Source organism: Haliotis rufescens, unplaced genomic scaffold, assembly GCF_023055435.1.
Source record: "Haliotis rufescens isolate VD_foot unplaced genomic scaffold, xgHalRufe1.0.p SCAF_9, whole genome shotgun sequence".
In the NCBI taxonomy this organism is placed as follows: Eukaryota; Metazoa; Mollusca; class Gastropoda; order Lepetellida; family Haliotidae; genus Haliotis; species Haliotis rufescens.
In genome coordinates this window covers 536693-606461 of record NW_025964383.1, presented here as the reverse complement: position 1 = coordinate 606461, position 69769 = coordinate 536693, and the positions used below count along the sequence as shown (strand labels likewise).

General features: G+C 41.7%; 2 protein-coding genes across 2 annotated transcripts; both read left to right on the top strand.

The window, feature by feature from the left end:
- The first annotated feature begins 16209 nt into the window (after nucleotides 1-16209).
- On the top strand, nucleotides 16210-37053 carry LOC124152629. The gene is made up of 3 exons (XM_046525615.2): nucleotides 16210-16586; nucleotides 17500-17855; nucleotides 35782-37053. Exons 1-3 carry the CDS (start codon nucleotides 16543-16545, stop codon nucleotides 36045-36047), a joined length of 666 nt encoding a protein of 221 aa, XP_046381571.2. The 5' UTR covers nucleotides 16210-16542; the 3' UTR covers nucleotides 36048-37053.
- Nucleotides 37054-53400: 16347 nt separating this feature from the next.
- Nucleotides 53401-58444, top strand: LOC125377463. The gene is made up of 3 exons (XM_048391039.1): nucleotides 53401-53620; nucleotides 57508-57830; nucleotides 58188-58444. Exons 1-3 carry the CDS (start codon nucleotides 53535-53537, stop codon nucleotides 58442-58444), a joined length of 666 nt encoding a protein of 221 aa, XP_048246996.1. The 5' UTR covers nucleotides 53401-53534.
- Nucleotides 58445-69769: the final 11325 nt, after the last annotated feature.

The window sequence follows — 69769 nt, the reverse complement described above, 5'->3', positions numbered from 1 at the left end:
ATGTTGTCGGTTCCTGCTGCAGTGTCATGGGCAGTGTGTAAGACAAGCTGGTCTTTGTAAAGTTTCACCTCGTCACAGGTGGTCCGTCAGCGGGATTGATAGTTGTAAGTAGTGTTGGAAAATGGTCACTTCCACAAAGGTCATAATGGACTGATATTCAAATTCGTTTAAAATATTTGAATCTGTCAGTGAAAGATGTGGGGCAGAGTATGTGCCAGTGGCAGGATGCAGATATGTGTTATTACCATCAATGAAGATGCATAAATCATTGTTTGAGATAAAATCTTCAAGGACTTTTTCCATATTACTCGTATCAGTATGACCATTTAAATTGTCCATGATGATACAGAGCTTCGTTAGCTGATCGTACAAAGGTCTGAAGATTTACGGATAGTAGAGGAAGGTGGAAAATGCAAATGTAAATACAGTGTAAATACTATTTTCAAGGTAACAGCTTTTAAAGTAGTGTTAAGTGGAACAGGGCTATGGATTATGCTCTGCTTCACCAGGACAGAGGAACCACCTGTGCTTTATCACCAGGAAGGGAAAACGACAATTAAAAGTTATATTTCAATAAAATTCTTCTTAAGACCTCTACAATTCCGTTGTATAATGTACTGTGGATTCATGGCAGTGCTTCTACAGGTGAAATGTCACGCGAACGTGAGGAAGACTTTGATGTACTCCTATTATTGTCATGTGGAGATGGAATTACCTCCATGTCCAGAGGGGACCCGTGAAGATTCCGGGGTAGAATAGGTCTTCAGCAACCCATGCTTTCCGTAAAAGGTGACTATGCTTGTCGTAAAAGGCGACTAACGGGATCGGGTGGTCAGGCTCGCTGACTTGGTTGATGCATGTCATCGATCCCAATTGCGTGGATCGATGCTCATGATATCAATCACTCGATTGTCTGGTCCAGACTCGATTGTTTACAGACCGCCGTCATATAGCTGGAATATTGCTGAGTGCGGCGTTAACCAACCAACCAACCAACCAAGTCCAGAGGACCAAAGGAGTTATGGACTTCTATTGGGACCTCTAAAGGAGAGGTGGCCCTTTGGTGTTCGCACCTGTTTTCAATATTTATTTTTCAACAGCTGGGTTTTGGAGTGAAGCGGTTCGGAGTGGCTGGACAGACTTGCCCCTGTCAGTCAGTCTAGCAGTCGATAGAGGCAGTGGTGAAAGAAGGACAAGAGACAGCAGCACAGTACGAGATAGAAGAAGTGGTTGCAGTAGAACCTACAACCGTCTTCTTAGCTTCATAGTAGGAGAGGTTTTGTGCAGTCTTGATTTTCATTATCTGTAATCTGTGATTTCGAAGAGGCCATATGGTTCCAACCGAAGTTTGAACACTTCACATCCTATCTGCATTAGCGGTAACAAACAGCAGAGGCATGGCAGGACTTGGAACCATGTCCAAACGCTTGGCAGGTGAGTGAGTGAGTATCGTTTTACGCCGCTTTTAGCAATATTCCAGCAATATCACGGCGGGGGACACCAGAAATGGGCTTCACACATTGTACCCATGTCGGGAATCGAACCCGGGTCTTCGGCGTGACGAGCGAACGCTTTAACCACTAGGCTACCCGACCGCCCGCTTGGCAGGTGTAGCACCTGAGTGGATTGGGGATATACACCACCACTCCAATGCTACAGTAACCAGCTTTAATCGAATGTGGAATCTTTTAACGCGCGAGGTATACTCGGACCCCGTGGTACCGCGGCATTCATCGTATCGCGGCATTTGTGATTTCCGGTAGTTCACGCGGCACACGCCTCTTAGCGGCTGTCTATTAATGCAAATCAGTAACCAGGAAGTGCTCACTTCGTAAACAATTTCAATTTCCTCGGAATGTTCCGTCTGCTGTAAGTAAGGAGTTATTAATCCGTTGATACATATTTCTGGCATCTGTTGTAATATTGCCTTACCCCCATCTATCAATGGCCAACGATATAACCCGCAGTCCCCAAGTAAACATTCTCTATCGACCTGAACTAGATCATCTGCATATTCATGGCGACTAACGGAAGTTACGTAGTCCGCACATTTTTTCCTGCTCTGTGCCCAGAATCTATTGGGAGATCATAAGGGCCATTATGCCAAACTTAGAAATACGTTCTTCGCTAGTAACTAAAATATAAATACATACTTTGGGCATACTGGGAGAGCTTTTTATATATTTATTGTTGACTTTTAACATTTTTCCATTTTGTGACAAATTATTGTCATCCAATTTTTTTTAAACAATCTTAAAATATCATTTCTGATATTTTTGATGTTGACTTATAAAAAGGCCCGGCTTTTACTCGGAGCTACTAATGTAAATAATGAACTTTTATCAGTAAAATATGCATTGTTTGATAACATGAATGATATCTAATACAGAGAACACGAATACACATAAAGGTTAGTGAGTGCATTTTGTTCCGTTTAGCGTACATGACAAGTACCGCGATACCCCGAGGATGCAGGCTATATGTTGGTCGATTCAACAACACCGTTCTTCTTGACAGTAAACGGCTTCACAGCTGTGACTGACTGTAGGACAAGTTATTTGTCAATTTGATCTTAGGTGATATTGGACAGTCAGTGTGCTCTACCACGGACAATGCCCTTGCATGAGTTCATTGTGTTGTGCTCAGAAACAGCAACCTTGATGTTGACAAAATCGTTTAATTTGAGCAGACTGACGGATTGCTAATTCTTTACACACTCTACAAGGAGAGAACCTGAACGACGTTTAGTGACATGTGAAACCTCTCCGCAGATACCATCGATACCTTTGGAGATTGCAAAAGGATTGAGCTTGATTGTTTTTTTATGTCACATGCTTCAATTTCTAACAAACGTGGCCAATAGTCAGATCGAATGGATGTATTCTCGTCAGACGAGGTATTGTCAGAATCTATGTGCCTTCATTTCGAACCAAGGTGTTAGGAAGCCATGTTGATAGGAAAATAATTCTGCACCCCTTTTCCCCACCCACCATGGAGTGTAAACAAGGACAGTTTAAGCTGCAGCGGATCTCCAGGCTGCAAAGACCGAGGATAAAGGGGTGGTATACTTCAGCAAATTTGACACGAAAAGCTATAGCATTCTACCAAATTAAAGGTCAGGCTAGTTCAGTTGGAGAAGTACATAATTCGGAGGTCAGCATCAACAGATTGGCCCACGAGCCACCGCCTTCTGGGCAAAAGGCTCTAAGCAAGTTTTATAGATTGAGACATATGTAAGACATATGAAATAAATTTATCTTTAAATACCAAAAGTGTGCGTGAAAAATTGCATGCACAGGGCTTGGCATGACCAGCCGATTGAGAGAATCGGGCCCATTCTACCGCCCGTCTAGGCAAAGTTAGGGTCGAAGTGGTGTGTTGGACTAAGGAGCACTATTACCGGCTCCGGCACCCTCAACCACAAGACACCCTTCCTCTGCCGACACAGGGTCGCAGGCCACGGCAAACAGGCTGCCCAATTCAGTCGCCTTTTACGACCAACAATAGAGGGCTGAGGACACAGTCTTATCTTCCCCGGTCCACACGGGGGCCCAACATGATGATACAGAGCATAGAGATATCGTCCTATTGTCAACAGGATATGGCGTCTCTGTATTGACATAGGGAATAGAAACATATTCACAATGTTTATACAGAGCAACTATATATTATCCCTAGGTTAATACAGGACATAGCACAGTGATAAGGGCCATCAACCCAAATGTTTAAACTTTCCTAGATGTATCATCCATGTGTTGACACGGGACATCTCCCATAAGATAATGACGTAGAGACATCGTCCATATGATAATGGTACAGAGACATCGTCCATAAGATAATGACGTAGAGACATCGTCCATATGATAATGACGTAGAGACATCGTCCATATGATAATGACGTAGAGACATCGTCCATATGATAATGACATAGAGACATCGTCCATATGATAATGACGTAGAGACATCGTCCATATGATAATGACGTAGATATATCGTCCATACGCTTATGACATAGAGACATCGTCCATATGATAATGACGTAGAGACATCGTCCATATGATAATGACATAGAGACATTGTCCATATGATAATGACGTAGAGACATCGTCCATATGATAATGACATAGAGACATCGTCCATATGATAATGACGTAGAGACATCGTCCATATGATAATGACGTAGAGACATCGTCCATATGATAATGACGTAGAGACATCGTCCATATGATAATGGTACAGAGACATCGTCCATATGATAATGACGTAGAGACATCGTCCATATGATAATGACGTAGAGACGTCGTCCATATGATAATGACGTAGAGACATCGTCCATATGATAATGACGTAGAGACATCGTCCATATGATAATGACATAGAGACATCGTCCATATGATAATAACGTAGAGACATCGTCGATATGATAATGGTACAGAGACATCGTCCATATGATAATGACGTAGAGACATCGTCCATATGATAATGACGTAGAGACATCGTCCATATGATAATGACGTAGAGACATCGTCCATATGATAATGGTACAGAGACATCGTCCATATGATAATGACATAGATACATCGTCGATATGATAATGACGTAGAGACATCGTCCATATGATAATGACGTAGAGACATCGTCCATATGATAATGACGTAGAGACATCGTCCATATGATAATGACATAGAGACATCGTCCATATGATAATAACGTAGAGACATCGTCGATATGATAATGGTACAGAGACATCGTCCATATGATAATGACGTAGAGACATCGTCCATATGATAATGACATAGAGACATCGTCCATATGATAATGACGTAGAGACATCGTCCATATGATAATGACGTAGAGACATCGTCGATATGATAATGACATAGAGACATCGTCCATATGATAATGACATAGAGACATCGTCGATATGATAATGACGTAGAGACATCGTCCATATGATAATGGTACAGAGACATCGTCCATATGATAATGACGTAGAGACATCGTCCATATGATAATGACGTAGAGGCATCGTCCATATGCTTATGACATAGAGACATCGACCATATGATAATGATGTAGAGACATCGTCCATATGATAATGACGTAGAGACATCGTCCATATGATTATGACGTAGAGACATCGTCCATATGATAATGACGTAGATATATCGTCCATATGATTATGACGTAGAGACATCGTCCATATGATAATGACGTAGATATATCGTCCATACGCTTATGACATAGAGACATCGTCCATATGATAATGACGTAGATACATCGTCCATACGCTTATGACGTAGAGACATCGTCCATATGATAATGACGTAGAGACATCGTCCAGAAGATAATGACATAGAGACATTGCCCATATGTTGTGAGATACATGACATGGAGAGATATTGGCATATACAGTCTTAGATACACACATATAGAGATATATTGGCACATACAGTCTCAGATACAGACACGTGGATACATTTTGGCATATACAGTCTGAGATACAGACACGTGGAGATATATTGGCATATACAGCCTCAGATACAGACACATAGAGAGATATTGGCACATACAGTCTCAGATACAGACACATAGAGATATATTGGCACATACAGTCTCAGATACAGACACATAAAGAGATATTGGCACAAAAAGTCTCAGATACAGTCACATAGAGAGATATTGGCACACACTGTCTCAGATACAGACACGTGGAGAGATATTGCCACATAGAGTCTCAAATTCAAACACGTGGAGAGATATTGGCACATAAGTCTCAAATACAGATACATAGAGAGAAATTGGCACATACAGTCTCAGATACAGACACTTGGAGGCAGCAGTGAATGATGACAACAACTGAAATATTTAGATGAAGATGTATCTATACTCAGTCATATTCCTGCAGAACAAAGTCAGACAGTCAAAGACTACACCTGGCATCGCATTGAGGGGGTATGAAGCATGGGATTGCTGAAACACAATAACATAAAAGAAATAACGTGGATATTTATCGTACCATGGTTACCGTCGACCAGACAGTATCCTCCAGCTACACATACTCAGATAAACATACACAGTACCACCATCACGTCATATTTTTATCTGAATATATCACTTGACTGACGTTCGCAAGGAAATAGCAATCAGGCTTCTACTCCTCCAAGCAGGTCATGTCATGTGAAACAACATCACTCGTTCGGCTCTCAGTCAGCTGTGTGGCCATGTAAACGGCCATCATGTCTGCCTGTTGCTGATAGGTTGTACCTAATGCAGTAACATGTCGGACATCATGTTCAGACTTCTCTGTAGATAGTTTTAGTTTCAAAGTTTTTCAATTTTCCAATTTCACGAATCATTTGGAAAGTATCGTAATGTCAGCAAATTACACTCTTCAAAAAAAGAAACGCATAGGTGTTTTGAGAATTCCAATTAGATTTTTTTCCCCAGCAATCGTCATAAAGACAATTCTTATGTTTGAATCCCGTTAATCATGTCATGTTTGTTGTGCATTGCACGCAAACACATCTCTTAATGTTTTTTGTAAACGTTTATCAGCAAAAATGTATAGGATGCACGGAAATTGCTTTCGGAAAATGTTTTCAGCACAATGCACGTGCAAAGTGTTGGAAACAAGAGTAGAGACACCAACTATAAAAGACCGTACAAAGTTCATCAGTTCATCAGTAACGAATTTTCTGACGTGAACGGAGATCGAAAACTGCCAAGATAAACTGCAGCTGACCGAAATATCACCATTGGACGTTTGGAAGCAGGGGAGTCCCAGTCTGCCGTTGCAAGACACTTCAACGTTCACCAAAGCACCATATCTCGACTATGGGATCGATATACCCGCACTAATTCGACTCAAGATCATCCCAGAAGTGGAATACCAAGAGTGACCACCCCTGCTCAGGATCGGTACACCCGGTTGCAACACCTTCGGAATCGATTTGCTACAGCAACGGACACTGCAGGACAAGTGCCTGGTATGCGAAGAATGTCCGACCAAACCATCAGAAATCGTCTGAGGGAAGTAGGAATTCGAGCGGGGACGACCAAAAGTTGGACCTGTCTTGCGACATCTACACCGTCAACGACGTGTCCGGTGGTGCAACAGAGTACAGGCATTGGATCCCCGGAACTGGCGACGCGTTTGGTTCAGCGATGATTCACATTTGCTTCTTCAACGATGGGATTGAAGACAACATGTATACCGACGTCGACATAACCGTTTTGCGCCGAACTGCGTTCGACAGGTAAAAACCGATTTGGTGAAGGGAGTGTCATGGTGTGGGGAGCCATATCCTATATTTACACGGGTCGATCACAGTTAGTGGTTGTCCAGGGCAATCTTACAGCAAACCGATACATAGACCAAATTCTGCGTCCTCACCTCCTCCCAACTTTGGACCGCCATAGGGAGCTGTTCCAACATGACAACGCTCGGCCCCACACAGCACGTGCAACAGTTAATTTCCTTGTTTATGAGAACATCAATGTCCTACCATGGCCGTCCAAATCGCCCAATTGAACATTTGTGGGACGAACTTGATCGACGCGTCCGTCAACGTCACCAGCGTCCCCACACACTGGCACAACTCGCCCACGCCTTACAGGAGGAATGGCGAAGAATTCCCCACGAAAAAATCCGACGACTTGTGCAATCTGTGCCAAGGAGGTGTTGAGCAGTGACGGCTGCAAGAGGTGGTGTGACCAGGTACTGACCATGACGCCCCCTTGTGAATTAATGCTGACAATGACGACAATCCTTTTGTCGATCACTGTGTCTAATTTCATTTGATTGTGTTCACGCATATTCTGCGTAGATACTTTTACATCCGCTTAATAAATATCCTTATTTTTTAACTATGCGTATCTTTTCTTTTTTGAAGAGTGTAGTTTACTTTATGCAGCATGTATAGCGACGATAAAATATCCTAGTCTTGTTCTAGGATTGAAACCATGGAGGTCGGACGCCTTCCCCACATGACACAAATTGGGTTACAACACTACTTCATTCTGAGTGCAGGTCGTGTGCAAACTATGATTTGGTTAACAAACATTTGTTAACCTCGAGATGTATTTGCCTTCTCATTAGGTATTGTCTTGTTATGAAATTGCATAGTTTGTGTCCCTGTCTATCGACGTATTTGCTGAATAAGCTCAACTTCTTCTCATGCCATTTTTTAGAAAGTGTGTGAAACGACGTAAAAGGGAGAGTACCAGGATATGTGCCTGCTGTGAGAAGTATCTACTGTTTGGAGAACACAATTGTTGGGAGGTACAGCAGACATTAGGTTCAAGTTTCGTTCAGGTTTTACAGACCTATAACGTTACATTCAAGTATATACACATATGCGTTTATGTATTTGGTAATTTACACTTAATGTGGGTGATATTCTGTGTCAATTTCTTGTAGTTCAATGTCATTTAATACAACTGTACAACAATTTGTATTCCTGAATTGACCTTTTGGATATTGAACTTTGGATGTTATTTACCTTCAGGATACTTACGATACAAGTTTTCTGGATCATATGCGGATCCAGAGGGTGTATGCGCGGGGATGCGCACCCCACCTTACATCACCCCCACCCGACAAAGCTTTTTGTTTGATTGTTAAGCATGTTGACGTTTAAAAAAACACAACCAAATCATACGAAATAACAATTAATTGATCAATGGTTGTCTCACAAACGCAACGTGTTGCGCTTGCATTGTTTTTCTATTTTATGTGCACCCCACCCCCAACATCTTGCTTTCGATGACCTCATTACGTTTGAATACCATTTCTGGTATATTTGATATATTTAAGTATATTTCTAATGATAGAAAGGTTTGCTCATCCAACATATTGGTGTTGCCAGTTAGGTCAAACGTGTTCTTAATAAAGCACATCCATTTATTGCTGGTGCTATTGAAGTAATATATTACAAACAGGAAAAGACAAGTTTGTACTTCTAGCTTTACCAGAGATAATGTTTCTCTCTGGCGTAAACATTAATACCTGATGGGACCGCCTCTGTGTTATGGTGGTGGAGCGTCCGCGCGGAGAGCGGAACGTCCGGGGTTCGATCCCCGGCCGCGTCATACCAAAAGACGTAAACAGATGGTACTTGTTGTTACCCTGTCAGGCGCTCGGCATTAAGGGGCTAAAACAAGGACTGGTCGGCTTGGAGTCAGTATAATGTGTCTGAGTGGGGTATGCATGTTAAACTGCGGCATGGTATCTCCGGGGTCTAGTGGTAGAGCGTCCGCCCTGAGAGCGGAAGGTTGGGGTTCGATCCCCGGCCGCGTCATACCAAAAGACGTTAAAAGATGGTACTTGTTGTTACCCTGTCTGGCGCTCGGAATAAAGGGGCAAAAACAAGGACTGTGTCTGAGTGGGGTAGTCATGTTAAACTGCAGCATGGTATCTCAATGAGCTAGGGGACTATAAATCGTCATCAGTCCGGACTAGTACAAGAAATTAGTCGCATTGTCGCGATGTCGCGCTTTGGTCAAATTTGACACTTTTGTTTGTGTTTATAAGGGCGACAAGGCGCAGTCAGGTTCTCTAACGAGGATGAGTGAGTGAGTTTGGTTTAACGCCGTTTTTAAAAGTATTCCAGTTATATCGCGGCGTGTCAGCTTAATGAGGGAGGAAAGCCCGAAGTGATACAGGTCTCAGACGTTTACCACTTCGGTGAAACCCACGAGCACGGGTATGGTGCTGACAAACCTAGAAACATAATCGGGGCGAACCGGGACTCGAACCCACAATCACAGGTATCTCTTACGAGGATGAATCAGCGGATTCGTGTCGTGGCGGCGTGGGTCGTTACGCAGGCCTTTAGTGCCTGGTGTGCACTCAGACTCAGACACGATAAGCTGCACTCAAAGGGCTCACTTACTTCATGCCAGATATTCTGTGGAATATTCTTCGTTGAAACTGGGGTAGAGTTTCTGTATTGTAACAAACACATCTTACCACCTTTATTGCTTGTAGACCTTCAATGAAGGATGGGTGTGTTAGTGATTGGACAGATTTTGGTCTGTTACCCCAATACCAGCATATTCTAGAACAATGGTCGGTTGTTGACATCCGTATTAAATCAGGTCATTACAGAACCGTTAACGGGACATAGATTCAGCCAATAATAATTCCAACATATCGAAATATATGTTTAACACATCATGGCTAAATCTTACTTAGTGTGATTCTGGTATCTGCCTGTGAAGGTCCGTAATGTTCAGTAGTGAGATTAACTTCCAGATTGCTAATGACTGGTCGATAATGCAATCCTAGTGATATATGAATTTGTTTGTCACAAAACGTCGTCACCGTAAATGTAGTAACACTTGTACATGTATCATGTATCTTTAAAGGTCCAGGGCAATTTGTCAAATAATGCCATCTGAAGTTTATTTTGAAATGAAAATGTGAAATGCTGGACTTCCTCATAGAAGACATCTAAGCAACATTTGAGGATAGGACATTTAGGCAAGACGTAGGCATCACCATTGGCACTGGTTGTGCTCCCCTCCCTGCTCATCTGTTCCTTTGTGCATACAAGTTATCTCTGTCGGGTTATTTCTGCCGGGTTACACAGGAATTTGGCCAAGTAGTTTAACTTCAGGCACATATCAATGATTTGATACTGTTTAATAATGGTAACAAAACAATCATTTTCTACTGAGTTACCTACCTGAACTAGTAAGAAAGGAGACAGGTCAATCCGCCTCATCTGTTTCATATTTAGCTCCATGCAAAAACGATTCAGTGTTGATAGAAATTTTCCACAAGACTTTATGACAAGATGGATAACTTCAGCTTTCCAATAGTCAGCTGCCACTCGGCGAGGAATATTCATGCAGCTCCAGCCTTTGGTGTCTACATTTCACAACTTTTGAGGTAAAATCGAGCATTCTCTTTTTACGTCAATAGCGTCAAATGATTCTTGCGCAATGGTCGTTTGATCAAGGTTACAACATTCACTGCCTCAGTAAAGCTTTCAAACAGACATTCTGGGGACACTTCCAAATTTAACGCAGCACTAACAAAAATAATGTGCAATTTTGACTCGTACTATTTGTTCCCGCGTTGGTTCAGGGGAACGTGCCTTGTCATGTGTTCATGATGGGTGCCGCCGGTGGAGTAGGATATGGTCACCTTTCGCGAAAATCGTATATGAAATTTTGATGAATGAATTTTGCTTTTTGCTTTTTTTCATATGATTATGGAAAGGGTTATATTGCTTTTGCTATATATGTATTGAGTATTGCTGAGAAGTGCATGTGATATTCATCCTTTTATGTTGTTGTTAATGGCATATCTGATACAGGAATGAAAGACATATCTTCCAGCTATAGTAGTTGCTGCAAATAATTGAGCCTTAGTCAGGGAAACCAGAGGTGACAGAGCACTACAGCAGTCACTACGTCACATGTTGTAATCTTCATTAGTCGGATTTAACAACGACTGGAACAACTGTGGACATATTCTGGCTCGGAATCCCCCTTGAGGGATATCTTAACAAGTCCAAAATATCTCAGAAGCTCTCCGGGGGAATGTGTACAATTGTCTATAGTAGTCCATAATCACACCGAGCTCCACAAACCAATAACCAAAGCCAAGAAATATGATTCATCAAAATGGAAATCAATAAAATCAAATGTACTCAGAACATTAGCTACATTGACGCCAAGAAACTTGTTCCATCCTTTAACCAACATGAGTCATATGCCTCTGTTACCAAAAGACCATCTCTGACAACGGCTTCAACTGAATATCAGACAGACTTTACATGGACAAAATCCACCAACCCTGAACTTGTCCTAATTGAAGATATGGTACCACATAGAGAGTTTGCTACACAAACTGCTGAATTGCTACCAGCTAATTTACTGCCATCTCAATCTCCCACTACTTCTTTTTCACAGAAGGAATCTTCATCTCACATACAATCTAGTCTCGGGAAACATCAAAATAGAAATGTTCAAATTCAACTCAAAACAGATTCTTTGCCAAGGCAACAGTGCAAAAGTGAACATGAAACTCATGTCAAGCAACCTGTAAAGGTAAATCAAAAGATAAATAGGATCAATCAAAGCGATAGGCTCGCTAGGGGTTCAAAGAATCAAATCCAGCTTTACAATATGTTTGGATTCCTCGAAGATATGGATGTGTCTGAACACATCAATCATCGGACAGGAAGTATATCACCTTCAAAGTCAAGGTGTGGTAGATCACCAATAAATGCACCCAAATCATGACTCATTCACACAATATAATACCGTGGAATTGTAGAGGTTTTAGGGCTAATTATATTTAACTTGGACTTCTTCAGCAGGACTTCATTCCCATAGTATTTTGTCTTCTGGAAACATTCCTGAAGGAAACGGAGAGAGTAGATTTTCATAGGTATGATAAACAAAATTATTCCTCAAACACAGAGAAAGCGTCGGGTGGTGTGTCCGTGATGGTTCGTCAAAACATACTTCAAAATCCAGTGCCACTCAAAACTGATCTTCAAGCAGTAGCGGTACGAATAACTTTAAATGTTGCAATTACACTATACTCCTTATATGTACCACCTTCATCTTCTCCTCAACTTCTGACATTTCAGAATTCAATCGATCAGCTTCTCAGGCTTCTAATGGGCGATTTGAATGGACACAGTCCCTTGTGGAGTAGCACTACTTTGAACAACAAAGGTAAAATAATAGAACAATTACTTATCAATAATAATCTTTTTATTTTTAATGATGACTCCAATATATACTTGCATCCGGCTACTGGGACATATTCAGCCCTCGATCTTGCAATTGCAGATCCTTCACTGTAAAATGATTTTGAATGGACAGTACATGATGATCTGTGTGGGAGTGATCACTTTCCAACCCTCCTTAAACACATTACACCAAACAAAGAGATTCCAGATTCTAGATGCAATTTCAATAAAGCTGACTGGACTTTTTCCAGCAGTTATGTACTGACAACCTTTTATCTGTATCGTATCAGAACGTAGATGATCCTATTGAATCCTTTCCAAGGGATCTCACTAATATCGCCACGAACACTATTCCTAAATCCTCCACAGTTCCCCGTATTAGAAAGCCATGGTTCAATGATGAATGCAGACAAGCTAGAATGAGGAATAGGAAAAAGGCAGAAAAACTTTTTAAGGCCAATCCATCATCAACTCATCTAAACAATTTTAAAATATTAAGAGCAAAAGCTCGTTAGACTAGGAAAGGAACGAAACGTTCTTCATGGCGAACATTTGTTTCTGAAATAAATACTCGAACGCCTCTCAATAAAGTGTGGAACATGTTCCAGAAAGGGTAAGGGATCTCGACACACTCTGCATCGTCTCAAGGTGCATGATAATATTTTAACAAGAAAACAGTGCATCGCAAACAAATTAGTGGAAACAATAGCAAATAGTTCTTCTTCTAACTACACTGCTGAATTAAAAAAATATATAACTAAGCAGGGGCAGCAGTATATCAAATTTTCCTCCGATAATTCGGAAGATTATAATGAATCATTTTCTCTTGATGAGCTCTCTGCAGCTCTTGATAAATCCCATGACACTGCAACTCGGCCTGATGAGATTCATTACCAATTGTTAAAGCACCTCCCTCATAAATCGTTGTTAGTGCTTCTTAGTATATTTGATAACATTTGGGAACAAGGTACATTCCCAGATTCCTGGCACAAAGCAATCATCATTCCTATTCCTAAGCCAGGCAAAGATAATACCAATCCAACAAATTACCGTCCAATTGCCTTGACTAGCTGTGTTTGTAAAACATTGGAAAGAATGATTAACAATAGACTTGTTTGGCATCTTGAATCTAATAACTTAATAACAGATATCCGATGTGGATTCAGACGTCATAGAAGTACAGTTGATCATCTTGTTCGACTTGACAATAGACAATTTCAGGTTCGCCTGGGATAGACTCTGTCAGATATTTTTTCTCAAGAAATGGGCGTGCCACAGGGGAGAATTCTATCAGTTACCTTGTTTAGCATTACAATCAACAGTCTCGCCAAAGTGCTAAATGAACACATTGACGGTTCATTATTTGTTGACGACTTTAATGTGTCTTGTCGCAGAACTAACATGTATACTATTGAGAGACAGCTGCAAATGTGTCTCAACAAAATTCATAAGTGGTCTCAGCGGTTTTAAGTTTTTACTGACCAAGACATGTTGTCTCCATTTCTGCAATAAGAGGAAATTACATAATGATCCTGAATTGTTCTGAATACTAATAGTTGAAGAGACAAAAAAATTAGGTATTACATTTGATAGCAAACTGTCGTTTATTCCCCATATTAAAACTCTGAAGACCAAATGTCTAAATGCACTTGATATTCTTAAAGTTGTGTCACATGCTCATTAGGGTGGGACAAAAGAAACACTTCTGCATCTCTACAGAGTGTTGGTTCGATCTAAGCTAGACTATGGATGTTTTATTAATGGGTCAGCCCATAAATCATATTTACGGGAACTAGATAGCATTCACCATCAGGGACAGAGGTTCTGCTTAGGTGCCTTCAGAACCTCTCCTATTGAAAGTCTGTATGTTGAAGCCAAAGAACCGTGTCTCAAATTAAGACCGATTTAGCTTGCTCTTCAATATATCACTTAACTTAAATCGAATCCTTCTAATCCAGCCTTTGACAATGTTATTTAAACCTCTGTATGTGGGTTCGTATGCCAAAAGGTGTAACGCAATACCGCCATTAGGCATTCGCATGAAACTCCCATGTTAGATGCTAATGGAAATCTAGCATCTATTGCCAGGTTACAAATGTCAGATATACCTCCATGGCAATCTCTGCAGCCTGTGGTCAATCTTGAACTAACAAGGTTGAAAAAGGCCAATACAAATGCATTACAATATCAACAAGCTTTTCTAGATGTTAGAGATGAATACCCCTCTTACACTTGCATTTACACAGATGGCTCAAAAGAAGGGGAGAAAGTATCTGCTGCTGCAGTTACAAATGATGGTACGTTTTCGCTAAGACTGACTAATGACAGTTCCATTTTCACTGAAGAGGCAAAGGCTATTTTGTTAGCTTTGCAGTATATTAAGCACTCGCCGAACAGACAATTCATCATTTTTTCTGATAGTTTATCCTATAAATGGTCGGAAATCTGATCATCCTTTTTTGGCTGAAATTTTAGAACATAACCTGAATTTATCAGTGGCCGATAATGATATTGTCTTGTGTTGGCTTCCAAGCAATGTTGGAATAAAAGGTAACAAAAAAGCGAATGCAGCAGCAAAAGCTGCTATTGAACAGAGAGTAACACAGACTAAATTCCCTTATACTGATTGTAAACCAGTTATTAGGCAATATATTAATAAATGTTGGCTGTCAAATTGGGATACTCAAACCACTAACAAGCTGCACAATATTCAACCATTCAAATGTCACAACAATATCAGTGTCGGTTGTCGTAGAGATGACGTTGTTCTAAGCCGATGCCGTATAGGACATTCACATTTTACTCATGCTTTCCTTTTAAAGCCATACAATTATAGCATTTTTGAAAGAAATCAATCTTTATGACAAGATATAGGTTTTAACACAAATAGTCATATCTTTTCTATTTGTCTGTGGTATATGACTGATATTTTATGTGCTCTTTGATATCATACTTTTAGGGTTGTTCTTTATAAGTAGGTGTCTGAAAGTTTAACTGGTTCTCGCCGTGAATAGCTTGAAAATTGTTGATGCAGCGTAGAAAAATATTCATTCATTAATTACAAATGTAGAGTTAATACAAATTACCCTTAAAACTATGATATCTATCTTCGCGTATGCATGTTTGCGTTGATATGAAGGCAGTCTATCTATACTGGTGATTCAGAAATCGATCATCTAATGGTTACAGGTCAATGAAGATTACATAACAGCATAATTCAGCACGACCCAGGGGGTTGCTGTACGATGACCCTGCCTGGTCACGCAGTGTGACCAGCCGATCCCCACTAGCGTCGGCTCCTTAGACAGGTTCGATGTTCTGGGAACACCAGAATCCCCATGGCGCAGTTATGTTACAGAAATCGTTAATGAATAATGCTAGCCGTGCACGCGACCCACGATGAAACGGCTTGTTAAAAGGTGGTAATCGGCAATGACATTCTGAGACAAAGGCAGACAGCTCGTGAACATAAGTGATTGGGTGAGGAGGGAATGTTTACGTCAGCAGCTGCGGCAATATAACTAGACAAGACGATGCAGGTGTTTATAGGATGAGCCTCCCACTGATTCAGTACCTATACAATAGCAGTATTTGTTCATGAACAGTTACTGTAGGGAAGTCATTATAGAATATCTGGCACAAGCTGGGAGAATTCCTTGACTGCTTGTGGTCATCTTTAATCTCGGGACTACAAGGATTTGTTTGGAAATCACTGTTAGATTCTCCTTGCTCCTGAGATCTGAGATCTCCATGTTATCTTAAGTTGTGGAAGGAGCTATAGACTGAGAAAATTGATGTCATCATAAGTGAGCGATATTCACTGAACATGTTCCTGTGGTCAGTTATTCTGACTACAATGATATATGCCAGGTTCGTTGTGTCTCTTTTTCAGTGTATTTCAAACTCAGATGAATGTCCACATGTTGGCGGTTTGATAACATGACCTTGTTGCTGTTTGACACAGTTGTGTAATCATCTCTTTCGCGAAATGTTTAAATCATAAACAAATTACATAAAATAGTTTTTTCAAGCGTATATCACAAAGGTGACTTTCTATTTAATCTTAAAATGAGCTTAAAGCTGTCATATAGATCACCCGGGATACGCAGAGAGTGTGTGTGTTAACAGTAAAACACACGTGTACAATTGTTTAACCGCTTCATCTGTTTCATATTTAGATTTATGCATGACATGACGAAACACTCTCCACACGTCTGTATGACAAGAGGGATATTTTCAACTTTTCAATAGTCAACTTTCCCTTTATGTCGAGCTATAATTCCTACAGCACCAACTCTTGGTGTCTACATTTCGTAACCTTTGAGGTACAATGGCGCATGCCCTTTCTCAATAGAATTCGAAGCGCGTCATACATTTCTTGTTCAGAAGTTGTTTGATCAACGTTACAACATTCAAGGCATCAGTAAAGAATTAAAAAAGTTTTATGGTGGACATTTGGAGAACATTTCCCAAATTTGAGGCCTCACTTGACTTGTCTTTGCATGTGTGTGTGACGGGTGCCACCGATTGGGCAGGATACGCTCAACATTTTCGCGAACACCTGGTATCATCACTATTTGATAGTGATTCATAAACACATACTCATGATATAGTCGGAATCGTACATACCTTGTTTTTGACATAGATTTCTTAAGAATATGGAAAGGGGTTTCGTCGCTCTTATTTAACTGAATAAATCAGATGCACTTGATACCATATGTCAGTTTTAGATGGTGACATTATCGAGTTTCAAATAAATACGTTTGAGTTGTTTTGATTTCAGCTTGGCCTGCAATCCAGACTTCTGCATAGGTAGAGCAGAGGGCGAGTTTTTCTGTGACCCTGCTGACAGTGCCTCCTACTATCGGTGTGTTTTTAGCAAAGCCTTTCACTTCACCTGTGGGGCTGGTACTGTTTATGACGGTAGAACATGTAACTGGCCGAACACAGCATGCATAACTAGCCCTGTGCCCGACCCCGTGCCAGGTGAGGTTGTAGGCGGGATCTGTGTACCCATTGCGGGAACAGGCACAACCGGAAGTGCTGGTAATATTGAAACCACTCTTGCCATCGAAACTACGGAAACGACCGGAAGTGCAAGTAGCCTCGGAACCACGGCAATGCCGTCCAGCACTGAAGGTAGGTGTTTTAGTAAAACGATGTTTGGTTCAAAACTGATCTTTTTTACTGTGACAAGGATCCAGATTGTTGACCGTCCCCTTGTACTGTATTGCTTATACTTTCTTCTGTATACTATGCAAAAAAAAGAAAAGAATGCCAGCACTGGGATACTCGACGTTGGGCTAATGTCATGTTTTCGAGTTTGGAACGTCCTAAGGGGGGTTTTATGGCCGTTAATTTCGTACAGCATGATCGTTTTGGGGTGGGTCCACAAGGATATGGGGTGGTTACAATAGCTGGACGAACTGTGCTCCATAGTGTACATGGCAGGGTCAATACTATCGGGACAACTGCATTGCACCACGCCTTTCTAAGTACAAATGCTGCACATTATCATGATAGTCATAGTAATGGTGTTTATTATTATTCTTATCTGTGATATCAGTTTTAAGTTTGTTGTGAAACACACTCTGTAGCCTTGGCTAGTGGTTTAGGATGAGAGACTGCCCGAATGGCGGTTGCCTCCTTCGAGATCTGCGCTTTTGTCACTCCTCGAGTATATAAGCATGGTTGGATTCAAGACTGGATTCGATCTCATCCCCCAGCGGTCTCAGCTGCAATCCAACTCTCCAACTATCCAACATGGCGTCAAATCGCAACCGGACACTATCATTCGACCGTCACCAAAACAGAAATGACCGCCCGCAGTCCCCCCGCAAGCATTAACCTAGACCTCAAGCCTTTAAATAACCCCACAACAGTCATACCACCTCCTTTCGGAAAATCCCCTCCAAACTCGCGCACGATCTCAATCGCTACCCCCTGCAGCTCCCAATCCACTCCACTACGTTTTCTAGCCGCCACGGCCACAGCCACAGCCACAGCCACAGCCACAGCCACAGCCACAGCCACAGCCACGGCCACAGCCACAGCCACAGCCACGGCCACAGCCACAGCCACGGGGTGTAAATGCCCTCTACAATCTCCCGAATAACTTCAAACCGAATCAAAGATAAAATAAAAAGGGCCTTGTTCCACCTTGGCCTAATAAAACATCAATCAATATTTAGTACCTCTAGCATTTAATACAGGTCCAACCCCCTCACTTCACAGTACACAAACACATTTGGGTTCATACTAAAACAAGCCAATTAAAAATTCAATTTTTTTAACAGCTGCGGCAGAGCCTTCAAAATAAACTTTAAAAGTGTCCTCACTTTGGCAATAAAAGAAACACCAATAGTTGTCATAATCTGGCATGGTAGATTCTTTGTTGGTTGAAACAAAAGGGGACAGTTAGTCTGACCCTCCGGAGTCTGACCGCGACTTTCAAGCTTACGTGAACGAAATAAAAAAAACTCCTGACCACGACCTTCAAGCTTACGTGAACGAAATAAAAAAACTCCAAACCCAGCCCCATATTATGAACCTTCTAATAAACACCAGAAAAAATACAAGGCCGCAAAACCAACACCTCCACCATAATCCTAACCTTCAAAGCACCAAATTTCCCCCTAAAATACTGATGGGATCAATCTCTTGCAAAGTGAGGGCACGGGTGGCCCGGTCGTCTAAGGCGCCGCGGTTCGCTGTGCAGAGTTGCGTCCCTTGGGCACGCCTGAAAGCTATGACTGTGGTTGGTTGGTTGGTTTGTTGTTTAACGCCGCACTCAGCAATATTCCAGCTATATGACGGCGGTCTGTAAATAATCGAGTCTGGACCAGACAATCCAGTGATTAAAATCATGAGCATCGATCCACGCAATTGGGATCGATGACATGCATCAACCAAGTCAGCGAGCCTGACCACCCGATCCCGTTAGTCGCCTTTCACGACAAGCATAGTCGCCTTTTACGGCAAGCATGGGTTGCTGAAGATCTAGTCTACCCCGGATTTTCACGGGTCTATGATAGTCGGTTCGAATCCCGGTTCGCCCCGATTATGTTTCTAGGTTTGTCAGCACCATACCCGTGCTCGTGAGTTTCACGGAAGTGGTAAACGTCTGAGACCTGCATCACTTCGGGCTTTCCTCCCACATTAAGCTGACACGCCGCGATATAACTGGAATACTGTTAAAAGCAGCGTTAAACCCAAATCACCCACTCTTGCAAAGTGCACAATACAGTAAAACAGTCCAATGTACCATCTGCCATCTTTTCGAAATCAGATTGTAAAAAAACCTAGAGAACTGTTGTAAACGCAGCTCCGAGTTCCATAATATGTCGGAGTGCAATCAACAACTCGATCGGTATGATCAAACTGCCTTTTCAAACACCTGCCCAGTCCGCCAAAACCAAATCCAGTTATTAAAACAATTACGGCTCTCACCTCCCCGTTCCCGCTAAGGCCAGGTTCACACAGTGCCGATTATGGCTCCCGTTTGAGATCAAATAGGGCTACGACACGAAAAGTGAAAAGGATTACTATCCTCAATGATCTGGAATGTCCTATCATTGTCTGAACACATTCCTGTACGTTCGTAACATAGTCCTTCGGGTCGGGAATGGTCCAGAGAGGTCGGCCAAGCACTCCTAACAGTATGGTGCGTCCCGTAACATTCGGGAAACTCAGCCGATTTTGTCTAGTCGGATTACAATCGTGACTATGTCGTGACAGATTCTGCTGTATCGGATCAAAATCGTAACAATGACCTGAGTTGTCTGGACCGTGTCCTGTGGATCGGGAAGCTGTCGTGATGAACGGACATGAATTATTCATTGCCGTTTCTTGTCGATTGAGTCTAGATTGCGTCCAGATCTTGCCAAATGCGAACTGTCTTTGTCGGTTCACTGTCCGGTCACTGTCGGATCTCTGTCGGATCGCATTCGGGAGAATCGGGACGCTGTCGAGACGGATTCGGACGTTTATTACCATGCGGAAGATACAAATCGGATCAGATTCGGATTCAGAACGGGAGAATCGGGACGAATTCGACTTGAAACGGCTGAATCGGTACGCTATCTGATTGTTTGTGAATTTCCCGCCACGAATCACAGGATCTTGATCAGACTTCTGACAAATTTCAATCGGGAATGATCCTATGAATGACGGCAGTAAAAATCCTGAATGTGTGACTGAGCCCCCAAGACCTAAACTCTAAAATTAGCAACTGGTAGGACAGGGATTTTCATAGCACGCACGCACGCACGCACACCATAAAACCCATATTGTTCCCTTTATTATAAAGACCTCGTGGCCTCGTGACACATGATGATTTAAGAAGAAAATGATAAAATTATTTGTGATAGCAAGAATAGATTATGCATGTTTGTTTAAGATTATTAAATTATCGTTTTCCTATGTATTATGTTATATATAACACGACACACACACGCACGCACGCGCACACACACACACACACACACACACACAAACACGTCTTCCCAAGGTCAACCCAAAACAAAAGCAAAGCTATAAAAGGAACTGTCTCTGCCAACAACACAATAGGAACAATTCTCCAGTATCTCCTCCGAACCTCACAATGCACTCTCCCGTCAGCCGAATGTAAACACAACGTGAAATCCATCCAACTATGATGGGACACTACACACACTAAAATAAACATGCTCCTAACACTACTATCATGCACATAATCCAGTGGAATGCAAATGACATCATACCCAAATCCCATGAAATTAAATCTCTAATAAATCGAAATAATCTCAACCCACAAATAATAGCAAGAATTAAGCATCTAAACTACCAAAGAATTTACGATTCACTTTACCAATTTACACCATACCTAGTTAAAAACACACATTAAAAGTCCAAATGCTCCATGTGGCTTCCTAACACTACTGATACACGAATCACTCAGTTGCAAACACATGCCAATAAACACACTACATAAACACAAGCATACACAATCTCGAAAGAAAACACAAATACAACATCAGTAAACTTGTACCAGCAAACCTCAAACCAGGCCTTTCGACAACACAAACCTTGAAAATCCTAGCAAAACTATTTCGTTTTTCAGACTTAAACGTTTCCGCCTTGGTCTTCAAGATACTCTTCCGAAATTGTTATTAAAATAAAATAAAATACCGAGATATGAAAATCAATCAACCACTTGAAAGGATTTCACGTCATTCGACCATTTTTCAGTGACCTCAACCTTACCATGTCTCCTATGTACAACAACAAAAGTATTCTGTATTCTGTGTTTACCTCCAGTCCCCACTGCTTTCAGAAGAACATTTAGTTGACCCTGCAAACATTCCACTACACCTGCTTACATCACACAACCACCCCAAGCCCATACACTAGTACCCGACCAACGCACCCCAAGCCCATATACTAGTACCCGACAACGCACCCCAAGCCCATATACTTTTACCCGACCAACGCACCCCAAGCCCATATACTTGTACCCGACACCCACCCCAAGCCCATATACTAGTACCCGACAACGCACCCCAAGCCCATAAACTTGTACCCTACAACGCACCCCAAGCCTATATACTTGTACCCGACAACCACCCCAAGCCTATATACTTGTACCCGACCAACGCACCCCAAGCCCATATACTTGTACCCGACAACGCACCCCAAGCCCATATACTTGTACCCGACACCCACCCCAAGCCCATATACTTGTACCCGACACCCACCCCAAGCCCATATACTAGTACCCGACAACGCACCCCAAGCCCATATACTTGTACCCGACACCCACCCCAAGCCCATATACTTGTACCCGACAACCACCCCAAGCCCATATACTTGTACCCGACAACGCACCCCAAGCCCATATACAAGTACCCGCCACCCACCCCAAGCCCATATACTTGTACCCGACAACGCACCCCGGACAATTCGCGAGCTGACACACAACTCTCCACAGCTGGACCAGGTCGTCTGTTCCAGGAGCAAACGATACTATATACTACTCGACAACCGCAGCATACACGGCAAAACACAAACACTCCTTATCACAATCTTGGACACCGCAGAAATGTTTTCGACGAGGAAGCACTTTTATCATACCTTTATGTCAGAATGATGATATCTGATTGGTCCACGCGATCTTGATAAATGGAGGGGATACATTTCTTAGAGAATTAATAAATTTCTTATACCAGGAAATGAGCAAATCAGGCTGCATGTGGATTTCTGAGAGACAGAATAAATCCCTTGTCCCCGCTTTGTCCGAGTCAATGGAATTCACTTCATATGGCGCAAGCTATCCTCAGCTCAATCGAACAGGTGTTTTCTATCAATTTTGAATTTGTTTTAATTCTTTATCAAAGTCACATTAAAACACGCAGAAATCGCGAGAAACGGAGCAGATGACAACAAAGCACGTGGCACGCGATGCGTGATGACGTATTCACCCTGTGAGCAAAGTTTCGTGTCATAACATTTAGCGGGTCAAAAGTTAGACGTGCTGAACCAAGTGCGATGGTCTCTTGCCAAACTTGCGACGTCTCAAGTGTCTCTTAACTTATGGCCCGGTCGTGTACATGCAGACCTGATCCAGGCAGAACCACCCTAGATCGTATCATTCGAATTGAACGTGACATCAGAATAGCTCAGGCTAACAAGTACTATCTTCCAGCCATACTTACCGACTTCTCAAAGCCGTTTTATCACTAAATTGTCAAACTAAAATATTAATGGACGCATGGGGTTTCAAAATCAACACTGACTAAACATAATACATTTTCTTCAAATACATAATATGCAAAACTACCCTCCATCCTTAACACTAAAAAACACTGAAACCAACTACTGCACACAAACGAAACTCTAATACCGGACCAATATACACACCCACAACACACCATCACAAACTGCAACTAAGACCTAAACCTAATGCAGCATACGGGGAACAAGCCGGGAACACACTAGCATACGCTACATACTGTCTACAACATACTCAACAGACCCAAGTTAGAATACGCCGCCCCCGCATACAACGCACGCACACAGACACCAAGCAGACTCAGTGCAATACAAAGTGCTATCAATCTCACTTGGCGCAGTATCAGGCACTGCACTCACATCTCTCTTAAAGTTGCCTGTTGAAATAGCCCATCCCCTTAAATGCAAACAAATCACACACTACTGAGCTAGAGAATGAACAAACGCAATGCTAAGCCACCTAATAACTACAACATCCGAAATTCTAACCCACTAAGACAGAAAGTCAAGTGAATCAAAAAGAAGAGGAGGGCTCCCAAACACCATTTGGCTTAACAACCTTCTGATAGCATACAAAAAACATACAACTCACCCCAATCAGACATGCCTATTCCTATCATCCCGCCACCCCATGCGGACACTGCGCTGACGAACATCACAAAAATAACAAGAAACCAAAACTGTCAGCTAATGGCTACAAACAGCAACACTGACGTGACCGGTCTCACCACCGATACACACAACCCAACCACAAAACCACCACATCAGCACGCACCCCAAACACCCTATCCATAAATACCGTCTTCTTCTAATATAAGGGCGGTCGGGTAGCCTAGTGGTTGAAGCGTTCGCTCGTCACGCTGAAGACCCGGGTTCGATTCCAGACATGGGTACAATGTGTGAAGCCCATTTCTGGTGTCCCCCGCCGTGATATTGCTGGAATATTGCTCAAAGCGGCGTAAAACTATACTCACTCACTCACTCACTCACTCTTCTAATATATACTGAACCGCAAAAGAGAAGCAACTTCATGAATATATTTTATGAAAGTTTATTTACCTTTGAAAAACAAATATCAATGCATATTTGGAAATATCTCGTTTTTGACAGTAGCCTGTATCTAAGTTTAATGTTAACGGCCAAAAAGTGAATAATGAGTTGCCAAAACGCAGCTTAACAAACGACCATTGTACAAAGTCCCGAATGCTTTCCATAAAGTTAAACTTCACTTGCGTTTCCTTGTGCCTTGTCTGATAAACGACATCCCAATACGTGGATCCAACCTTCTTGTATCGATGCCAGAGCCGTGCCAAGACTTACATACACCCTACCAACTCCCTAACACTCATACACAAACACAGGTCATAGGCCATGCCGCTATTTCGAATTTCTAAACCCCTAAAATTCCAAATTATCCAAATTATAAATTGTTTTGCTTTATTTAGGGATATGTATTGCCGTTTAATTTAATTTCGTTATTCCTCCTCTGGTTTTCTGTAGTCATTTGTTAAGCATTGTTCAGCATAATGTTAAAAAATAAAATGCCAAGGTTGCCTGCTGGTAAAACGTACCAAAATCGTTATAGTTTCTTCTTTGCGTGAGAATTTATCTTTGATATCCCAAATGTTCACTATGTGTCCGGATCTGTATTTGCCGTTATCTCTTCACCTAGAATCCGAAACTGGAAAGGGGTTTGCCTGAAATATATTGATCATTTCTACATGTGAGACTAGTTCTTTATAAATGTCAGTCAGTGGGTTGATATTTTTACGCCGCTTTTAGTTACATAGTCCAGCAATATCAAGGTGGGGAACTTCAGCAATAAGCTCTACATTTTGGGGTGAGATTGGACCTGTGATGTCCTTCCTCCCAGTTCTCACACTGGGACTTCAGCAATAAGCTCTACATGTTTGGGGGAGATTTGGCCTGTGATGTCCTTCCTCCTTGTTCTCACACTGGGACTATCTCCGTCTCCGTAACCAAGACGACATGGAAGGATCATGGGTTTATTCTGGTATCACGGCGGCAGTACATGCGGTCACCATGACGTCATTAACTAAGTCACAGCGCGTGCTAGCTGGCAACACACTACAGAACCCGGGCTCGCCGCGTCACGAGCGAACGCATTAACCACAAGGCTACCCAGCTGCCCCACGACTTTATTCAAAATTTATATGACAGGCAGTTGGTCTTTTAACAATTCAAATTCTACCTATCCAGAGAACCATCTATTCTTCCCAGCTCTATCCAAGAAACTATTTGTTTACTGAGCACCATCAAACAATCTATTCGTTTTCCCTTTTAACACGAGACTGTTGACGCTTGGGTCATTTTCACAAAAAACACTTTTCATTTTTTCACCACTGACAACAAACTTTTCATTTTGGGCAAGTTATCAATTTACTAAATTTTTCCCTCAGTGAACCACGCGGTCGTAACATGGTTGAAAGTGTCACCGCCATGAGACATTAAACGGCTAAGAAATTTCAGAAATATCAACAAGATGCCTTCATATCAGGAAAATGAAATCTAAATCAATCCGGGTAATGTGGTATAGTCTGTAAAATGGACATTTTTTTGACGAGATACTGGTTGCTAATAAGGATGGCGATTGGTCACGTTTTAGTCATGTAAAATCTTAAATATATTATACCTCTTTTACTTGTTTGTTTGTTATTTAACGCCACATTCAGCAATACTCCAACCATATGACGGCTGTCTGTAAATATTCGAGTCTGGAAAAGACAATCCAGTGATTGACATCGTGAACATCAATCTGCGCAACTTGGATACGATGACAAGCATTGTTGTTCAAGTGAGGGTATACTACCAATGAAATGTTATTGCATTGCACAATATTTTTGAAGCAAGAAAAGCCTCAGAAGGACGTTGTTTGCAGGGCTTTGATATTATAAACGATCGCAAAAACTCTTTTCTTTGTGATATAATTCTGCTACAGCCAAAATCTGTAGAACCCTCATATATAGTTTCATTATATTTTTATATCGTCCGTTCAGTAAAGCATACACACCGTCGGTCTCGGATATTTGTTACCATGTAAGAATCCATTATGGGAACGGAAGCACAAAGACATACTTGAACTTTGACTTGTTCATTGTAGACAAGAACAGTAAGTGCACACCAGATGCAGGCAGCATCACTACTTCCTTTGATAGGAGCAACGCCAGGACAAAGGGGTGACACCAGGGAGTCTACACTGTCTGCTCACGCCCTTCATTGTGTTCAGACACTGCAAGTTCCATAAAGGATGTACTTTACTTAATGCAATTAAGTACTTTTATAACACATGTGGGGTTGTCAGGTGTTAGTCATTACATCACAACTATGGCGACAGGCAGACTTCTGTATGTCCTGTGTTATTGACAGTTATATTAATGTATGTTACTTTTTTAACAGAAAGAATGATAATTACAGGTTAATATTTAAGAAATAAAGGACTCGTGGTCGTTGTTTATCGTACAATTAAACACTGCAGGGAGAATACAACATGAGGGTAAATGAAATATCAACATTATGTACATACAGGACCGCCTCCGTGGTCTAATGGTAGAGCGTCCGCCCGGAGAGCGGAAGGTCCGGGGTTCGATCCCCAGGCGCGTTATACCAAAATACGTTAAAAGATGGTACTTGTTGTTACCCTGTCTGGCGCTCGGCATTAAGCGGCTAAAACAAGGACTGGTCGGCTCGGAGTCAGTATACTGTGTCTGAGTGGGGTATTCATGTTAAACTGCGGCATGGTATCTCAGTGTGCTAGCACTATAAATCGGCATCAGTCCGGACTAGTACAAGCAGCCACACACACACATATACACGTGCATGCACGTCGCTATATAAGTGCAATAATCTTGGACGCGACGTTAAACCCCATTTCACCTCACCTCACCTCACCTGTACATACAGCCTAGTTTATCATGATGATCAAATGTACAAGCTTTAAAAATATTTACCCGTATGTAAATAACTCCCTGAGTTCATTCCTATCTAACGGACAAACCCATTATTTTAACAAGTTTGGTATTTCCCGCATATTCTCACAATCTTCACGTCGATTTGTCTGTACGTTTTCTCCCAATACCGATTATCACATCTCAGCTACTCCGATGCGATCGTTCGGCCACTGCGTTTATCTGCGTTGCCGGCCTAAATTTATGGGGAAAAACTCACAATACGATTCACTCTAAAATATTTCGTCGTCCAATACATGACGTCATCAAGTTGCGAGTCTCCCGTAATGACGTCATAATAGAACAATGTTTTATCGCGAAACAAACCACGATTTCTTCTTCGTTGTTCTTTATCGCGCATCTATCTTATATATTCATTCAGAAAACATTGGTAAGGTGAAGGGGATAGCATAACATAGCTTTATAAACCTAATAAAGCTCTGATGTTAGTGTGAACTGCCATCTCCGAGTAGCTTGTATATTACATCTTCATTATATTCTGATATAACCCTGGATCCACCTTAGCCTTGTTTTGGAAGTGACGTTACTAGCCTCATCCTCTTATCACAGACTAAAAACATGAAATCAACGACCAATCAAAATGCCTCTTCTGGGCGCGAGTTCATAGATCTACATTCAAAATCGTGACCGTGGTCTTTACAGTTAATGCAGACAAGCTTCACTGAAGGAAAAGGGGAGGATGGAGGTAGTAGTTCTGCTACACAACGTTCCGGTTATATGAGAGATGGAACGCCAAATGTCCAGGCAAATATCAACCGTTAATTGGATGTTGATGCATTATTAGGTACCGTATTTATCATAATTGAATGAAGATTTAAGGAGAAGAAACATCGAGCATGATAAACTGGGTACATTGGATAACTTGTATCTACACTTCCATGTTGATAGTTAATAATGGCTTTTCAACACACAATTTAGTACTGGTTCCAAGCCACAGTCAAAGACTATAAAAAGGTCGTATGTTTTCAGTAATTTAGCGATGTCACCAAAACGTTGATTTCCAATGTGGTTCTCGCTCTGAAAGATGATAATTATGTTGGTCGCGGTTTAATACAGTTGTCATAGTTTTGTTCAACAAATTACATTCTGCTTCCATGACCTTGGAGCTGCAACTTTTGAGCATGAACGACACATAATACAGACACGTGGATTGGCATATGCAGTTTTTCAACAGTTAATGCGTTGATAGTGTTCGATTAATGAAGAAGCTTGTCTGAGAAAATGACATGACTGTAAAGATAGATACTTCCAGAGTGCACATGTTTGAACCTAATGATAGCCTTCCTTTCAGGGCATGAACGTACGGTGTCTAGTAATAACCTAATAACTAATCAACTAAATCAACTAAATCGTTTTTTGGGACACAACTTTCTTTGTAGCCAGGAGCCTTTTAAAACCAACACTAGCAAAGACCTGGCCTGACTACCCTTGAGACTATGTTTCTTTGGCATAGATACAATGACTATACGCCACACCAAGCGTGAATTATGTGCTACTTACTGCAATTAAGTAATTATATGCACCAGGTGTCTTTCAAGCTGTGGATCAATACCTAGTTTGTATGTAGACATAGCATATGTACGTAGAGCAAGGGTAATACCAAAACAAAACGGAGCCTTGTGATAATCACAATGACAGGACGAAGTGTCAACGCGCATGTTGACAGGGAATTAGCTCTTCGGGGAATAAAGAACAAAATCGACATCACTGTCCCGGAACGCTTTATGCACAACATGTAAACATGTAAACAATAAACAACAATTGCACAGTGAGCGGAATACCTGCTCTGACAACACAAACACAGCAATGAGCGGACCTTCCAGCTCAGGCATACATGAGGTGAGCGGAGCTCCAGCTCAACCTCAGGACGTTTCCTACGAGCGGCACATCCTGATCGAGGTCGTGCCTACAACAGCATTTGGAATCCAAGCTTGACTAACTGTGTAATGGTAGCACATATATAATAATGAACAACAATGGAAAGACAATGACTATACTCTGGACATGGGACTTCTGGGGGTGATGAACCGACACAGCACAGGGGATGAACAGTTAAGGCAATAAATGTCATACTATAAATAACAGTTATTAACGGGAACTGATATAGCAGCCCAGGTTGGCTGTCAGTCAATATACAATGAAATGGTGGTGAGGATTAGCAACGGTGATTAGCGCCTAAAACATAATGACAATTAAGTTATGGAGACATATACATGTCATGGCTACAGGATAATTAGCCTTTGGAGTCAAATGAACTTCAGACAATAGTAGTCGTAAATCAGTCGCTATGACAACTTCCCTCCGTTCCGTGAAGCTTTGACCCCAAGCTTAAACGAGTACAAATTGATATTTTTCACAGACAGGAACAGCATTGCATAATCAGTTAGATGAGTTCAGGAGATCGTTGAAATACTTGTGCAACACATATACCTATCCAACAACGGTATGAAAGTGATCATCTAGCCATTTTGATTTAGTGCCAGTTTGAAAACTAACCAAGTATTGAACACACAACGATATAACATTTGTTACATCAACCAAGTATTCTTTTTAATGTGCAATTTCACTACAAGGTAATTACCGTTTTGCACAGATTCAATAAATATATAACTGAAGGTTCTTTGAATTCAGGAGTCAGGCTTGGCGGTGCGACTCAGTACCAAATTATGATAATGATAATGAGTAATGTCATAAAAAAGTACGAATTAAACTTTTAAGCAACTATTTCACATAACGAAATTTGAAACCAGGAGTCTAACTTATCGCGCGACCCAAACGGTACTTGTGGGTACGTTTGCCCTTTTAAGTACAATGGGTGCTCTTCCCGTGTCTTTAACGGAGCTTGCCCATATATTGTGGGTGCTATGCCCAAGGAATATAATAATCCTTAATTCCGACATCAAAACTCTGAAATGTTGAATATATATATGTGTGGGGGTGGCTTACCCAGGAATGTCCCTAATCTGAATTCAAAGTCCTAGACATTACATTTAATTTTGCACATTAATAACTTAGTAACAAATAAAAGATTTTGTCGTTTAGATTTTTGAAATTACGAGTCTAACTTTAAGGTGTGACTCGATAACCCTACAGCTCAGGTTTGTCTGGGCCTTAGCTGTGTCAACGTGTATGTTGACGGGGAAATTAGCTCAGATTGAAGACGAAGAATACGTTGAGTCCAAACTTCTTTAGTCGGCTGGGTACAATGTGTGAGGCCCATATCTGGTGTCCCCCGCCGTGATATTGCTGGAATATTGCTAAAAGCGGCGTAAAACCATACTCACTCACTCTTTAGTCGGCAATAATACAAACAAATACAATAGAAATATGTCGAGCGGAGATTCCAACCAAACAACTACAAGTGAAGTCCAGCAAAACAATATCAGGCTCTCAAACTAATTACACGCACCCAACATGGCACCTCCTACACTTCACTTCAGGCCTTAACAGGAGAAATGCCACTAAGTCTACGCAGGGAACAGCTAAGCTTAAATTTCTGGGCAGCGTCCCAATCAAACCCTCTCATCCAAAACTTAATAAACCAAAATATCAGCCCCAAAAACCAAGCTCTAGCTCGTAAACACCCCTTACTTACCCCAATATCCCAAAGAATAACAAACTACCTAAATGAACACCAAATTAAAAATCTTAAACAAAACTGCAAACAATCAAATATTTTCACCCCTAAACTTAAAATACCCAAAATAGACACAACACTAGCTAGCCAAATAAATAAACAAACCGACCCAAACATAGCTAAAACCACCACACTAGCATACATACACGACAATTGGCCAAATTGGTGTCACATTTACACGGATGGATCTTCAGATCCGACCTCCAAACACACAGGTTTCGGAGTCCATACCACACAACCAACTAAAACCACACAATCCTTCCGACTCCCAAACAACCAATCAATGTTCACGGCAGAACTAATGGGCATGGCCTCAGACCTCCATAATCAAGAATCCAAAAACCACAAAAAAAATCCTAATACTTACCGACTCCCTAAGTGGACTACAAGCCCTCCAAAACAAAAATACCAAAAACCGACCTAAATTAATAAATCAAATACTTAAAAGCTCCAACGACCTAACTAAGGCAGGCAAACAAATAAACTTCTTGTGGATACCCGCCCACGTAGGAATATACGGTAATGAAAACGCCGATAAGGCAGCTAAACTATCCCTCAAAATCCCAGAAATAAGCTTAAACTTACCCATCTCAAAATCAGAAATTAAAAGCGTAAACAAGCAAAAAATCACCAAAAAATGGCATAACCTATATCTCAACTCAAATAGCCAAAGTAAAAAAGTTCTCAGCAAACCACTAACCAAACCAAAAATTCTCCATCCATCAAAAAAAATCGACAGAGTAATCACTAAACTCCAAACAGGACACACCAACCTAAATCACCACCTAAAATATAAAAAAAACATACTACAGGTAACTGCCCACACTGCAAACAACTAGAAACCCCAGAACACGCACTCATCCACTGCACACACTACCTAACACATCGAACCGCATTACAAACCACCCTCAATCTAAACAAGGCTCTCGCTCTAGAAGCAATATAAACACAAAATAAACTAGAAAACTTCAAGGCCTTAGGCGTATTCTTAATCAAAACGGAACTAATAAAACGCATCTAAAAACAATATAATCTACCAAATCAAAATTACATAAACAAACAAACATCCACCATACCCAGCTCCCTTAGTTCTCCTCCCCAATCCCATCGGCATCTATTCCAAATCTCAAAATTCCCAAATTCTATATAAGCAACCCCTAAAGCCCCCTTGGGTTGCACACACCACTTTCGCCCCTTTCGGAAACACATTAAATGGCCTGGCCGGGCCCGTGTGCGAAGTACGCATCAGTCGGAAAGCGCACGTTAAATCTCCAAAGTAAGTAAGTAAGTAAGTAAGTTACAACTCATCTTGAATGAACAATTTTAGAGGTTTCAATTTTCCGTCTCAATTTACACTCAAACATGACTTTGGAAAGTACTCGATCAGACGTAAAAAAACATGAATGATTTCTTTTTTTTTAAATACATATATAGGCTATGTATATTATACGCAGCTTTATCCAACGCCTCCCAATCCCCTGTAGCAGATGGGATTCTGTATCTTCGATATAACTCTGAACCACAAACTGGGTTTTCAGCAGTGAGAACTCACTGCTACCCGAACTGTTGAGTTGTATATCACGTTTTGGGTGGGTCGTGGTAAGAATAAAATGCAACCTTGTATTTCAGTAAAACGTAAACACATGCCTTCGTGTACATCAGTCAATGTATTACCCAATGAAGAGACTGAAATGAACTAAACTGAACTGAACTGAACTTTATTTCACTCAAGGCTGACAGGAATCCGTAAGTCGATTAGCTATCCATACAATAGCCAGCACTGTTCTGCTTTTGGTGTAAATTATTGATCAACACCTGACAATTCTAAACAATTTAGTGCACGGTTGGCCTCGTCGTCTGAGGCGCTTCATCTCTTTCATCAGAGTTGCCTCCCTTTTCCCTTTGAAGGATCAGATACCTTCGACCTTGGGTTCCAATTCAAGATTCATCTTGATTAGTTTAGGCTTTTTCAACACCGTACCCGTGATAGGACAATGTGAACAAGAACAGGATGTTGCACACAGTTAATCAACATACAAGGAAAAGCTCTTAATTTTGATTGAAACCAGTGCACTTTGACAATGAATAGTGAAGGAAGCAGGTAACTGCTTGGAATAAACCTTCAATCTTGCTGGAATTGAATAAACAACGCAGTAGGAGGATTGGATTCCGTTAGTGTTCAATCATGTCATTGTTTCTGTTCAGTGAGTGCCTGGGACACGCCAGAAACCTAGGATCGGGGGTGCTAATGCTGTATCGCTCCCATTCCATTTCTAAAGTTTGTCAGCATCATACCCGGGGTCTTCCCCCCACCCCTCATTCACCCCCACCCCCCACCCCAATTCACCCCACCCCCACCCCCACCCCCAACCCCGCGACACACGTCGTAATGTTATGTTAAAAGTGGCGTAAAACACCACTCACTCATTCACTCATTCTGTTCAGAGAAAGGTTCAGTTTCGGCTAATCATTAAGCACATCACATCAAGAACAAGTTCTTCCGAACCAACGATTTATACTGCTACGGATTCGAATAGTTTGTCCATCAAACGTTTCAGACAGCAAATATGACTGATGAAAACAGTCAATTTGATGGCCTCTTTACCGTAACTTTATGGCTATAGTCGTACTATGGCTATACTTCTGGCTCAGTCGTGGTCGGCAAATAGGCTCAATCAATACAGGTGACCAATGAAACTAGGGACGTGATTATACCCCATCAGAATAATGGTTTTTTGATATTAACTAAAACTCTATCTAATTGTCTCAACGGCAGCAACGGCACCGGGACACAGGGTCAGTCGATAAACAGTGTACAGGAGATTAAAGGAACGTGGTATCAGAGCACGTCGACCCAGCCTCGGAGTGATGCTAACACGCCAACACCGACGTGACAGGATGCCATGGGCCAGGCGAGTTCGACGTTGGCAAGTGCGGGACTTGGGACGCGTCATGTTCTCCGATGAGAGTAGATAGTTTGTACAACACTTATGGTCGGCAGCGAGAATACAGACGAGTAGCGTTTAGCGCCAAATTGTGTTCAACAAGGTCAACCATTTGGAGGCGGTAGCGTCATGGTCTGGGGAGGTATCGGCGGTGATATCAAAACGAGGCTCGTTATTATTCAGGGAAACCTGAATGTCCAGAGATATCGGTGTGACGTTTTGAGACCATTCATTCAGCAACAGCCACGTGGCATTGTCGTCCAGCAAGGCAATGCGAGACCGCATATGGCAAGGTTCACGCAGAACAATGCGAACATTCACATTTTACCATGGTCGGCATGTTCTGATGATATGAACCCCATTGAACATTTATGGAGTCCTTGGCCGACAGATCAGTGGACGACCAGCACCAGTCAGTCGCCCCGAATTGTAACAATGTCTCTTTGAGGAATGGCAGCGGATTACCCCCAACGTCCTCCGACGTTTGACGTCATCGGTGCGTCGCCGTGTTCAGGCGTGCATTAATGCACAAGGTAGACATACTCGGTATAAAGTTGGTTTCGAATGTGCTCTCAGAGGTTTTCAAGCCAGGTTGAACAAGTTTTGCGACAGTGATATTGTGAAACTTGTCATTTTGCCTCTGTATCTCGGTCAGTCGTAAGGCTTTTGTTTGGAACACAAATGAAATCTATACATATGCTTTTGCTTTCTTTCATAGTTTTTCATAGTTTTTCTAACTCTTGGTATACTTTCTTTACTGAGATGTTTTTGATGGCCTGATATCTTGACTATACCTGAGACCTAGAATTACATGGCGATTGTAAATGGTGGACATAGTAAGATCTGTTAAGCTTAGATACCCGTGAAGATCCGGGTTATATTTGGTCTTCAGCAACCCATGCGTGTCGTAAGAGGCGACTAACGGGATCGGTTGGTCAGGCTGGCTGACTAGGCTATGGCATGTCATCGTATCCCAATTGCGTAGATCGATGCTCATGATGTCAATCATTAGATAGTCTGGTTAACATTTGTGTGCTTACAGACCGCCGGCATATAACTGGAATATTACTGAGTGCGGCATTAAACAACAAACATACAAACAAAGTATTAAACTGACAGTTAGAGAATTAAAAGGATGTTTTTGATCTTATCCATTTCAAAGCCATAAAGAATTAAAAGATGTCACCAGGGGGTAGATATTGAAATGTACATATATGCACCCGTTACGTTTACCTTGAAACGCTATAAACCAAGAGCACGATTATTCGTAATTCATGCACCAGTTCGAAATTACCCCTGATTGTGTGTGTAGATTGTCAGCACCATATACGTGTTTATGTGTTTTACCAAAGTGGTTAACGTCTGCATCCCAAACTAAGCTTATACGCTGTGATGTAACTGGAATACTGTTAAAAGCAGCGTTAAAATCCCAACTCACTTCGTAATTCCAGATGGCGAATATAAGTACAACAAGCCGAGTTCTCTATGTTTATCTATGATCCCCTCCGCCAGCCATCTATTTACGATGTGTTTCTCTCCAATGAAATTCTGCCTTGAGGGTCAACAAGATACGTGTCATACCTTGTTTTTATCTGCTGATGCACGAGACCAAAACACATATTTGAGGCATATAACAATACAACTAGTTTTCAACAACTGCCAGATGTTCTGGGGGTATCTGCAGTAAAATTAAATGACCTGAAATGTATTGTAGCTTTTCTGTGTTGCAGGTAGCGAACAAGGTGTATTCTGGGGCTTCTATAGAAGGTATCCAAACACGAGGAGCACATGTACACTGACACAGAAGATCCTGGTGGCCAGGCCGATACCATGTGGGTCTGCATGTTCAATCACAGAAGGCTGCACTGGGTTTAATCTTTACAGATCTCCCAGTAACGTGGTGGGCGGCAAGCGCTATGAATGCGAGCTACTCAAATGTCAGAATGATCACATGCTATCTGGCATAGCAGGACACCACTATTATGACCAACTGTAGAAAGCTAACAGTCATTACCCTTTACACATACGCCAGGTGACTGGGGTGTTGTGCTGGCGTAGGAAGAGGACCTGGCATACGAAGATGACTGTACCGGTGGCTTAAAAGAATTATATTTTATGGTTATTTCAAATCAATATATGTGATACATTTGAACAAATATGTGAACTTTGGGAACAGGACATAAAGACATAAAGTAAACTTTCCTATGGACACCAATTGTACACCTCCTTGATGATCCTTGTTTTATGCACACGAGTCTGAGTTTCCTTGTCAAAACAAGGGAATTTAGCCAAGACGTTGGGCTACGCTTTGGGTGTATCGATGATCTGATATCGTTCAATACTAGTCATAAAAACAATTCCCTTCCCCTGTTTTACCCACCGGACCGAGACACGATGGAGAATATGTTTTCGAGTTTTTGTATTGGGTGTACAGTCGACTCACCTTTGCTGCGGATTTCTCACTAATTAATCAATAAATTTTGATTCTTTGCAAAAACGTGACATTCACACCTCTAAACACACAGTACCACGTATTTTAGTAAATGTTCACATCCTGTTGAATATTGACTAGAATCCTTCCTCTCATTACAACATAATCTAACAAAGGTCTCGCTTAGGCCTTCAACACTGATGTCGGTATTCTGTTACTTATATGTGCTTTTTCTTTGATTCAGTGACAAGTATTCATTTCACCGTCGTTCAGGAAGCTTATGTGTGTAGTTTACCGTACATCTAAACACCTGTTAATAGTGATTAAATATCAACAGGATAGGCCCATTTATAAAAAAGGCAAGAATAGGTGAATCCTAAGTACGTAATGTTTATGTTCGATTGATTTTTTTTATCAAAAATGAGGGAAGTATTTACCCTTGGTGCTGCTTTGAATGTGTTAATGCCACACTTAACTTGTACCTTAAAGCTCTGCTAGAAATGTATTACCATGTATCACCTTTGTACAGAAATGTCAGGCAAAAGAGGAAATCAGATGGAAGGAATGTGTTATGGAAATATAAATAAAAAATGAAACAGTATGAATGTTTGTTGCTAAACTTCGGCAAAAGGCACGCGATGATTTCTATTTTCGTGTTTTCAAGAATTTGTTTTTGGTAATTTAAGTGAACCTGTCTCAGTTGCCAGTCGTATGCAAACGTGCAATTAATCCTGGTATTACGTGGATGTGTTATCTGTCATGGAATTACTAATCATATCCTGATTTAGTGTGAATAGTGTTACCCGTCAATGATGCCACTGGGATCTGATCGTGTTACTATCGTGTTATTCATATGACGCCTGGGCGGTGTTGTCAGTGAAGGAACTGGGATTCAATAGTTTGACTTTGGTGTTATCTTTCAGATACCCGAATAGGGTGTTATCTGTACATGGTATTATTGTGATGCAATAGATTGACTACGGTGTTATCCATACGACGGCCACTTAGGGTGTTACTTGTTTAGTGTGTCAGATGCCTAACTAGTGCTATAAGTAAATTGTTGCTCTGTGTCCCACGTAGTTTAATGCTGGAGAACGCCTAGGTCGTGGACGTTCAATGCGAACAATCATTGGTATAATGCTGACACACCAAGGATTATGATTAGCACGAATATGAGATTCGAACGTAACATCGACAAACACAAGCATGTTCCCTTGACAACTCATTTCATTGCTGGCCAAATCTAACACCTCGTGGTATGTGTTCAGTTTCGCAAGGAAGTAAAGAACTTTCATCCCCCATGGCTTACCCGAACTTGTGGGTTTGACCAAAGTGAGAGACACGAAGATCAACTGCAATCCTTTGGGCTTTCCTCCCACGTCAAGAAGACAGACGGGATATAACTTGAATAATGTCCCTTGCGTTAAGGCAAACTCACTCCATTCGCCATTGGAAGAGTCTGTTACATATTGTGTTTGTTGTATACATGTAAAAGGCGTCATAACACATGGAAGACAGTGTACCGGGCGACCCTGATGACAACGTCCACACAATGAACATTATATCATACGAGGTTCAGAGGGTTAACCTTTACACACCAACCAATTATTTGGAGGTCGATAAGCTCTATGTTTAAATGTTAATCACGTATCTGTGTCTACGTGTACATGGGTTACACATTTCTTTTACCCAACTACAATGAGTTCCCAGGTACACGAACAACTGAATGTGTCAAATTGCTCAGTAAATACAGTCACGAGCGATGTGAGGTTTACACAAGATATTGGCGTCCCTCAGGGACCCAATTTGACCAGTTCAAGTATTTTGTTTCTTTTGTGTTTCAGGAGATGGCATGAAATAGCTAATACAATTAAGGGTGGTTTGTGAGTGTCTCTGATTTAATCAGCACGGAAGGACACACATTCGCATAAGAATAGTGTTCGATTTTGTTTACATAGGTCCTCCAAGAGACGTAGTTCAACACAATGGAACAACGGAAACTATGCACATGAGCATGCAAAAGATCATTGATCAGCACCTTTATCAACCCCCAGGTCAAGGACATTGCAGAAAAAGATCGACTGACATAGCTGTGAGATATACACCAACAGGAACATCTGTTTGTAGGGCTTGGAGTCACATATCTGTGAGATATACACTAACAGGAACATCTGTCTGTGTGGCTTGGAGTCACATATCTGTGAGATATACACCAACAGGAACATCTGTTTGTAGGGCTTGGAGTCACATAGCTGTGAGATATACACTAACAGGAACATCTATCTGTGTGGCTTGGAGTCACATAGCTGTGAAATATACACCAACAGGAACATCTGTCTGTGTGGCTTGGAGTCACATAGCTGTGAGATATACACTAACAGGAACATCTGTCTGTGTGGCTTGGAGTCACATATCTGTGAGATATACACTAACAGGAACATCTGTCTGTGTGGCTTGGAGTCACATATCTGTGAGATATACACCAACAGGAACATCTGTTTGTAGGGCTTGGAGTCACATAGCTGTGAGATATACACTAACAGGAACATCTATCTGTGTGGCTTGGAGTCACATAGCTGTGAAATATACACCAACAGGAACATCTGTCTGTGTGGCTTGGAGTCACATAGCTGTGAGATATACACTAACAGGAACATCTGTCTGTGTGGCTTGGAGTCACATATCTGTGAGATATACACCAACAGGAACATCTGTATGTAGGGCTTGGCGACACATATCTGTGAGATATACACCAACAGGAACATCTATCTGTGTGGCTTGGAGTCACATATCTGTGAGATATACACCAACACGAACATCTGTATGTAGGGCTTGGCGACACATAGCTATGAGATATACACCAACAGGAACATCTGTTTGTAGGGCTTGGAGTCACATATATGTGAGATATACACCAACAGGAACATCTGTTTGTAGGGCTTGGAGTCACATATCTGTGATATATACACCAACAGGAACATCTGTATGTAGGGCTTGGCGACACATAGCTGTGAGATATACACTAAAAGGAACATCTGTTTGTAGGGCTTAGAGTAACATATCTGTGAGATACACACAAATAGGAACATCTGTCTGTGTGGTTGGAGTCACATATCTGTGAGATATACACCAACAGGAACATCTGTTTGTAGGGCTTGAAGTCACATATCTGTGAGATATACACCAACAGGAACATCTGTCTGTGTGGTTGGAGTCACATAGCTGTGAGATATACTCCAACAGGAACATCTGTCTGTGTGGCTTGGAGTCAAATATCTGTGAGCTATACACCAACAGGAACATCTGTTTGTAGGGCTTGGAGTCACATATCTGTGAGGTATACACCAACACGAACATCTGTCTGTGTGGCTTGGAGTTACATATTTGTGAGGTATACACCAACAGAGACACCAGCGTGTGGGGATTGCTAACGGATACGATGTCTTTGCTATTGTTTTTGCTATCGACTTTGATATATGTCTGGTTAGTAATCAGTTTAATATGCCTTGCTTCACAAAATAATTTCGGGACACACAAGTCATAGGGAACATGAAGTATACTTCGTGGACGTTGAATGCGAACAGGTCGACATATTTAACGAGGCAAGCGCTCGCAATGTTTAATTAAGCGGGATTTTTTTTCAAATATATGACAAACGGGAATAAAATTTAGATTTTGGGAACACATAACTCCCACCGAATCCGTTAACGAATTTATAAAGCATAAACAAAGTTATTAAAACAAAGTTGTAGCTACTGAACAGCCCTGTCGAAGCGCGTCGTGTATTGAGGTTACACACAGTGGTCAACTGAAAGATGGGATCTTGTTTCCAACGATTGTGTCCAAATGTCGTAATTAATTGTGTGTATCAGTTTTATATGTAGTGCCCCCAAGTTCATCTACATGTTTAGCTATAGCCAAGGGTGGTAAGGGCTGTGAAAATGGCTGCCTGGAACCTGTATCGAAGATGCGTGGTTCGAAACCAAACTTCTATAAACAATCGACAAGCATTTGGCAGGGGGTATACATATTGGAACAGTGCAATCTGAAGGCGTTTCCCATAATTGTTTCGAAATAGAAGTGGTGATGAGACAGAACTTACAAAACTGACTTAGCTGTGATACAATTTGAAAGCACCGCACTTTGATGTATGTTTCAGCATGGCCTGCAATTCAGATTTCTGTATAGCCAAGACAAACGGTGCATACTTCTGTGACCCTGCTGACAGTGCCTCCTACTACCGTTGCGAGTTTGGCAAGGCAAGACACTTCACCTGTGGTCCTGGTACTTTATATGACGGTTTCGTATGCAACTTTCCTCAGCATGCATGCATAACTGACCCTGTACCCGACGCATCACCAGGCACGATCATCAACGGGATCTGTGAAGCCACTGCAGAATCAGGCAACACCGCAACAACAACGACAACCGGAAGTGCGGCAAGTATCGGAACTACTGTAGCAACTGGAGCGACACTGCCGTCAAGCACTGCAGGTGAGTTTGTCTCATTTACTCAAAGGATATACTTATTGTGACATACAAAAGAAACCAAAGAGAAATGGCAAACAAAATTAATGCCGTGGATGGAATTATATCACATGGAGTGAGTGAGAGAGTTTGGTTTTTACGCCGCTTTTAGCAATATTCCAGCAATATCACGGCGGGGGACACCAGAAATGGGCTTCACACATTGTACCCATGTCGGGAATCTAATCCGGGTATGCGGCGTGACGAGCAAACGCTTTGACCACTAGGCTACCCGACCGCCCCTATATCACATGGACAGAACAACTTCTCACAAGGGGTTTCAGAAGCAGGTTCACACAGTCAGATGCGAGTGTGTCAAACCTAGTGCATTTATGCAGGCCTGATACCTAACCTCACTAAAGCCTCCAAACCTTGAATAAACGCCTAGGCAATGGTAACAAACGCCTGCAACGTCGCACTATCAGGATTGGCCGTCTGCTTGAGGGCCTCGCACGGTGCAAAACGTCGGACTGCCCTCGCAGATACGCCTCCGTTGCACAGGGTGACAAGGACTGTCAAATGGCTGCCTGGAACATGTTTCGAATATGCGTGGTTCGAAACCATATGTCAATGTGAAAGGTTGTCTTTGGGTGTGGCGGCCAATACGGGGTCGGTCTCTGACGTGGTTGCAGCAATGCTATGTTGACAACGTCGCCATAAGTGCCTGTGTACGTTTGACTGACGGACAACGTCATGTTCATGTATTCCCGTGATTCGCCATTTGTCATATTCACTAAGGCGTGGCATGGTGAAATCTCATGATAACGATCAAAACGCCAATTAGATTTCTCGTTATTATATTTCAAAGCCTTTGGGCTTTGCATTTGAAATAGATATCTCTATTATATCAAGGAACCATAGGTAGATAGCATGAAGCTTCCATATTTGTCAAATTTCTCAAAATTTATATTAGGATTATTATAAACAACAACAAAATATTTATCAGCTTTTCGCTCGATATATAATCGCAACATGTATATGACGTAACACATTGAGGGCACGAGGAATGACGCAATGCATTGTGCACCTCGGCGTCATGTTACTCATGGCAGCATTCATCATATGCAAAGCGGAACAATGTTGTTCTTAAGCGTTTGGTATCCTTTTGTGCATACTGACGTTCTTTAGTGCACATTGTTCTTTCATTCATATGACGTCTTGGAGGTTGTTCATTGGTATTTTATATTTGTTTTGTTTTTTACCATCATTGCGTGCTGGTGACCTTTAATTTAGCCGATGTATTGTGTTTTTTACCCAATCGCCACACCATAACTAGATTCTATCATTAAACGTCGTCTATTTAACTTACATCAAAATATCATTCTGTTTAAATTATGCATGGAGATGGCTTGAGTAGAGATAATAATATAAAGAATGTTTTCAAATTAGTAATTTCAATACTTCAATTACCAAAATATACAAACATTCTTTGTTGGATCAGTATCAAATAATGTTATGCACGTGTAATTAGATACAGCCGGAATCGTGCGGACTGCAGCGTTAATCAACATCCTCTCATCCACAAATAGTTTCTTCAAAGAATCCCGAACTGATAGTATAAAATACCTTCTAAGGGGGAGATCTATCAACATATGAGGCACAAGTTGTTCCTGTCACCTGTAATATTGCATAGGATATTTCCCGTGTTGCAGATAGTGAACTCGGAATAGTCTGGCAGTTGTATAGAAGACATCGAAATATGAAGAGCGCTTGTGAAGTGTCTAAAGAGTTCCTGGTGGCCACGCCCATACCATGTGGGTCTGCATGTTCAATCACAGGAGGCTGCACTGGGTTTAATCTTTACAGATCTCCCAGTAACGTGGTGGACGGCAAGCGCTATGTGTGTGAGCTACTCACATGTCTGAATGATCATTTGATATCTGGCATAGCAGGACAACACTATTATGACCAAATATAGACTTGGTGCTACAGCTGATATTGTAATGTAACTTTTTAGGGTAAAAAAACCCAATAGGTGTGTTTGTAAACCTGGCTGCCCTGACATGATTATACATGTGCTTCTAAACAAATAAAATCTTTGTGCTGCTTCGTGTGTGGCTCCAATTTGAGCAGCGCAGCGGCCACAGTTGATATTTTCAACTACAGGCCTTTGACCGATGTTGAAGACTTCATAAGTGGTATACCTCCTATATATCCCCGTTACTTTTCTGACATAAGGTTGGCATCACAAAAGCACGATGACCACAGTATTACAATTAGGTTTTATCTATTGCAGGGCGGCCTCCGTTTAAGGCCAAGAGACAAGAGTTGAATTTATAAAATAAAGGCTCAAATTTCAAGGATAACAGCTTATTTCATAAACAAGCAAAGGGTTTTCCTATCAGTTACGATACACTCCCTATTACCAAGTCGCCACCTGTCCTGTCTCTGCAAAACTGTACCTGTGATTGGAGAAGACACAATATCTCGAGTAAGATTCAGAATAGTGAATCTCATTGACCTCTCAGGTCAAGGACAGCGGAAACCTATTTGTCATGAACACGGAATACTTAATTCATGATAAATTCATGTTTTAAAGTTGTACCACATTAGTTATATCAGAGCTGATAGATAGATCTATATAGAAAGATATTGGCGAGGCGATATCCAGATTTGGTGAATTCTATAATGGCAGTGGCATTCAGGAAAAGGCGACAATGGGTCTGATTCCGTTGTTTGCATGCAATCATTTCACCTTCGCATGAAACAACCAGCAATAACTCCAAGCGAGGAAAAGAGGAAGAGAAGAGAAGAGGAAAGTAAACACATATAAATCCATATTTGAAGTTAGTCAGTAAAGGTCGATGTGGAATCGGTTGATGAAAATATTTTCTGCAGGTTAAATTACATTAACTATATCTGATGCCATAATATCTTAAATCATTTCATTAGGAAACTTGATCATGTAGCGCAGATGCAATGTAGGCTCCGTAGAAATTGTTTGTAATTACATAACTTTAAGGTGAATAGATCAAGACAATGTAAAGATGTAGATAACTCCTATACTCCAGGTACATAGTGTAATTTAACCTCTGTTGAAGATGAGTATCATATTATGTTTATATGCCATAAGAACTCTAGTATTTAAAAAGATATTGTACCTCATAATAGCTTTACCAGCAATCATTCAATGGTCAATTTGCTAAATACTAGAACAGTACATCTCCTTAAATATGTTACTCCGTTCATAAAACATGTTTTTTTTAATGACGAACTCTCCCGTGACCACTTAATTTGTCACATATAACTGTACTTTAGGCCACGTAGCCATACTACTGAATACACTACTACTACTACCAGTACAATGTAGGTATTATAAACATTTATATACACTCTTCAAATCCTCTCTTCTGTATTTAATATCATAGATACAAATTTGAAATTTTGGAGCTCGATTGTTGTCGTTGTCACATAAGGCCACAAGGATGCGCCGAACTCTCGGGTGACCGTCCCGGGCAGCAATCACGGCTCTGCATCTCCTCGGCATTAACTGGGAAAGTGTACGAATTCTGTCCTGCGGAATTCTACGCCATTCTGCTTGTAACGCGTTGGCCAGTTGTGGGAGTGTCAGCGGCGTGTTCTGACGTTGATGTACACGTCGATCGAGTTCATCCCAGAGGTGTTCATTTGGGTTGAGATCTTGAGATCTCGACGGCCAGGGCAAGACGTTGATGTTGGCATTATGAAGATAGTCTACCGTGACACGAGCTATGTGCGGTGGAGCGTTGAAACAGCTTCTTCTGGCGGTCAATGATTGTAAGAAGGTGAGGTTGAAGAATTTGATTCATGTAGCGATTTGCTGTCAAATGTATTTCGCAACGTTAATTAAGTAAAACCTGTATTTGAAAATGTCTATTAATACAGCTTTCAAATAAATATATTCTTTCCGGTGACGTTGTCATCAACGTAAGCATGATCGAACGGATCATTCCTATATCTGGCGAATCAATCCGAATAAAGCATAACTGTTACATGTCATACAGAATGCTGTTCAATGGATGAACCACCCAGCAGGATAATCCTGGGATAAATAATTACCTTCATAATTAACGGCATGGGTAAACAGAAGCGTGTTAGGAAAGGATACATTCTTTGTTATATCACAGTAATATTTGGCCTTAGCAATGACTGTCGAGTGCAGGAAGTATAATTGCAATGTAAGGACATCATCGTAAAATGAAATACAATTACTTGAACAACATAACAGATATAATGGCTTTGAGAGCAATTATTTCTAATTTGCAGCAGGTTAAGAAAATGAACATTTTTCAACTTTACCATGTCCGCTTGTAATCAATATCTGTGCGATGATTACGCTTATCAGTTTCGGAAGATGTAATCAGCTTCAAATGTACGATTATCAGTTACAATACTGAGAAAAGTTCCCCTTGATGTCATCATTAACTAGATCTCCCGCCAGTGACTTTCTTTACGATGAAACAATCTTATAGGAAACAATGGTTTTATATGTTACTTTGTCTTTAACATGTAGAACCGCCCCATGGTGAACATGTAAGTCATCAAGTGTACGTGACATTTTCCCTCATGCCGGTAAACCTTTAAGATGACGTATTTGATTGCAGTTTCTAATACTGATAGTTTTATGGTAGACGTGTTGAGGCGATTCTAAATTTGCCGCATCAGTAACCACAATGATGTCCTATGCAATTCCCTATGTTCCTATGTTTGTTTGTTTTTCAGGAGGACAATTAAAGTGCCTTTGCATGTGTTTGTGACGGATGCCACGGATGGAGCAGGATACGTTCCCCTTTTCGAGAACACCTGGCATCATCACTATTTGAGAGTCATTTATAAAGGAAGTCTAATGATATATATAATATATATGCTTTCAGCAGAGATTTCTTAATATTAGGGATAGGTTTTGTCGCTTTTATTTACTGTTAAGTAGCTCAAATCTGATAACATTAAACCACAATTGTGCAGTAGTAATCTCACAGGCATGGATGAATGTGTCCTGAGTGCAAGTCCCGTTCATACCTCGTCCAACGTTTTGCTCGTCAGGAAGCTATTTACTCAAGGCTGGGACACCACAGGGCGAAAATATGTTGCTGTATTTATCTCATCGAGATGGTCTGCAGATTTGACAGGTCTTTGACGGAATGTAGTTGAATCTTGTGTTGGTTCGCGTTGAGGAAGATGCATGTACAAAGTGGTGTCACTTGTGGTGTTGGTACATTAAAACGTTATACATTACTTGTGTCAACAATCTTTTTGTAGTTCCTTTAGGTAGAAGAGTCTTATTTGTTGTAAAAAAACTAAACTATGTGTGCACTAACGTAAAAGCAGTGATACTACCTTTAACAGCCATATTAGCCCCATTTCGAACCTTGGTACACCCTTAAAGTAACAGACACATACTTTGTACACATGAGACAATTGACAGCGTATTTTATATTTATAAGCCAACCGTTCCGGACAATTAACAAGATAACACGACATAACGTACACAAAAACATAACGATTACCTTGTTCCCCTGCATGGCATTGTCAGGGTTTATAACTACCTTTATGTCTGTTTATTTAACAACGTTTATATTTCCGCTCTGTTTGCAACATTGCAATCATTCAGACGAAACCATCAAGGTTCCATAAGGAAATTTGCAAACTCCCTGCTACATTCTTGATATGTATAACATATCTTTACAGAGTTATCAGCTAATATGGATCTGATATCTGTGAAAATAATTTTAGTAATCCTCAATGCACATTCAAATTGTTGTTCATCGCCAAGGCTCGGATTCACTCTAGGGAAATATTCCAAATATTTCGTAGTTCGAAGGTTTCTGGCCCTCAATAATGCCAATCTCCATCCCGATTTGTATATAAAGATAAGTATATTTAGTAAATATGCACAACAATATGTATTTGTATGGACACCTCATTTCCATGCATATATCTCAAGAAATGTAATTGATAACAATGACTCACTCGACATGGACTATGAAAAGATGAAGGTGTTTTCGAAGAATTTGGTACTACATGCCTGTTCCATAGCGGCGTGATGTTAACGTGATTGTGAGATGGCCCGGTGGCTCGTCACGCTGAATACCCAGCGATTCCCACATGGGTACAGGGATGGAAGATTGCTTCGTGTTGAGTACTGACCAAACCTGTTAAATTCTTATATACTCATCCACTCCATACCTTAGCCATACATGTACATGTCCCGACTCTAAACTCCATTTCACCTCACTTAACCATGACACATTTCGACTTACAACTGGTATAGCGCCGATTCCACTTGGTTGAACTGGGTCTATATTGAAAAAAGCGCATATACAGCACATGTTTTAGATGATATGAATAATCGTTTTCTATTCAGGAACGCTCAGATACTGGCGCTATTTAAACTCTTGGAAGGAACAGCGCTTCGTGTTGAAGGCAAGATTGTTGACATGTATACGAATCTGGAGGTCCATAGCCTAACAAAAACGAGTATTCAAACGGTAGCTTATTTTCCCCAACCAAAAATCACCCACACGGTAATCACTGAAAATCCGTTATATAGATAGAGGCGAATAAGCAAATAAATGAGTCAGTGAGTTGGGTTTAACGCCACTTTGGAGAGTATTTCGGTCACATCACGGAGTACCAGTTTGATGTGACAGGAAAGCCTGAAGAGATGGTTACCATTTTTGTAAATACTACGAGCAGGGATAAGGTGGGTCATAATCAGAGCGAATCAGAGATCATTAAAATGATATCATCGGATCCTACACGTCTAAAGGACGCAACTCTGCACAGCAAATTTTGACGCCTTTCACGTCTTGGCTACCAGTCTGTTAAACAATAAAATATTTGAAGCTGACACTCAATTCTCACACAGTGTCACTTTGACATTACATGACTAGATTGTTGAAGTGGCATTGGGAAGAAGAAGCCAAAGCTACACCAGAGTTATTTGACAGATCAATATTTGAACTGGGAAGAAAAGTGAAAACTCGACAACAGCAACTGTGTGGTGAAGAACACTTTAAGCATGTGCTGATCGCGTATATATCAGTGTACACAGCACATATGTCTCCGGCGGTGAAACACCATACGCATTAATATATTTTTAAGATTTTGGAATCGATATGACAGTTTTGGCAAAGAAAATATACAAACAAACTCTGAATTAACGTAAGTCTTAAAATCGATACTTTCGACATCTAAATAAATTCTTGTTCTTGGTGTTATTGTATGTATGATTTGACGTAAACATCGGATAAATAATGACAGAAATGAATGATAAAATATCACAATAATGATCACGACTGTTTGTGATTCAATCACATAAATATCTAAAAATCAATCTGAGCATCACCAATAACCCTTGAACAGTCAACTGAGGAGCATCATCAATAACCCTGGAACAGTCAACTGAGGAGCATCGCCAATAACCCCGGGACATTCAAGTGAGGAGCATCACCAATAACCCCGGGACATTCAAGTGAAGAGCATCACCAATAACCCCGGGACAGTCAACTAAGGAGCATCACCACTAACCCTGCGGCAGTCAACTGAGGAGCATCGCCAATAACCCTGGAACAGTCAACTGAGGAGCATCTTCAATAACCCTGGGGCAGTCAACTGAGGAGCATCACCAATAACCCTGGAACAGTCAAGAGAGGAGCATCGCCAATAACCCTGGAACAGTCAACTGAGGAGCATCACCAATAACCCTGGGGCAGTCAACTGAGGAGCATCACCAATGGCCTCGGGACATTCAAGTGAGGAGCATCACCAATAACCCTGGGTCATTCAAGTGAGGAGCATCACAAATAACCCCGGGACAGTCAACTGAGGAACATCACCAATAACCCCGGGACAGTCAAGTGAGGAGCATCACCAATAACCCCGGGACATTCAAGTGAGGAGCATCACCAATAACCCCGGGACATTCAAGTGAGGAGCATCACCACTAACCCTGGGACAGTAAACTGAGGAGCATCATCAATGACCCTGGGGCAGTCAACTGAGGAGCATCGCCAATACCCCTGGAACAGTCAAGTGAGGAGCATCACCAATAACCCCGGGACATTCAAGTGAGGAGCATCACCAATAAACCCGGGACATTCAAGTGAGGAGCATCACCAATAACCCTGGGACAGTCAAGTGAGGAGCATCACCAATAACCCTTGGGACAGTCAAGAGAGGAGCATCACCAATAACCCCGGGACAGTCAACTGAGGAGCATCATCAATGACCCTGGGGCAGTCACCTGAGGAGCATCGCCAATACCCCTGGAACAGTCAAGTGAGGAGCATCACCAATAACCCCGGGACAGTTTACTGAGGAGCATCACCAATAACCCTGGGGCAGTCAACTGAGGAGTATCACCAATAACCCTGGGACAGTCAACTGAGGAGCATCATCAATAATCCCGGGACATTCAAGTGAGGAGCATCACCAATAACCCCGAGACATTCAAGTGAGGAGCATCACCAATAACCCTGGGAGAGTCAAGAGAGGAGCATCACCAATAACCCCGGGACAGTCAAGTTAGGAGCATCACCAATAACCCCGGGACAGTCAACTGAGGAGCATCATCAATAACCCTGGAGCAGTCAACTGAGGAGCATCGCCAATAAGCCCGGGACAGTCAAGTGAGGAGCATCACAAATAACCCCGGGACAGTCAAGTGAGGAGCATCACCAATAACCCCGGGACAGTCAACTGAGGACCATCACCACTAACCCTGCGGCAGTCAACTGAGGAGCATCACCACTAACCCTGGGGCAGTCAACTGAGGAGCATCACCAATAACCCAGGGATAGTCAACTGAGGAGCATCACCACTAACCCTGCGGCAGTCAACTGAGGAGCATCACCACTAACCCTGGGGCAGTCAACTGAGGAGCATCACCAATAACCCCTGGACATTCAACTGAGGAGCATCGCCAATAACCCCGGAACAGTCAACTGAGGAGCATCATCAATAACCTTGGAACAGTCAACTGAGGACCATCACCAATAACCCTGGGGCAGTCAATTGAGGAGCATCTTCAATAACCCAGGAACAATAAATTAGTGAGTGTTCAATACATTTTAGCATTACATGATAAAAGGCTTATCTGACGTATAGAAATTTGAATAAAAACAAAGTGAATTAAAACTAAAATTATTACTTCGAACATATTTGAACATACCAGCACTGCCAAAGTCACATTTTCTACGTAGCGGATAGGTAAATGTTAATACGTCCGTTCAGATTATTTTGACAATGCGTGGGAAGATGTTCGTGGCATCTGAGGAGCATCACCAATAACCCTGGGGCAGTCAACTGAGGAGCATAGCCAATAACCCTGGAACAGTCAACTGAGTAGCATCACCAATAACCCTGGGACAGTCAAGAGAGGAGCATCACCAATAACCCTGGGACAGTCAACTGAGGAGCATCACCAATAACCCCGGGACAGTCAAGTGAGGAGCATCACCAATAACCCCGGGACATTCAAGTGAGGAGCATCACCAATAACCCCGGGTCATTCAAGTAAGGAGCATCACCAATAACCCTGGGACAGTCAAGTGAGGAGCATCACCAATAACCCCGGGACAGTCAACTGAGGAGGATCGCCAATAACCCTGGGACAGTCAAGTGAGGAGCATCACCAATAACCCCGGGACATTCAAGTGAGGAGCATCACCAATAACCCCGGGACATTCAAGTGAGGAGCATCACCAATAACCCTGGGACATTCTAGTGAGGAGCATCACCAATAACCCCGGGACAGTCAACTGAGGAGCATCACCACTAACCCTGCGGCAGTCAACTGAGGAGCATCACCACTAACCCTGGAACAGTCAACTGAGGAGCATCACCAATAACCCTGGGGTAGTCAACTGAGGAGCATCATCAATAACCCTGGAACAGTCAACTGAGGAGCATCACCAAAAACCCTGGGGCAGTCAAGTGAGGAGCATCACCACTAACCCCGGGACAGTAAACTGAGGAGCATCACCAATAACCCTGGAACAGTTAACTGGGGAGCATTACCAATAACCCTGGGGCAGTCAACTGAGGAGCATCCCCCATAACCCTGGGACAGTCAACTGAGGAGCATCATCAATAACCCCTGGACAGTCACCTGAGGAGCATCACCAAAGAAACCAATGCTCTCACTTGATTTTATCATTTGTTTGATTATCAGTTGCCAATATCTTGAGTCAGCGAAATAAAATCCAAAAAATTAACTGTATTGCCTTTTAGTCAGAACTCACTACATTGTGTTGTTTTTGTACATATTTGATTTAAAACTTTAATAATGAAAAAAATATATAATACACAAATGCTGCAGGGTTATCTATAAACTCAATAGAATCACCCAGCCACAGATATCGATTTATTTTAACAAATTGTTTCCTGTAATCAGACGTCTAAAAATCACATATATTTCACCCTCGGGCGCAATAAATTAGTGAGTGTTCAATACATTTTAGCATTACATGATAAAAGGCTTATCTGACGTATAGAAATTTGAATAAAAACAAAGTGAATTAAAACTAAAATTATTACTTCGAACATATTTGAACATACCAGCACTGCCAAAGTCACATTTTCTACGTAGCGGATAGGTAAATGTTAATACGTCCGTTCAGATTATTTTGACAATGCGTGGGAAGATGTTCGTGGCATCTGAGGAGCATCACCAATAACCCTGGGGCAGTCAACTGAGGAGCATAGCCAATAACCCTGGAACAGTCAACTGAGTAGCATCACCAATAACCCTGGGACAGTCAAGAGAGGAGCATCACCAATAACCCTGGGACAGTCAACTGAGGAGCATCACCAATAACCCCGGGACAGTCAAGTGAGGAGCATCACCAATAACCCCGGGACATTCAAGTGAGGAGCATCACCAATAACCCCGGGTCATTCAAGTAAGGAGCATCACCAATAACCCTGGGACAGTCAAGTGAGGAGCATCACCAATAACCCCGGGACAGTCAACTGAGAAGGATCGCCAATAACCCTGGGACAGTCAAGTGAGGAGCATCACCAATAACCCCGGGACATTCAAGTGAGGAGCATCACCAATAACCCCGGGACATTCAAGTGAGGAGCATCACCAATAACCCTGGGACATTCTAGTGAGGAGCATCACCAATAACCCCGGGACAGTCAACTGAGGAGCATCACCACTAACCCTGCGGCAGTCAACTGAGGAGCATCACCACTAACCCTGGAACAGTCAACTGAGGAGCATCACCAATAACCCTGGGGTAGTTTCCTGTAATCAGACGTCTAAAAATCACATATATTTCACCCTCGGGCGCAATAAATTAGTGAGTGTTCAATTCATTTTAGCATTACGTGATAAAAGAAATTTGAGTGAAAACAAAGTGAATAAAAACTAAAATTATTACTTCGAACATATTTGAAAATACCAGTACTGCCAAAATCACATTTTCTACGTAGCGGATAGGTAAATGTTAATACGTCCGTTCAGATTATTTTCACAATGCGTGGGGAGATGTTCGTGGCAAGAATTAATATATCTCGACCTGACCCATAATCACGAACAACAGCAGCCACCAGTTGACAAAGGAATTCATTTATACTACTATACTTATACTTATCGATTCAAACTTCTGTTGGGATAACAGCGACCGAGTATGTCTCGAGTATTCCCATCCTCTTCACTCTTACGTGACTCGTTCACCATTTCTTAGAATTGGTAAGAAATTCTAATGGTACCTGACAATTCCCATATTGTAAAACAGTCATGATCATCAAAGTGCAAAATTAATCATTATAACGGAGGTTGGTGGTATGTGGCAATGGTGTTTTTTTTTTGTTTTTTTTACAAATAATTAATTAATTATATTTTTCTTGCCGTAGAACTATTTATTCTGTTTATTTGGCAAGACGAATGTAAGAGTACCAAACAATGGTTTACACCCATGAGATCCATTAAATTTCAATAGCAATTTCAAAAAGAAACTTCAGAGAAAACTCAAGTGGACCATCTTCAGTGGGTCTTAACACAAGCACTGTTTATGTTTTTGAGGAAATATAAAGCGGCCTTTGTGTAAGAAAATCACAATACGTTACATAAGCACATATTCACCGTTACCTTTCCTCGCTAATACATGTGTAAGAGCATAAATCTTTACGGGACCATGTTGTTAAGGGCATATGCGTGTACTTGTTTGTTATATAGTTCTAACAACATATGTCCTATAGATTATAGTAATGTCTTGAGGCATTGGTGCGTCAGAACAGTCTAAAGACACAAGAGAAGCGGCAACACCAACGTCTACCACATCAATACCTCCACGCAACTAGGAGAATAGTCGGAAGGAATCTACTAGATGTTTCACCGGCCAGGGTAGGTGTACATTCATCCAGTGGAGTGTGTAAACGGAACATCAATAAGGTAAAGCACCGGATATCAGGATATGGGACGTGTGTTAGTTTCGACAAAATAAGACAAGTGAATACAAGATTCAATTCGAGCAAACAGAAGACTAGGAGGAACACGACAGTATTTACACCATTTGTAGAGTACATAACTACAGGATGATATGGCGTGTGAAATGTTGGATGTTTCTTGGACATAAAATGACCCTGCTATCATTGCTTATTGCAACATGGATACATGTCAGGTTGGTATAATTTGATTGATATCTTCATGAGGCAAATGCAATAGTCAAAAACATACTGCTTGCACTTATTTCTAACATTGATTTAAGATGCATTGTTTGAATTTATACAGTGATGGCCCTGTCACACTACAACGTTTCAGAGTAACTTGCACCAAGCGTGTAAATGATAGTTAGTTCGCTGCCATACGTCGAGCTTTCATCGAAAAAAACATGTTTTTGACGTATACATAGCGTCTACATGACGAGTTCACCGTATATGTAACGCATGTCTAACGTATTAGTAGCGTATCACTGAGCGTATACATAACTTATGACAGCGTATAAAAGCGTATTGCAAGCGTGTGTCTGGCGTGTTCAACGTATAGCCGGCGTATGCCCAGCGTATGAGTAACGTATGACTAGCGCGCTCAGCGTAAGGGAAAGGTGCCTAAAACGTGCCCCGCGGTAGTATAACTAGTAGTGTACACCCATTCATCAAAATACTTCATTCAAGCAGTAGTCTTCGCCCTGTCAACATCATCAAGATGCCTCCCAAGAAGAAACCTGCCAGGGGCCCAGCAAGATCTGGTAAAGTGTCAATTTGAGGATGTCATGCTGATGTTGGAGAATGGCTATTACGTCGTGGGCAGCCTCTGAGGATCCTTCACCTCCATCTTCTATGATGCCTCCATCAGAAGTGATGAGGAGGTACTGACCGGGTCCATTATAGACAGAAACCCCCAAAACGCTGATACTACGGTACAAATACGCTAGCTGAACGTTAGAAACACGTTTAAAAAGTTATATATATTTTGTCGTCAGACATACGTCGAATACGCCATATATACTCACACGCAAAAGAAACGCAAGTCGAGTATGCAGTATACATGTTATTTATTTTCAACAGTAAGACAAGAAATACTAATAGGGCAAGATTGACAAAAAATTGACTGAAGACAGTTTAATGGATTAAAAGGCAGATGACATAATTGGGTTTTTTTCAAATGTGAAGGGCTTACACAGTTTCGGGTCAATACCAAAAATGTCAGTCAATACCTGGTGTGACCACCATTAGCATTGATCACTGCCACACATCTCCTGTACATTGAGTGGATCAGACGCTTTGTGAAGGCCCTAGGGATCCTTCTGCACACATCCAGAGCAGATGTGCGTAGTTCATCGGCAGTTGTAGGGACATGTTTATAAGCCACGACGTACTACAACGTATACCAGCGTGCTTTTAACGTATACAACTTACACCTAACTTATCCATAGCCTGTTTCAGCGTTGCCGGCGTTTTGGCAAAAATTGCCATACGTCGCCATGCGTTACTGCTATACGTTGTTGTGTGGCAGGGCCATAAAGAGCATTTTTGTAAACATATGAACGGAGAAAACTGTGATTCATGTAAAATTCAAAAAATAAATTTATGCTGAACTTAAATCATGCATCTTTCAATACATATTCATGAAGACCTCTCCTCGTATCTATGGTAGTGATTCAAATCAGCATGTGTTAGTGCTCGGCGCACAATTTAGATGTTTGCGTGTTTGTTTGGAGCATGATACTCACGCATGTGGTTTTTGAATGTGAACAACAAATAATGATGGTTTAGCTGTCAGGTGCTCATAAAATCAAGTTTACGTAACCGTAAATGACGCATGCGCAATGTCACGGCTTGCTAAATCAACGTCTACGAGCCGTGGGATGGCGCAAAATGAAGTTGCCACACTTCAATGTTGTTCCAACAAAATATCATCCCACCAAGACAACCATATTCGGTTGGGGCATCTACGGAATCGATACATATCTGCCATAGTAACAACTCGGGCAATTCCTGGGCTGAGACCAGTTAGTGGCAGAGCCGTACGCAACCGGTTAAGGGAGAGCAACACCCGGCCCCGACGTCCAACGAGTCGCCCAATTTTGGTTACACTTCGCCGCGAAGCAACACAGCTCATCTTCGTGAATAGCAACTTGAATGTCGTACGCTACCCTTTGTGCAATAAACAGCGGCGGAACGTCACGTGACAGACAGACATTTTGAGGCAGCATAACATTGCTGAACTGCCCTGACCGGTTGATTCCCCAGACCCCCCCCCCCCCCCCCCCCCTTTAGAACGTGCTTGGGATGAGATGGATCAACACCTACGAAAGGACCAGAACCAACCGGTAACGTTAGCTCAATTGGATCAATCTTTGGTTGACGTGTGGAAAAACATTTCCCAGGCTGTTTTAACTCATTGAGTGTCTGCAATGCGACATTGCTGCCTCGCCTGTATCAACGCAAATAGTAGTCACACCGCCCCTCTTTTAGGGCGTGTCTCTTTGGAGGTATGGATTTTGTCAAAGGATGTGTGATGATAAAACATTGATCAGGCGAATTACCAAATATTATTTTCAATAACACAACATTTACATCACTCTATAAGAAGTAGTTACTTTTTTCCGTCAGTATAGATCACGCCATTTACATTTGCCAGAAGACAGTGATTTGATGTTGGTACTGAGCGCTCGAAGACTGACGTGTTGGTGAGGTGACCGTCACCTCATTCACTTGAAACAGATTCTTAGACTCACCTATCAATATACTGCAAACACGTGTGAGAGCAAACTTGGAATAACAATTGTTTTGCGGTTATTGTTTTTTTCTTATACTTGATTTCTGTGTTGTAGTGTCATGATAGTGTAGTGACTGATTTTAAGTGGTCCTTTCGTAAAATTTCCACAGCTATTTGCCCTTTACGCAAAGTGGAAAATGTTTCGGCAGAAAATCTAGGCTGCATATTCTCTTAAATTGACAATTTATATGTACTTATTAACAGGTCCATTTTGTATTTTGTTCATTCTTGAGAGCCTTAGTGACAGTATGTAAAATGACCTTTACACTGAGTTTCGCAACACCTTACTTTTAAGGCTCACAATATCAACCTCTGGATTGTCTGGTTGAGACAATTCAGCTTTTCAGAGCAGGTCCCATGCAGCTTGTGTGGTCAGGGCCCTGTTCTACAAAGCGATCGTAGCGCTGCAACAGTCGTAAATCTGTTCAAGTATGAGAGTTACGATGACCTTAGCGTTACGATAATTTTGTGGAGCTGACCACAGGGGTTTGAGTCTTACATACAATAGAACATACTAATGGCGGTGGAAATGGGTAGTTCATGCTTGTTCTCGAGGGAAAACTAAATGTATTAATGCAAGCCCCGTCCTCCTACGGACACCATATGTGTTTCCTTATAGTTACATGCTACTTCCTTGAGGCATGTTCAGCAGAGGGAGAGGAACACGTTGCTCAGCATCCTTCCAGACAGGGACATTTTTGCGAATTGTGTTCCTGAGACAACATTGTGGAACCTCTGCAAATATATAATCGAAATTTTCCACTTCTCAAAACAAATCATTGAAATTGGGTCATAGCCACAGTGGAACAGAGGCTTTGAAAAAGGAAGGCTGTTTAATAAATGTTATAGTTTAATAAAGTCAAACTCAGAAGGAATAGCGTAATAGTGAAATCTGTTCTTGTGAATATTCCATGATTTCATAGAAATATATCCACAAAACAATTGAGTCAACTGACCAAAATTATTTGCTGTGACAAGTCGGTGAAATAAGCAGGGATCTGTGATCCAGCAAAGTCACGGTCGCTGTCTTGTTACAGTGAAACAATTTGCTCAACTGACTGTTTTGTGTGGATTACACTATAGGACATCATGTAATGTCCACAAAAAAAGGTCTCACTAACACCCAATTCCTTCTGTGTGAGGGTCACTACGTATCAATCAATGAAACTTTGTAGAAAGAGTGGTTGGAAGAGGGATCAAGACAGGTTAAACCATCCGGAACATCTGGATAAGCAACATTTATTAACAATTCGTGTTTGAAATACGTTCACCTTGTCTTTATTTCAGATTGGCCTGCAATCCCGACTTCTGTATATCCAGAGCACATGGCGAGTACTTCTGTGACACGGCAGATAGTGCTTCCTACTACCGCTGTGATAACGGTATCACCTGGCACTTCACCTGTGGCCTTGGCACTGTTTATGACGGCAGTATATGTAATCTCCCTCCTACCGCATGCATAACAAACCCTGTGCCCGATCCATCCTCGGGCGAGGTCGTCAACGGCATCTGTGTAGCTACTGCAGGGTCGAGCACAGGAACAACCGGAAGTACAGGAAGTATGGTATCCCCGGAAACAACCGGAACTGCAGCGCCACCAAACTGTGGATGTGAGTACACCTCCTCAGATATATCCTTCCTATTGTGGTTGACATCAGTTATGATCACCGACTTTTCCGGAAACGTTTAGTTCAGGTTAAATATGTGACACCCATCTGTATCCAGTACAAACAGTGACAAAATTGCTCCCTATAAGTAGCTTAAGTACACGTATTTCGATTTACCAAATGTTGGTGAATTACGAAATGTATGAAGATACCAGACCTCTTGTGTTAGCTGTATCGTATATATATTTTTTCTGCTTCACTTTTTATCAGGTTAAACTTTAATCGGACGGTTTGATCTTCAGAACTTCGCCATAATAACCTTTAACAAATCCCAAATCGCAGAAATTTTCTGTTTTTCAGATGGCATATTGTGGCACTTGTACAGAAGGTATCTAAATATGAAGAGTGCATGTGCAGTTTTGAAGGAGTTCCCCGTGGCCACGCCCATATCATGTGCGTCTAAATGTACGATGTCGGGAACCTGTACGGGGTTCAATCTGTATACACAACCCAATAACTTGACCCGCACTCTACGATATGTGTGTCAACTCGTAGCCTGTCCGGGTGACCATTTGCTATCTTTCGCAACAGAAGATGCCTTTTATGACCAAATATAGAAATCTTACTAGCATTCCTTTATATCACGTAGGAAAAGTAAAAATGTTTCTTTTTTCAAGAAAACGTATTTATTTATCAAATATAATGGTATTAAAATATACGTGTCACCATTTTCTGCCATTGTTTTTAGTTTGTAATCTAGATCGCGTAGCAAAGAGGCAACAACCCGTTGTGAACACAAGCTTTCGTTGAGTTCACACTCGATATACATGTAGAGATGGCTTAATATGTCCCAATGTTGACACAGGCTATAGTAACATCGTCCCAATGTTAACACAGGCCACAAAGACATCGTCCCAATGTTAACACGGCCACAAAGACATCGTCCCAATGTTAACACGGGCCACAAAGATATCGTCCAAATGTTAACATGCGCTACAAAGACATCGTTCCATTGTTAACACAGGCCACAAAGACATCGTTCCATTGTTAACACAGGCCACAAAGACATCGCCCGAATGTTAACACAGGCCACGAACACATCGTCCTAATGTTAACACAGGCCACAAAGACATCGTCCCAATGTTAACACAGGCCACAAAGACATCGCCCCAATGTTAACACAGGCCACAAAGACATCGTCCAAATGTTAACACAGGCCACAAAGACATCGTCCAAATGTTAACACAGGCCACGAACACATCGCCCCAATGTTAACACAGGCCACAAAGACATCGTCCAAGTGTTAACACAGGCCACGAACACATCGTCCCAATATTAACACAGGTCACAAAGACATACTCGCAATGTTACAACAGGCCACAAACACATCGTCCCAATGTTAACACAGGCCACAAACACATCGTCCCAATGTTAACACAGGCCACAAAGACATCGTCCCAAAGTTAACACGGCCACAAAGACATCGTACCAATGTTAACACGGGCCACAAAGACATCGTCCCAATGTTAACACGGCCACAAAGATATCGTCCCAAAGTTAACACGGCCACAAAGACATCGTACCAATGTTAACACGGGCCACAAAGATATCGTCCCAATGTTAACACAGGCCACAAAGATATCGTCCAAATGTTAACACAGGCCACAAACACATCGTCCGAATGTTAACACAGACCACAAAGATATCGTCCCAATGTTAACACGGCCACAAAGATATCGTCCCAATGTTAACACGGGCCACAAAGATATCGTCCCAATGTTAACACGGCCACAAAGATATCGTCCCAAAGTTAACACGGCCACAAAGACATCGTACCAATGTTAACACGGGCCACAAAGATATCGTCCTAATGTTTACACGGCCACAAAGACATCGTCCCAATGTTAACGCAGGCCACAAAGATATCGTCCCAATGTTTACACGGCCACAAAGACATCGTCTAAATGTTAACACGGGCCACAAAGATATCGTCCCAATGTTAACACAGTTCACAAAGATATCGTCCCAAAGTTAACACGGCCACAAAGACATCGTCCAAATGTTAACACGGGCCACAAAGATATCGTCCCAATGTTAACACAGGCCACAAAGATATCGTCCAAATGTTAACACAGGCCACAAACACATCGTCCCAATGTTAACACAGGCCACAAACACATCGTCCCAATGCTAACGCAGGCTACAAAGACATCGTCCCATGTTAACAGAGGTTATAGCGACATCGTCTTTGTTAACAGAGGCCATGTACGAAGACTCTGCCAACAATACTGGCCCGATTGTGGGGTACCGGTGTCCTGGCTAACGACACAAACTCTTTTCGAAAATATCTCTGAAGTTAAAGGTTACTGGTGTGTCCTACACATCAAAGAAAAACGTCCACTGCATTATTGATTTACTAACTTTGTGCTTCGTGTCGCACGTATGTATCAGCCGAAGCTATTCGCTCGCTAAAGGCGATGTCCTGCTTCATCATTGACTGGTTCATATGTGTAAACTGTGTTTCACGTCTCGTTATCAGCGAGCTGCCAACTACAAAGACTACACTCAATTTATGAATGCATAGCACCGTATGCAACTCAACAAACAAACACATGTCGGTTCATATCTTATGGGGTATTGAGACGTCTGTCTATGTTGTTGTTACAGCATTTATTGTAAACTGCCTCTTATTATAATGCACTTATAATACAATAAATACTATTTTTTTATGCAAATTGTATGAATGGCGGGTGCTACCGATAGGGCAGGACAAGATAACGCGAACACCTGGTGTCATCACTGATTTAAAGTGGTCCATTTTCACAGCTATTTGCCCTTTACGCCAAGTGGAAAATGTAAACAGAAGATCTAGGCTGCTTATTCTCTTACATTGACAATTTATTTTTACTTATTAACAGGTCCATTTTGCATTTTGTACATTCTTGAATGCGTTATTCGCAGTATGTAAAATGACCTTAACACTGAGTTTGCGCAACACCTTACTTTTAAGGCTCACAAGATGACCCTCTGGATAGTCAGGTTCAGACAATTCAGCTTTTCAGAGCAGATACATGCAGCTTTTGTGGTCAGGGCCCTGTTCTACAAAGCGATCGTAGCGCTGCGACAGTCGTAAATCTATAACATGTTACCTGTTGAAATTCTTTTCAAGATTTCAAGACAGCGTGTGATGTTGTCATCGAAGAATGCACAAACGGTGAAGGAGGAAACAGAATCGATGTTATTTTATGTGGTAATTCCCAACAGGACACGCGAAGATAAACCCAGACACCGGTACTTACAGAACTAAAGTTTGAAATCAGTAAACAACCACACAGGATCAATGCAGAATCAGCCACTGATATTGAAATACACAGCATTAGGTTTACAATCATAACATGTTATACAATGGGTCACAATATGTGACAGCAGCAATTAATTCTATGTAACGAGCTGCCGTGATAGTATCACCATAGGCCAACAGAACATATCATATTAGCGCCTCATTTAAGTAGCTGCCACTCACAGGCAATACTCCGGCCCACTGTCACATAACAATAAACCCCTTTTGTCATTCAACTGCCGTGCAAAGCCTGGCTACCTTACATGGAAAAGTTCGCCGTTGTTCCCACTGACAACGCTTCAAATAACACAGCTATTATATGTAAGCAGCACTACATCAATTGTTTGATCAAAGAAATTGGAATGGGTGACATCAAATATACCACATACAAAGCCAGTATGTTAACCGTAGAAGAAATCTGCCAAAACCGACCATCAGTACCACAAGATAAACTTTTGGCTAGACTGTCTCTAAAACCTGAAGACGCCGATTCTACTTTTGTACTGAATTCCAAAACTCCACAAAAATCCGTCCAAGTAGATATATTGCATGGTTCGGCAAATGTGGCAGCAATATTCCTGTCTGAGAGGGTAACCAACATCCTTAATACAACCACGGACTGGAAGCTCCATCCCGGGTTTTACATTTCGGATATATGTTTGTCTTCAAACACACGAGTTTATCTTTTGGTCGACAACACTTTTATTCGTGATTTAAACAGACACAGCTGCAGAATGGACAGCAATGGTCAAGTGGGATCTATGAGGCGCTAATCAGCCTAGGTGTCTGAGGGTCATGTCCCGACCAACACAAAGCATCCTAACCTTAACGACAAGCCAAACCACTGACAAGCGGCCGCGTATGTGTTACGATATCTCTGTGGTCAGTCTGCAGTAGCCAGTACTTCATCAACAATGCCATGCTTCAGTGGCCAACCGACCATTCCTTTACGTGTAATTACAGACATCAGATCAGCCCATGTGTTACTGGCTACGATAATAATAGCCCAGCTGGTGTTATCTAATTTGTATTGACAACACTGCTAATAGTTGCATATGTAAATATTTTAACCTACTTGACTCAAAATTGCCTATATTTTCTTTTTATAATCACAGAAAGTATTTAAGAAAATTGGAACTAATACCATGTTGATTCAAAACCTCAAACAATTTGCTTAAAGTAGTGTACACCACCTTTCCACACGTCAAACTTCAAGGAGAAACTACATTCCTTCATCCATGGGGAATTCATCACTAAACTGTGCCCACGTCTATCTTCAAAGGTTCAGGACAGTTTGTCATGATCATCACGAAAGGAAATGAGACGATACAAGAACAACTAGAGACTTAAATATACGACATGGTGAGAGACGCCATGTGCATTACTGATAGTGTGGACATTTCGAGTGCTGAACGGCATAGAGGCATAAAAGACAAGAATAGTGTACTTGCATTAGCAAAGTCAATGAATGGACATAAAGCAAACATTTCGCAGGACTTTACACAACGTACCATATGTTTCCGTGCGGACAGTTCACTGGTTTCTTATGGTTATTGAAGGTGAGGCATTTACGTGCTTAGATTAATGTGCAATATTGTCTTTAAGACTGTGAATCAAAAAGAAATTAACTATCACGTTACATTTCTGGTTAGGTGAACATGTTAAGAATCGTGAAGGATATTAATTTCTTCATCTGACTGCGACTCCTGTGTTTACACCTGTTAACCTTGAGATACATAGCCATAACTAGAACCCTTTCGATCATAACATAAATAAAAAATTATGCCACTTATCAACTCTTCAACTTATGTATTATGTATTAGAGAACGACAAAAGTTCCTTCAAGCGTTCTCACACTACTTTATAGAAATGATTATTGATGAAGCATTTTTTCACTCGCGGTAACAGGTACAAACAAATGCATAACCAAGCACGAAGAGTTTGCGCTTGTGCTCAGCACATGTGGTCCGTGTTTCACGATATTTAAAATCTGGACCTTTCTTTACCTTTGCATTTTAAAAGATGCACCTACATTCTCTCAAAATGCATTTCCTCGTGCTATAAACACCAACATCTCAGAAACCTTTCGGGGGTGGTCGGGTAGCCTAGTGGTTAAAGCGTTCGCTCGTCACGCCGAAGACCCGGGTTCGATTAACGACATGGGTACAATGTGTGAAGCCCATTTCTGGTGTCCCCCGCCGTGATATTGCTGGAATATTGCTAAAAGCGGCGTAAAACCATACTCACTCACTCACTCACTCAGAAACCATTGGATAAATGGAGCTTAAACATCCCTTGATTGTTCCCACCAGTGCTGACACCTGAATTTGTTCAAGTGGTTGCCAACCGATTTTTTCAACCGCAGCCACACTGAAAATAGCTATGTAAGGCCATTACTCAGTAAATGTTTTTTCAAAATGCTCTTACATTCTCTCAAGACAAATTTTATGTCTGTAAACATCTTCTCCTCTGCAATTAGAAGTTAAGACATGCACTTACATCCCGACCCCCCACCCCGCCCCAGACACGTGGTGATGGTCGCAAGGGTAGTATGTGTGAGTGTACGTCTGTCACCAAGTCCTAGGTCGTGAATACACGTAGGGAGGGTGGTAAGGGTGTGTTGGGGATGTGTGGAAGTGTAGTCCCAGGGCGTGGGTACACGTGGGGGCGGGGGGCACGGGGGAGGAGTGTGTGAGTGTATGTATGTCTCCAAGTCCCAGGGCATGTGTACACCTGGGGGAGGGTGGCAAGGGGCGGGGGGTGGGGGGTGGGGGGGGGGGGGGGGTTGGGGGGGTGATGTGAGTGTATGTCTGTCTCCAAGTCCCTGGGCGTGTGTACACCACCTGGGGGAGGGTGACAGGGGGGGGGGGGGGGGGGATTGTGTGTACACCTGGGGGAGAGTGGCAAGATGTTCGGCAAACCGGACAAGGACAAAACGTGAAAACTGTTGGTAAAATATATATCTGTAACAGGTGTACCAGACATCAATTTGGTTCACATTGAAACCGATCAATGTATGCATTAGTTTTTCATGTAATGAGAACACAGCAGAAATAAGGTAGGACAGAGCGTTGGCTGTTCGGTAACACCCGACACCTCTTTACACCATCGCAATCCACACATTGCCTTGCACGGGTGTTATTCAAACCGAGAGGATAACTTGGGGTTATCGTAAGATAAATATTTGATACTCTCCTTGACATGGTTTGAATCGGGGGTGTCAATTTAAACACAACTTTATCATTATTTTTATAATTATATTTCAAATTTCCTATATTTGAATGATAAAAGAGGAATTCTCATAATGGTGGACAGTCTTATCTACGACCATTCCATAATATTGTGGGTAAGGTCTATATAGATTGCCAATGAAAGAGTCTAAATTATTCACCGAAATAGATGCCCTTGGTCATAAAGGGCAAAATAGCTGTAAAGATTATATGAATGGGCCACTGAAAATCAGTGATAACACCAGGTGTTCGCAAAAGGGTAACATGGTCTGAAAATGGTCCAGTCCACAATACACAGGTAATCTCATGCCACTTCTACTTATTTTTATTGTATATTTCTTATCTTAACCACGTTTTGTTTTTACCAGATAATCGTGAGTGAGTTGGGTATAACGCCGCTTTTAACAGTATTTGATTATATCGCGGCGTGTCAGCTAGGTGTGGGAGCACGGGTATGGTGCTGACAAACCTAGAAACATAAACTCACAATCAAAGGTTTCTGGCGTGCCCAAGGGATGCAACTCTGCACAGACGACTGGGCCACCCGTGCCCTCTTTCCAGATAATAGACAGATGTTCACACATAACTGTTCCAACTTCTAAATGTCTCTCAAAAACATAAACCTGTTTGATCACATGTAAATGTTAATTATGTATGAGACCGCCTCTGTGGTCTAGAGGTAGAGCGTCCGCCCGGAGAGCGGAAGATCAGGGGTTCGATCCCCGACCGCGTCATACCAAAAGATGTTAAAAGATGGTACTCGGCATTAAGGGACTAAAACAAGGACTGGTCGGCTCGGAGTCAGTAAACTGTGTCTGAGTGGGGTATTCATGTTAAACTGCGACATGGTATCCCAGTGGGCTAGCACTATAAATCGGCATCAGTCCGGTCTAGTACAAGCAGCCACACACACATGGGCATGCACGTCGCTATATAAGTGCAATAATCTTGGACGCGACGTTAAACCCCATTTCACTTCACCTAATTAATGTGGGAGATTACGCCACTTCTCGTCTTATCCCTTCCCCTGGTCTGGTTGGTAAACAGTACTGTTGTGTGATCGATTGATAAAGTATTTTACGTTCGTTGTTATTTGTGTGATTTGCAATCACAAAAGGTGACTGAATGAATAAAGACCGATTTTACAGTAACAAGGTATTCCATAAATCATGTTGTTTTTTGTGCAGTTTGCAAGCACCTGTCATCACAAAATGAAACAGAAAACTGAATATGAAGTGATAAACATGTTCGTCATCACGCTCAGTGAATTAAAACTTTATTAAAATTAGAATTTGACCACAAGTTGACTTACATTCTTTATAATACAAGTCCCCACATGGACTCTTCTGCGCATTGAATATATAAATAATTAATTTGGCAGTTTTGTTTATATTTGACAAACTATAATGCGATGAATACTAAAATCTATCGTCACTTGTAATGTTCACTTAACTGTCACAGATAAACACGGATTCTAACCAAGTCGGGTCGTCTTTGACATAGAATGCATGAACTGGTTGAGTGACTTCCACCAGAAAAAAAAGGATACAATATCATAAAGACGTCCTATCTAAATGTGCTCATGGGGTCTTCCCAGCTCGTTCAAAACTGAAATTCAGGAGGATTAAGGGGATTAGGGTTGGGGGATTATATAGAGAATACTACACTCATTCTCGTTAGATACCATTTTTACGAAACGAGTGGACTTTCTATGGTATCTGACCGAACGAAAGCGAGGTCAGATACCATAGAAAGTTCACGAGTTGAGTTGAAACTAGAATGAGTGTGGTATTTTATTTATTGCCCACGTTTAATATATTGTAAATGCATAACTTTCGTTCGTTGACAGACCAAACTGAAACCGGTTGAAAAATCTGGTTGCGCATGAATATTGATACATGCCCAAATACGGGCATGGTTGACATGTCTATGCATACCAATTAACAACATGCACCTGCAGTTGTGTTTGCAAAGAGGAATTTCTTCAACTTATGGTACTTAAAGCGTCATGTTGTTAGTACGCAGGACACCTATAAAAAAATTTGAAAAGTCACATTAGCGCCGCGCTTTCAATATCTGACCAACAGTCGGTCACTAGCACTGCCGGTGTCCCCGCTGTGTAATCACATAATCAGAATACAGGCAGAATGATTTGTATCGGAAATGTTCACTTTGAGTGATCTGGTAGTGCAATCGTGAACAAACAACTCCCGAAACAGTGCCACAAAATACGCTTCGAAGAGGACACTGATGGCACAACCAGATCATCCCAAGTAAGTCTAGATATCTGTCCAGATAGTTTAAACTGACTTCATTTCACCACGCTTATCCATTTACGTTAAATCAAATTGAAAGTTGCGAAAGTGGTCGGGTGCGTCACGGGGGACCCTCGATCTATTGATCGGTAGTCGTACATTGTAAATTGATATAGCTCGATTATATAATGTCTGCAGAAGCTCTATGTATAACTTATATAGAGTGCAAACCGAATTTGATGCGTGTGGCTTTCTTGTTTGGTTCAATGAAGTGTTTGTAAATATAACTCGCGCTCATGAGATTGTTTCAGTTCTGCCTTGTAGTTGCAAAATGAATGACGTCTCGCGATATTTTTAAATGAAAAAAGTAGTCCCGGCGTAACAGACGTCACGGTTATCCAATCCAAACGAATAAAACAAGGTCAACCTTGTACGACACACGTGTGACGTAGGATTTAGTATCTTACCGCCTGTTTCTTCACCACGTGGGTAATAAATTAAAGTCTGTTCCTGACAGGTGAATGCTAGTCAGTTCAAAAGCTTATTTTTATCATTGGTAATAAAGCTGTACTAAAAGAAATGAATAATATAAATTCGTGAAAATCTAATATGTCTTGTCACTAGGTTTCATTATTATGCCGGGCTGAAATCCAGCTTGAGGGCCAGTGGCTACAGAGGTTTTATCTAGAAGCTGCCTACCACGGAGTTCCTGACTGTTAATATATGTACCATAGTGCCCTATGAGTGTCATGCGTTTTTATGTAACTGAACAGTATTATAAAATTTGTTCAAATTAATCTTTATATAAAAATATAATCTAGTCAGGAGATGGAACAGACTATACTATAATCCCCGTATTGTTCAGCCAATTAACACATGAGTTACAACTGACTGCACAACATTCTAGTTATTTTAATGTACACTAATCTAACCGTTTGTGAACATAGGAGCATACGGGTGTATATATATACATAACATATATACTGTATTCGACATAAGTGCATCGCTCTAATAAGCACCCATTAGGTCAAATACGGTTTATTAAGTTAGCAACCTTTGTTCATATGTGTATATATATTTATTAACTCAATACGGGTCATCTTATGCAGGGACCCTGACAATTTGATGCAAAGAATGAAGTGGTTGTTATTCATAAACTAGTGTCACGATTCATCATCTGTCATGTTCTGCGCCGGAAGTGGAGACAACTCTGTTTCCTTGTGGTTAGACCCTATATAAGAAGGTTCTTTTGTGCAGACAATCTGGGCTCCGCTCTACATAGCGATCGTAGCGCTACGACTGTTGTAAATCTATGCTAAAATATAGGAATTACGATCACCTCAGCGCTACGGTCCTGGGCCCCGTTCCTCAAAGCGATCTTAGCACTAAGGTGATCGTAAGTTCCATACTTTACCATAGACTTACGATCACTGTAGCGCAAAGATCGCTTTGAGGAACGGAGCGCTGGACACTGTCTGATTCCGGGGCAGATTCCTGATGCCGGGAATCAGTGTATCTTGGCTTATTCCTTCATGTGCTGGTATACCCGGTCCAGGGTACCGTTTCACAAAGCAGTCGTAAGTCTTACGTGCGTGTAAAACTGGCGTAACTTGGAAATACTGAACTAGGGGCGTTACACAAAGCTAGTGTAATATTACGTCCGTGTAACATTGGGGTAAACGCTACGTGTGGTCTCGGGGTGGTGTAAATATTTACGCAAGCGATAAAGATGGCGATCAATCTAAACACGGACGAGATTGCCAAAAAAGTATGTAAGCGAGAACGTGTTTTCCACGACAGGTCGAACCCCCTCGACGATTTGGATGATCATGACATCATCGAGAGGTACCGCCTATCACGACACATGATATTTTCTATCATTGGTAAAGTGAGTGACAGACTTGAACATCAAACCCAGCTTCCCCATGCAATACCACTTTACCTTAATGTTTTAATTGCTCTGAGATACTTCTCCAAGGGTGGGTTTTACAGTGAGATTGCCGATATCCACGATGTGAGTAAATCCTCCATCTGCAGAGCAATCCGCGCAACAACAGACGCATTATGTGCAACCATGGGTGATTTTGTATTTCCCACAATGCCTTCCACATGACTTTCGCCCGACATATCGTAGCCGTTTTCACCAAATGCGGTGCCGTTTTCGCCAGAGAAATCGGTGACGTTTTGCTGAGGTGCCGTTTTAGCCTGCACCCCTCTCGTTCCCATAATGGCGCCGAAACGTGACGAAGTAGCCTACGTTTGTCGGAAGGGTTACCATGCACTGAACAAACAGGCAGTATGTGATGCCAACATGAGGTGAGATACATACACACATGGTAGATATGTCTTTTATCATGAATCAATTATTCTTATTCGTCTTGAACAAGGCACGACACAATGTAAACATTACAACACGTAATAGATGTCCTTGACATTGACGCATGCTGCGCCCCCTAGGTAACTAGACTATGGCGTAAACATTGCGCAAATATGGCGTAAAATCTACGAGGGTGTAAATTTACGACTGCTTTGTGAAACGGTACCCAGATTGGTAACAGGCTGACATACTAGGTGACTGTAGCATTACACGAATCATCTTGAGTTAGTGAGTTGGGTTTAACGCTGCTTTAAACAGTATTCCAGTTATATCACGGCTTGTCAGTTTGATGTGGTATGAAAGCCATTTACCATTTTAGTGAAACCCACGAGCACGGGAAAGGTGCGGACAAACCTAAAAACATAATCTGGACGAGCCGGGATTCGAACCAACGATTACAGATTTCTGGCGTGCCCAAGGGACGCAGATCTGCTCAGCGAATTGCAGCGCCTTAGATGACTGGGCCATCCGTGCACCTTGAAGCCTAATTGACACTGTGACAGTTATAGAATCACGCACACCTGTTCACGATCTTTCTGTCAGTTGCTACACAGGGCAACCTTCAGATTGTAAACAACATGTTGGCATCGATAAACAGGAAACAATACAAGAGGAAACGGTCTGTCTTCCAGTTCCCGACAATCACATGGTGTGGGTCTGACATCTACCATTCAACTCCCGTGGAAGCCAAGATGCACTCACAGAACATGAAAGCAAAGAGCCATTCCCCCATCTTTACC

Bases quoted from the DNA above. Each gene is read 5' to 3' on its own strand.
- LOC124152629 (XM_046525615.2), top strand. From the start codon at position 16,543: ATGTTCCTGTGGTCAGTTATTCTGACTACAATGATATATGCCAG. The intron at 16,587-17,499 runs GTTCGTTGTGTC...TTTTGATTTCAG, and splicing joins ACTACAATGATATATGCCAG to CTTGGCCTGCAATCCAGACT. The intron at 17,856-35,781 runs GTAGGTGTTTTA...TCTGTGTTGCAG, and splicing joins AATGCCGTCCAGCACTGAAG to GTAGCGAACAAGGTGTATTC.
- LOC125377463 (XM_048391039.1), top strand. From the start codon at position 53,535: ATGATATGGCGTGTGAAATGTTGGATGTTTCTTGGACATAAAATGACC. The intron at 53,621-57,507 runs GTTGGTATAATT...TCTTTATTTCAG, and splicing joins GCAACATGGATACATGTCAG to ATTGGCCTGCAATCCCGACT. The intron at 57,831-58,187 runs GTGAGTACACCT...TCTGTTTTTCAG, and splicing joins AGCGCCACCAAACTGTGGAT to ATGGCATATTGTGGCACTTG.